Source organism: Balaenoptera ricei, chromosome 16, assembly GCF_028023285.1.
Source record: "Balaenoptera ricei isolate mBalRic1 chromosome 16, mBalRic1.hap2, whole genome shotgun sequence".
NCBI lineage: Eukaryota > Metazoa > Chordata > Mammalia > Artiodactyla > Balaenopteridae > Balaenoptera > Balaenoptera ricei.
Window position 1 is genome coordinate 68,055,828 of NC_082654.1, and position 72,089 is coordinate 68,127,916.

A 72,089-nucleotide genomic window follows, 5' to 3' on the forward strand; every position below is an offset into this window, starting at 1 on the left:
CAGACATTCTAGAAGACATTTTGGCAATGTCTTATAATGATAAGCAGTCTTACCATATGATTAAACATTTTCCCTCCTAGGAATTTGTTCATCTGAATACAAAACTGATGTTCCCAGGAAAACCTGCATGCCAATACTTATAGCAACTTTATCCAGGCTTGCCAAAACGTGGAAGCAATGACAATGTCCTTTAATAGTTGAATGGGTAAATACTGTGGAACCTCCATACAACGGAATATTATTCAATTATAAAAGGGGATCAGCTTTCGATCCACAAAACATCATGTGTGAATCTTAAATGTGTATTTCTAAGTGAAAGAAGCCAACTTGAAAAGACTCTATACTATATGATTTCATTTATATCACATACTGAAAATGGAAAACTGGTAGAGATGGGAAATAGGTCTATGGTTGCCAGGGATTGGAAGTTTGGGGAAGGTTGAATTGGAGAAGCACAGGGGATATTTAGGGTTGTAAAATTATTCTGTATGTTATCAAGGTGGATACATGACACTATGAGTTTGTCAAAACACATAGAATCTTACAGCATAAAGAGTGAGCTTTAATGTGTACTAATTGGGAAAAAATAAGTTAGGAGATTGAGGAACCCCAAGACGGAATGTAGATTGTAATAAAAAGATCTAACTGTATCACAAATGTTTGACATCACCTCACGAAGGGAGTTAGGGAAAAAGATGCTGATCTCATCAGTAATTTTGAAAATAATTGGAAACTGTAAGATTAAAGACAAAAAGAACTGTACTCTAGTTGATAAACTCTCCTCACCCTGCCCCAAGAATGGGACACAGGTAAACAGCTCTGAAATCACTCTGCATGGATTCTGGGGTTGGATGGTGGTTAAAGGGAAGTAGGTTTCTCACTGTTGGAGTAGGGGTTACCAATAAGCAAAGGGTGAAGCTTAGAAAGAAATATATGGTAATGGATTGGAGTTAGAAATATCAGTATGAATACTTGGATAGATTTATATCCAAAAGTATAAACATGTGTGTGTGTGTGTGTGTGTGTGTGTGTGAGAGAGAGAGAGAGAGAGAGAGAGAGAGAGAGAGAGAGAGAGAGAGAGAGAGAGAGAGAGAGGCAGTAATCAGTATCAAGGCTGCAAAGAAGAAAGCTTTATTTGGGTCTAGCAGGAATTATAATTCACTCTGGCACAGGAAAGGTAATATTTGTCCTTAAGGGATAGGCTGTCATGAGTTATTTTAGGGCAAGGGCCCAATAAGTATCTTGAGTTTCTGGAACATTTGGTAGATGTTCTGAATGCCTATGTTAAGACAAAAAGTGGTCAAAAGGTCAGATTCCATTCAGGCTAAGACATGTGTAAGTCACACTTCCTCACACTTTCTGGTTTCATTTTAGAGAGCTCTCTTAGCAACACTGACTCCATTTTGATATTCCTTTCACAATATATACAGATGGATACATACAGAAATATTCATAGATACATGTGTATACACAAGTTGGTACACACATATTTAACTAGTTTAACTAGTTTTGCTCACTGAGAGTTTTGAAGCAATGATACACTGGTGGCAACAAACACACCCTTCACCCGTATCTTGGTTTCTAGTATTCTCCAATAAAAGAAATCAAAGATCCTTGGAGAAATGGCTGATTCTAGGGTTGAGGCAGAGAATATACAAATGAACCTGGAGTATCTTGTAGTGCCAGAAAATAAGGAAGCGCTTAAAAACACAAAATGATGGAGATCTGTCAAAGAGCACAGGAACCAACTGAAATAGCCCCCAATGGCCAAAGAATTTGAGCAACAAAATAAATAGCATAGTATTAGATTATAGCCCAAAGTACAAAATAAATATCTATGAGCCCATATGGATATACATAAATGTATAAATAACTAAATAGGAAAGACAAATCTCTCATACAGAAAAATACCAAATAATTTATATAGATTCTTTTCCCTAAAAGATATGGCAAATTACTCCCCATTCCGGAGTGTGGATTGTTCATAGTGACTTCTTTCTAAAGAGTACAGTATGAAGAGGCCGCAATAGTGAGAGGCCCGCGCACCGCGATGAAGAGTGGCCCCCGCTCGCCGCAACTAGAGAAAGCCCTCGCACAGAAACGAAGACCCAACACAGGCAAAAATAAATAAATAAATTTAAAGAGTACAGTATGGAAAGAAGGAAAATGAGTAACTTTATGGTAGAGAACTCTGACAAATACTACCTCAGCCAGGTGAACCAAGTTAACACTATGAGTAACGGTTCACATTGATAGTATGCACTTTTGATATAATGCGAATTATACTTTACCTTTGTGCTCTTCCTCTGAAAACCACATAACCCTGGTTAACCATGAAGAAAACTTGAGACAAACCAAACTGAGGAACATTCAGTAAAATATCTGACCAGTATTCCTCAAAACTGTCAAGGTCATAAAAAAACAATGCACTTCTGAAAAGCTCTCACAGTCTAGAGAAGGCTAAGGAGACTTGACAACTACATGTAATGTAGTATCTTGGGTGGGATTCTAGAACATGGGAAGGATATTAGAAAAAAAATCTAAAGATATCTCAATAATAATAATTACTGCATTTGGGAGACACAGATGTGGGTAAAATTCAAAGACTGTTAATGGGGAAGGGAGCCAAAGCCTTATAAAGACCCTTCAGATCATAATCATGTATGAATATTGGTTTATTAGTGTGACAAATGCACCATAGTAATATTAACAATAGGGAAAAGTGGTTTTTGGGAACTCTCTGTAATATTCTTGTAACTTTTCTGTAAGTGCAAAAGTATTCTCAAATAAAAATAGATCAATGACTTTTAAAAATAGTTAACGTGATGGGAGGAACATCAGTTAACAAGTCATGTTCAACACTACCACAGCCTTTATATTGATGCTAACTCTTGAGTGAATTAAAAAGCCTTTCATTATAAAACACAGACTCCAGGCAAAGAAACCTGGCCTGATGCGATGGGGAAATACTGAATTCTGAAATGTGATTCTCCCACAGTGCTTCGTCCTTGCCCTTAGCAGCCTCTGCATTTCATGCAAATGACTGTAAACTCTCTCTCTATATCACCAATGTTTGCAGATCATCAAGAATAGAAAGGCGTGGTTCCATGCCACGGTTGCTTGCCCTCTTTTCAGGCCACTGCTGTATTTTGTGAAGCCAGAGGGCTCCCTATCCTCCAAGAGGCTGTCAGCACTAAATGCCATATAGCTCTCACCTGTGTTCCTTTCGTCATCACTCTAGCATAATCTCTCAAAATTACTGCCTAGAAAAACCGAAACATATTTAATGATTTTCAATTTTTGTCAATGCTCCTTTAGGAGGAAATGTTCTCTGTGGCAGAAATGTCGAGGCTGATACCACATTTTGTAAATTCACATACTTGATTAAAATGACACTTGTTTAGAGTGTGAAAGAACTGTCACATGTAAAGAGTATATTTGGCTGCAAAATTCTCCAAAGAGTTTTGTTAAAAATAGTCTAAAGGGAAATTCTTTTGATCTTGTCTGTCATAAAAATTTTCAAAGTTGCTGTTAGTTAGAAACATGAAGTTTGCTATGAAAAACTGCAGAAAGACGTGTTTGTTTTTACTTTGGAATTTCAGCACGTTGTGGTTTTATGTGAAACGTTTCTCAATGGATTTTTTAAGAATTATTCATAGACAAATACTTTGCTCCCCTTTAGGTGAACAAAAAGATAGCAAACACTTGTGGCCATGGCCCCGGCCGTGGGTCAGAGAAGCCTGCTACCATCTGCCATTCTCTTGGTATGTTTCACAGAAAAATCTTTCACATACATTACTGATAGGGCCCCAGGACACTTGGGAATGGTGACACATTAACTCCGTGATTCAGACTTTGTTCAAATTTGCCTCTTTTTATTTCTAATGATGAAGATTCACAGCAAATAGGACATATCAAAAAGTCATCCATATAATGTTTTAAAAATGCCTTACATTTGAATAATACACAATACATTGCAAATCATTTTCATACACATAGCTTGATTCATTTTTTACAAAATCATCCGGTGAAGTAATTTACACTGTAATTTATAACTTCACAATTAAAAGAAGTTAAACAGGGCCCCTTACCCCTATCTAGAAAAAAAGTTTTTCTAGCCCTCCCACCCTTCTTATCCCACCCCTCTAGGTTGTCACAGAGCACTGAGCTGATCTCCCTGAAGCACAATCATTCTTATCCAGCTTCTACGGTGTGATAAAATTTTATGCCCTTAAGGAACCCTGAAGCAACTGACACAAGTGGGTTAGTTATCAACTTACCAGAGAGCAAACAGTGTTTAAGATGATGTCAATGTATTTCATTTTCCCTTAAGTGTTTAAAAATGGGCCCTTGATACATGATGAAAATCCAATATTTGAATAAGCAGAAAATTCTAACTCCCTTGTCCCTGCCTCCACTTCTCCAAATAAGAGTTAAGAGTGTTTATTGCATTACTGAAAATATCTTTCGACAAAAGATCTAAGAATTCCATTAGTGAACAATCCTTGGATGAAGAATCCATGAACATTATACTATTGAGATTATTCAGTATATTTCTCAGCTTGGTAAATTTGTTTTGGGGGTGTAAAATTTCATGACCAAACAAATAGCTTTAATATCTTATTGGCAAAAGCCTAGTGAATAAATTACAAGTGCACATGCTCAGTTCAATTTTGTTTTTAGTATTGAAACTTCAAGAAATATAATCATTGAATTGCTTCCTTGGACCTCAGTACTTGAACAGGATATAAACATAGGGTAGCATAAAAGCCCTATCAATGAAGCTAGGAAAACTTGTTTTGAATGTTCCTGCATCATTTCATACAAAAATAAGTACAGCAGAATCCTTTATTCTTTTACAGATCATTAACTCTATGCCCCTAAAACTAATGGCCAAATTTTAAAAATACCACAAACATCATTCTCATATTTATTACCTAACAACTGAATAATAATCACACCTCACAATTTCATTATAATTTTTAGATCTAAAATAAGGCTCTAACCTTATTTTAAGAGTTAAGAGTTTTAACTCTTGTTTTAAGCTTGAAAATTTGAAACAAAATCATTTATATCCTGCAGATTTTCTTCTGATCCTTAATTTAACATAAATTGTGTGACATTGGCTTATCCACTTAGAAACTCAATTTATATATGAAGACATACTGTCACTATGTAGTTTTATTTCATGAAAAGTAATGCTACCAGACTTCCCCGGTGGCACAGTGGTTGAGAATCTGCCTGCCAATGCAGGGGACAAGGGTTCAATCCCTGGTGCAAGAAGATCCCACATGCCACGGAGCAACTAAGCTCGTGCACCACAACTGCTGAGCCCGCGTGCTGCAACTACCAAAGCCCACGTGCCTAGAGCCCGTGCGCCGCAACAAGAGAAGCCACCGCAATGAAAGCCCGTGCACTGCAATGAAGAGTAGCCCCCGCTCACCGCAACTAGAGAAAGCCCATGCGCAGCAATGAAGACCCAACGCAGCCAAAAAAAAAAAAAAAAAGTAAAGCTACCTCAGCAGCAAAGTTATGAGCAATACCCCTGCATAGCACCCCTTCCTTATTCTGATTCCTTATCACACTCCCATATCTACTCTTTGAAACCTTTTTCTCTAGGCTTCATGTCCATAATCTCATTCACCACATGCTAGCTTAGTACATGATATGTCTTGTCTTCTTGTCTTCCTTGCCACCCACTTCAAAAAAGAGATTAATGTCACCTATAAATGTTATGCATAATCTCATTTCTAATTAGCCCATTTCCCCTATATCTCTAAGTTCTAAAATGAGATTTACTGAACTCAAGTTCTGTGGTGTATAACTTGGGGAAAATGCTGGATTAACAGTACGGAATTGGCTTTTTTCCTTAACTGTGGGATTTCTCAGGCTTTTTGATATTCTACACTACATTTTGAATTAGAAAGAGAATATAGAGGAGACAATTTCCCCAAGTCATTTTAATATCTGAACTATTTCAAGTAGCATATTAATGTTCCATAGAACATGTTTAGGAAATGTGCTTTATGTTTGTGCTTCTCAATCTTGGCTACCGATTGGAATCACTTTGGTAATTTTAAAATCACTGATTCCTGTTCCCACTCCCACAAGTTCTGATGTAGTTGGGCAGAAGTGTGACTTGAGTATCAGAATTTTAAAACTCTCTGCTGATGATTCTTGTGTGCACCAAAGGTTGAGAACTACAGCTCTAAATCTATCTTCTCATCCTTCCCTTAAGTTTAAGAAGGTCTTCCCTCATCCCCTCTAAAGCTTACTGCACCCAGACACCATCCCTTCTTGGCATTTTAATTTCTACAATTAACTATTTTAACTTTCAGTAGTTGGGGAACCAGGTAGATTTTTGATAAGGTTAAGTATACAGGACCAAATCAAGAAGCCGCTTCTCACTGAGTACCCCTTTCATCCTTTCTGCAGGTCCTAGGTAGTTTTACTAATTCTTTACTTGATCCTTCTGTCTTTGTAAGCATGTGTAATTCTGTCCAATCATGTAAACATCTTCACTATGGCCCTCATTCCCTTGCTCTACCAAACTTTTAAATGAGGGATGTGCTTTCTTTGTCTCCATTTAGTCCCTCACTTGCCATCTGGTTTCTGCTTCCAGTTTTGTTTCCAATTATGTTCCCTGTGCAAACATAATCCTGTAGCCTTGCCTCCATCTTCTTTCTTCCCATTCTCTCTCTTTTAATTACATTAATGTATTTTGATCATACTTTTTCCTTGACATCTTTTAAAAAATATTACTGAAATCATTTTTTTACTTCTCTAACCTATTCAGTTTTTGACAATTTTACTCATTGTGGATGTTCATGAAAAAGATGACCCTTAGACCATCAATCCCTCCATCTAAACACTGGAATGCACTAGGACCCATCTATGTCATGTTCACATTTTGTGACTTTTCTTTCTCCCCCACAAGGGTGTATTATCAGAATAAATGCTTTTAGCCTCTCTTTCCATCTAATTAACTCATTCTTCTTACAGGGAGATAAGAGATTTACTCTTATTACTGAGCATCTAACATTTATACTAGGAGTTAAGGATTGCTGCATTAAGACAGTGTGTGACCCTTTCTCCCTCCTTTCTGCTCAGTGTCTTGCCAACAATTATGTGATGAAGTAAGTCTAAAATCTTCAATGTCAACAGCTATAATATCTCTGCAGACCCAGTTCTTTCCATCAATGATAACTGAGTTCTAAATGTGGGGAGATAGTAAGGAGCCCTCCAGTTTGATTATTGATTCAAGCTGCATTTTACAATCTAACTTTATTAGATGGCCTTATTCTTTCAGAGTACTGAGCTACTGGGAACCTTCCTGACCAGTTATTAAAACTAACATGTTGATCCCCAATTTAAATCCATTCTAGGCCTAGTTCATTGGGTCTATTCTTCATTGGTTATACTCCAAAGCAAGGAGGAATGAGTATTAGGCTTACTCTTATATCTCCCCATGCCACTGCAAATATTGAGAGATTAACAAGAAATCCTTATGAATAAATATGGACACTGGTTTGGGTTTTATCAAAGTACTGTATAGTGAATCAGGCTTCAGGTACCAGTGCTGTAACTGGCTTTAGCAGATCTAGGGCAAGCAAGAAATAAACTCCACATTCAGTAGCTTCTTATACTGTGACCATGGATATTCCTAAAGGCCTAGATGGTCTAGATACTAGATTATCAGGAATTTTTTTTTGTTAATTTCCAGATAAGGCTCACCTCAAAGAAAGAATAATATCACTATATAGGCTATTTAAGTATAGTTGGGTTGGCTAGGGAAGTGTGTTTTGTTTTGCATTCTCTTCTTTTATTATGCCATCACCAGAATGCAGACAATTATTTTCAATCACATGTAGACAGTATAAATTTTGCTCTATTTTATAAGCGCTGATTATTGTTGTTTAATTCAGAGACATAGCTTGTAGGTTAATTATGCTCAAATAGTACATCTCATTAAATAACAGAGAAAAATGAGGACCCTTATTATATGGAAATATGTCATTTTCTTAGATTGAAGTAGAGGAATAATTTAATGTAATTTTACAAAAATAAAATCTTGGAAGGAAATTAAAAAGACTTACTTAGGGACTGCCCTGGTGGCACAGTTGTTAAGAATCCACCTGCCAATGCAGGGGACACGGTTCGAGCCCTGGTCCAGGAAGATCCCACATGCCACAGAGCAACTAAGCCCGTGCACCACAACTACTGAGCCTGTGCTCTAGAGCCCGCGAGCCACAACTACTGAGCCCTCATGCCACAGCTACTGAAGCCTGCTTGCCTAGAGCCTGTGCTCCACAACAAGAGAAGCCACTGCAATGAGAAACCCACGCACCGCAATGAAGAGTAACCCCCGCTCGCCACAACTAGAGAAAGCCCATGCACAGCAACAAAGACCCAACGCAGCCAAAAATAAATAAATAAATAAACTTAAAAAAAAAAAAAAAGACTTACTTAAGCCCAGATCTTCTAGTTGCCATGTTTGTTCAGCAGAAGAATGAATGGTATAAATTGAAATCCAAAATGATCTTACAGTTCAAATAGAAACATGGAAAAAAGACACATGGTTTGCCTGATGGAAAGAAGTGATTTTATTTTGAGAAAGATTGAGATCTTAGAGACCAAGCTATTAGTCTATCTACCTGTCTATCTACCTATCTATCGATCAATTGATTGATCACTCTATCATCTATCTATCAAATGGGAAGAGAAGGCCTACCTTATAGATAGAACTAAGAAGAATAGGAGAAAATTGAGCTGTTATTGGTTAGGAGGGTCACTAGAGCTGAAAATAAAACAAACAAAAACAAAAACAAAAATAGAAAAACCAAGAAAACAACAAAACAAGAGGAAAACAACAAAACAAAGAGGAGATCTCAGATGCCTAATTGATTCCTCCAGAGGAACCAAGACCCCCGAAATCTATAATAAGGACTCCTTTTTAAGCTGTTAATCAAAAATCAATTATGAAAGCAATTGAGAAACAGCTCCATAATGATTAAATTACCTATGAGATGATTCAACATTTGGATGAATTTGAATGAAGTAGTCCTGAGAAAATTAATGTACAATACTTTTGAAAGTATGAAATGCATTTTAAAGTAATAGAGTTAATATGAAGGATGGATTGGGAAATTTAAATAAATTCTAAATAAAAGCACAGAGAGATGAAAAATCAAAATCAAGTATTCATGAGAGAGAAGGTGACGTGAATTTACTTAAATGGTGTATGCTTTTGAAAAATTCAAAACTCACTGTTTTTATATGTCTCACTACAGGAGATTCTGCAAGACAGAATCTGGAGTACAAGATAGAAGGTAAAGGTTGGACCTGAAAGCAAGAAGAAGGAGAGTCTCTAAGTCCAGTGAAAAGTATGAGTGAGGTGGGGAAGGAAAGAACTAAAATAAGTAGTCTGAAATGATAAACATATAGCTGGACTTATTTACAATAACTGGGAAGGCGGAAGTAAGACATTAGAATTATAGATAATTATTTGAAGAGAAGATGTATAAAGAAAGTATGTTTTGGAGGAGAGGAGAGAAGATGGCAGAAGAGTAAGACGCGGAGATCACCTTCCTTCCCACAGATACAGTAGAAATACATCTACACGTGGAACTGCTCCTACAGAACACCCACTGAACGCTGGCAGAAAACGTCAGACCTCCCAAAAGGCAAGAAACTCCCCCTGTACTTGGGTAGGGCAAAAGAAAAAAGAAATAACAGAGACAAAAGAATAGGGACGGCACCTGCACCAGTGGGAGGGAGCTGTGAAGGAGGAAAGATTTCCACGCACTAGGAAGCCCCTTCGCGGGCAGAGACTGCGGGTGGCAGAGGGGGGAAGCTTCGGAGCCACGGAGGAGAGCGCAGCCTCAGGGGTGCGGAGGGCAAAGCGGAGAGATTCCCACACAGAGGATCGGCGCCGAGCAGCACTCACCAGCCCGAGAGGCTTGTCTGCTCCCCCGCCGTGGCGGGCGGGGCTGGGAGCAGAGGCTCTGGCTTCGGTCGGATCGCAGGGAGAGGACTGGGGTTGGCGGCGTGAACACAGCCTGAAGGGGTTAGCGCACCACAGCTGGCTGGGAGGGAGACCGGGAAAAAGTCTGCAGCTGCCGAAGAGGCAAGAGACTTTTTCTTGCCTCTTTGTTTCGCGGCGCGCAAGGAGAGGGGATTCAGAGCGCCGCCTAAACGAACTCCAGAGACTGGCGCGAGCCGCGGCTATCAGCGCGGACCCCAGAGACGGGCGTGAGACGCTGGGGCTGCTGCTGCCGCCACCAAGAAGCCTGTGTGCGAGCACAGGTCACTCTCCACACCGCCCCTCCCGGGAGCCCGTGCAGCCCGCCACGGCCAGGCTCCCGTGATCCAAGGACAACTTCCCCGGGAGAACGCACTGTGCGCCTCAGGCTGGTGCAAGGTCACGCCGGCCTCTGACGCCGCAGGCTCGCCCCGCCTCCTCTGTACCCCTCCCTCCCTGCGGCCTGGGTGAGCCAGAGCCCCCGAAGCAGCTGCTCCTTTAACCCTGTCCTGTCTGGGCGGGGAACAGACGCCCTCAGGCGACCTACACGCAGAGGCGGGTCCAAATCCAAAGCTGATCCCCAGGAGCTGTGCGAACAGAGATGAGGAGGGGAAATCTCTCCCAGCAGCCTCAGAAGCAGCGGATTAAAACTCCACAAACAACTTGATGTGCCTGCATCTGTTGAATACCTGAATAGACAACGAATCATCCCAAATTCAGGAGGTGGACTTTGGGAACAGGATATATTAATTTTTCCCCTTTTCCTTTTTTTTTGTGAGTGTATATATATATGCTTCTGGGGGAGATTTTGTCTGTATAGCTTTGCTTTATAATAGCTTTATTTTACTTCACTATGTTATAGCCTCTTTCTTTCTTTCTTTCTTTCTTTCTATTTTTTCTCCCTTTTACTCTGAGCCGTGTGGACGAAAGGCTCTTGGTGCTTCAGCCAGGCATCAGGGCTGTACCTCGGAGGTGGGAGAGCCAACTTCAGGACACTGGTCCACAAGAGACCTCCCAGCTCCACGTAATACCAAACGGCAAAAATCTCTCAGAGATCTCCATCTCAACATCAAGACCCAGCATCACTCAATGACCAGCAAGCTACAGTGCTGGACACCCTATGCCAAACAACTAGCAAGACAGGAACACAGCCCCAGCCATTAGCAGAGAGGCTGCCTAAAATCATAATAAGGCCACAGACACCCCAAAATACACCACCAGACGTGGACGTGCCCACCAGAAAGACAAGATCCAGCCTCATCCACCAGAGCTCAGGCACTAGTTCCCTCCACCAGGAAGCCTACACAACCCACTGAACCAACCTTAGCCACTGGGGACAGATACCAAAAACAACGGGAACTACAAACCTACAGCCTGTGAAAAGGAGACCCCAAACACAGTAAGATAAGCAAAATGAGACGACAGAAAATCACACAGCAGATGAAGGAGCAGGGTCAAAACACACCAGACTTAACAAATGAAGAGGAAATAGGTAGTCTACCTGAAAAAGAATTCAGAACAATGATAGTAAGGATGATCCAAAATCTTGGAAATAGAATAGACAAAATGCAAGAAGCATTTAACAAGGACGTAGAAGAACTAAAGAGGAATCAAGCAATGATGAAAAACACAATAAATGAAATTAAAAATACTCTAGATGGGATCAATAGCAGAATAACTGAGGCAGAAAAAAGGATAAGTGACCTGGAAGATAAAATGGTGGAAATAACTACTACAGAGCAGGATAAAGAAAAAAGAATGAAAAGAACTGAGGACAGTCTCAGAGACCTCTGGGACAACATTAAACGCACCAACATTCGAATTATAGGGGTCCCAGAAGAAGAAGAGAAAAAGAAAGGGACTGAGAAAATATTTGAAGAGATTATAGTTGAAAACTTCCCTAATATGGGAAAGGAAATAGTTAATCAAGTCCTGGAAGCACAGAGAGTCCCATACAGGATAAACCCAAGGAGAAACACGCCAAGACACATATTAATCAAACTGTCAAAAATTAAACATAAGGAAAACATATTAAAGGCAGCAAGGGAAAAACAACAAATAACACACAAGGGAATCCCCATAAGGTTAACATCTGATCTTTCAGCAGAAACTCTGCAAGCCAGAAGGGAGTGGCAGGATATACTTAAAGTGATGAAGGAGAAGAACCTACAACCAAGATTACTCTACCCAGCAAGGATCTCATTCATATGTGATGGAGAAATTAAAACCTTTACAGACAAGCAAAAGCTGAGAGAGTTCAGCACCACCAAACCAGCTTTACAACAAATGCTAAAGGAACTTCTCTAGGCAAGAAACACAAGAGAAGGAAAACACCTACAATAACAAACCCAAAACATTTAAGAAAATGGGAATAGGAACATACATATCGATAATTACCTTGAATGTAAATGGATTAAATGCTCCCACCAAAAGACACAGGCTGGCTGAATGGATACAAAAACAAGACCCATATATATGCTGTCTACAAGAGACCCACTTCAGACCTAGAGACACATACAGACTGAAAGTGAGGGGATGGAAAAAGATATTCCATGCAAATGGAAATCAGAAGAAAGCTGGAGTAGCAATTCTCATATCAGACAAAATAGACTTTAAAATAAAGACTATTACAAGAGACAAAGAAGGACACTATATAATGATCAAGGGATCGATCCAAGAGGAAGGTATAACAATTGTAAATATTTATGCACCCAACATAGGAGCACCTCAATACATAAGGCAAATACTAACAGCCGTAAAAGGGGAAATCGACAGCAACACAATCATAGTAGGGGACTTTAACACCCCACTTTCACCAATGGACAGATCATCCAAAATGAAAATAAATAAGGAAACACAAGCTTTAAATGATACATTAAACAAGATGGATTTAATTGATATTTATAGGACAATCCACCCAAAAACAACAGAATACACATTTTTCTCAAGTGCTCATGGAACATTCTCCAGGATAGACCATATCTTGGGTCACAAATCAAGCCTTGGTAAATTTAAGAAAATTGAAATCGTATCAAGTATCTTTTCCGACCACAACGCTATGAGACTAGATATCAATTACAGGAAAAGATCTGTAAAAAATACAAACACATGGAGGCTACTTAATAACGAAGTGATCACTGAAGAAATCAAAGGGGAAATCAAAAAATACCTAGAAACAAATGACAATGGAGATACGACGACCCAAAACCTATGGGACGCAGCAAAAGCAGTGCTAAGAGGGAAGTTTATAGCAATACAAGCCTACCTCAAGAAACAGGAAACATCTCGAATAAACAACCTAACCTTGCACCTAAAGCAATTAGAGAAAGAAGAACAAAAAAACCCCAAAGCCAGCAGAAGGAAAGAAATCATAAAGATCAGGTCAGAAATAAATGAAAAAGAAATGAAGGAAACAATAGCAAAAATCAATGACACTAAAAGCTGGTTCTTTGAGAAGATAAACAAAATTGATAAACCATTAGCCAGACTCATCAAGAGAAAAAGGGAGAAGACTCAAATCAATAGAATTAGAAATGAAAAAGGAGAAGTAACCACTGACACTGCAGAAATACAAAAGATCATGAGAGATTACTACAAGCAACTCTATGCCAATAAAATGGACAACCTGGAAGAAATGGACAGATTCTTAGAAATGCACAAACTGCTGAGACTGAACCAGGAAGAAATAGAAAATATGAACAGACCAATCACAAGCACTGAAATTGAAACTGTGATTAAAAACCTTCCAACAAACAAAAGCCCAGGAGCAGATGGCTTCACAGGTGAATTCTATCAAACATTTAGAGAAGAGCTAACACCTATCCTTCTCAAACTCTTCCAAAATATTGCAGAGGGAGGAACACTCCCAAACTCATTCTACGAGGCCACCATCACCCTGATACCAAAACCAGACAAAGATGTCACAAAGAAAGAAAACTACAGGCCAATATCACTGATGAACATAGATGCAAAAATCCTCAACAAAATACTAGCAAACAGAATCCAACAGCACATTAAAAGGATCATACACCATGATCAAGTGGGGTTTATCCCAGGAATGCAAGGATTCTTCAATATACGCAAATCAATCAATGTGATACACCATATTAACAAATTGAAGGAGAAAAACCATATGATCATCTCAATAGATGCAGAGAAAGCTTTCGACAAAATTCAACACCCATTTATGATAAAAGCCCTGCAGAAAGTAGGCATAGAGGGAACTTTCCTCAACATAATAAAGGCCATATATGACAAACCCACAGCCAACACTGTCCTCAATGGTGAAAAACTGAAACCATTTCCACTAAGATCAGGAACAAGACAAGGTTGCCCACTCTCACCACTAGTATTCAACATAGTTTTGGAAGTGTTAGCCACAGCAATCAGAGAATACAAAGAAATAAAAGGAATCCAAATCGGAAAAGAAGAAGTAAAGCTGTCACTGTTTGCAGATGACATGATACTATACATAGAGAATCCTAAAGATGCTACCAGAAAACTCCTAGAGCTAATCAATGAATTTGGTAAAGTAGCAGGATACAAAATTAATGCGCAGAAATCGCTTGCATTTCTATACACTAATGACGAAAAATCTGAAAGTGAAATTAAGAAAACACTCCCATTTACCATTGCAACAAAAAGAATAAAATATCTAGGAATAAACCTACCTAAGGAGACAAAAGACCTGTATGCAGAAAATTATAAGACACTGATGAAAGAAATTAAAGATGATACAAATAGATGGAGAGATATACCATGTTCCTGGATTGGAAGAATCAACATTGTGAAAATGACTCTACTACCCAAAGCAATCTACAGATTCAATGCAATCCCTATCAAACTACCACTGGCATTTTTCACAGAACTAGAACAAAAAATTTCACAATTTGTATGGAAACACAAAAGACCCCGAATAGCCAAAGCAATCTTGAGAACGAAAAATGGAGCTGGGGGAATCAGGCTCCCTGACTTCAGACTATATTACAAAGCTTCAGTAATCAAGACAGTTTGGTACTGGCACAAAAACAGAAATATAGATCAATGGAACAGGATAGAAAGCCCAGAGATAAACCCACACACATATGGTCACTTTATCTTTGATAAAGGAGGCAAGCATATACAGTGGAGAAAAGACAGCCTCTTCAATAAGTGGTGCTGGGAAAATTGGACAGGTACATGTAAAAGTATGAAATTAGAACACTCCCTGACACCATGCACAAAAATAAACTCCAAATGGATTAAAGACCTAAGTGTAAGGGCAGACACTATCAAACTTTTAGAGGAAAATATAGGCAGAACACTCTATGACATACATCACAGCAAGATTCTTTTTGACCCAGCTCCCAGAGAAATGGAAATAAGAACACAAATAAACAAATGGGACCTAATGAAACTTAAAAGCTTTTGCACAGCAAAGGAAACCATAAACAAGACCAAAAGACAACCATCAGAATGGGAGAAAATATTTGCAAATGAAGCAACTGACAAAGGATTAATCTCCAAGATTTACAAGCAGCTCATGCAGCTCAATAACAAAAAAACGAACAACCCAATCCAAAAATGGGCAGAAGACCTAAATAGACATTTCTCCAAAGAAGATATACAGATGGCCTACAGACACATGAAAGAATGCTCAACATCATTAATCATTAGAGAAATGCAAATCAAAACTACAATGAGATATCATCTCACACCGGTCAGAATGGCCATCATCAAAAAATCTAGAAACAATAAATGCTGGAGAGGGTGTGGAGGAAAGGGAACACTCTTGCACTGTTGGTGGGAATGTAAATTGATACAGCCACTATGGAGAACAGTATGGAGGTTCCTTAAAAAACTACAAATAGAACTACCATACGACCCAGCAATCCCACTACTGGGCATATACCCTGAGAAAACCATAGGTCAAAAAGTGTCATGTACCACAATGATCATTGCAGCTCTATTTACAATAGCCAGGACATGGAAGCAACCTAAATGTCCATCGACAGACGAATGGATAAAGAAGATGTGGCACATATATACAATGGAATATTACTCAGCCATAAAAAGAAATGAAATGGAGGTATTTGTAATGAGGTGGATGGAGTTAGGGTCTGTCATACAGAGTGAAGTAAGTCAGAAAGAGAAAAACAAATACAGTATGCTAACACATATATACGGAATCTAAGGAAAAAAAAAAAAAAGGCCATGAAGAACCTAGTTGCAAGACGGGAATAAAGACACAGACCTACTAGAGAATGGACTTGAGGATATGGGGAGGGGGTGGGGTGAGATGTGACAGGGTAAGAGAGTGTCATGGACATATATACACTACCAAATGTAAAATAGATAGCTAGTGGGAAGCAGCCGCATAGCACAGGAAGATCAGCTCGGTGCTTTGTGACCACCTAGAGGGGTGGGATGGGGAGGGTGGGAGGGAGGGAGATGCAAGAGGGAAGAGAAATGGGAACATATTGTATATGTATAACTGATTCACTTTGTTATAAAGCAGAAACTAACACACCATTGTAAGGCAATTATACTTCAATAAAGATGTTTAAAAAAAAAAAAAAAGAAAGTATGTTTTGGGTAAAAATTCAATAGCTGAGGGACAGCGAATGTGAGTGATGTTGACCTGTCACGGATGATTTATTTTCTAGCATCACCAGTTGTTTCAATTCAACAATTTATTATGGAGATCCTCCAACTGAGGCAAAAATAACCTATGCATTTGAAAAATTACAGAAAAGGAAGAAGAATCTTCAGGTATGGAGCAACTAAAAATGTATTAAGATCACTCTGGGCACAAAGAAGAACAGCATATTGTATCTGTGCAAAATGCATGACAATAAACTGTGCTTATGGTGTTTCCTGTTATAAATATCAGACATTCTACTTGGAATGAGGAAAGGGGACGAAGCCTGTATATAGAGAAGGTCAGATATCTAAGACTCAAAGGCAAAATGTTAAGTGGTTTTAAATATGTGGGATGAGTATTAAAGGGAAAGGGGAGTCTCAGAAGATGGGAAGCTGGAGGAGGTGGGTGTCACCACTGTATATACGTTTAAAATTTTCAAGAAAATGCAAAAGATTTCAAATGCTGCCCTCTGACAATAGAGGGTGTATGCTTATTTAGAACTACCTCCTCCAACATCACGTGGCAAGCTTAGTATTTCAATTAACTTCTTGATATGAAGAGGCTGAAAAAAGATAATGAAATCTCTTTAGTGATTTTTTTTTTTCTCTCTAGCTTCTTTTCAAGTCTCTACCATAACCCCTGATTTGCAGACACTGGAGATTTGTCTTGTACTCTATACTGCGTCCAAGAAAAATTATTTCTTGGAATGATTATTATATGACTTGAAAAATTATATGTGTTTTCAAAATTTTATAGATGTGTGTAGGTATTATGATAGTCATATAGACATACCCATGACCCTTGAAGTATTAAGGAAATTTGGAATAAGCAAAAAGATTACTGGGTATCTCCAATGGAAGAATGTACATTGTTGGGGCATAGCCTTATGGGTTATCCATTCTAGCGATTAAATTCCTTTGAGCTATTTTACAATTTTGTAAATCACAGATAAGTGGCAGCAATGTAAAATTAATTTTGTTTGTAGGTATTCAAAAGAATCCTGTCTGGTAGTGGGAAAACTCTTTTCCCACCTTGAAAAAGTCACTTTTATATCCACCTACAAGTTTATTTCAGTATTTCTAATCTATAAATGTGTTTGTTTTTTTGGATTCTCCTTTGAGCTAGTTGTAATAAGTACCTGGTTCTCTCATTAGTGTGAGTAATATAAAGATTTTAATGTGTTCATTTTATGTGAGAATCCTGATTTTATCCTCTTTTAATATTAAATCCATTAACAGTATCTATGGAAAAGGAAGACAAGCCAGGATCAGGTTGGAATTGGATTTATTCAAATTTGGAGCATTCAGAGAAGCCAAATTTATTCTACTGGGAAAAAAATGAAGGAAAATGAAACAAGGAACTGGGCTTTCATCTGCTAAGATACGTTGGAGGAAACTGAACAAACAAATGAATAGGAAAAGTGTTTGGCTTTTAATGTCTTTGAACTTCAGCTTAAGGTTATTTTATTTTATTACTTTAGTTTTTCTGTGGAAATTGAATAATATGAGTTTGATAGTGTTCAAATTCGAGTTTTTGTTCAGTACATACTAGAGTTCATTGTATAATCTCTGGTGAGTTACACTGAAAAACATGGTTGGTATAATTTGAAACACATAACAGAAAAGGCAGTAAATAACTGACCTGTGGCACAATATGACTTGACAGAATTTGGATATTTCTTGGGGCATAAACTAAATTCTCTACCAATTATCACAGAGAAATCCCAAGGAATATTGTTAGAAATCACAGGAATGGCCTTAATGAGACCCAAGTTTCTAATTAATACCATGCTTGGTTGTTAAGATAAAGAGAACAAACATGTGGAATGTTGGAGGGTGAAGAAGGGTATTCTCACTTTACCTTCATGTTTCTACCAAGCAGTAGTTCTCAGTGTGTGGTCCTCTAAGAACAATATCACATCACCCAGGGACTTGTTAGAAATGCACATTTTGGGCCCCCACTCCAAACCCACAGAATCAAAGCCAGAGGGTTGGGACCCAGAAATCTGTATTTTAACAAGCCTTCAGGGTGGTTCTAATACACTCAATTTTGAGAAGCTCTGCTGTAGATGACTCTTCAGTTTCTTTCATCAGAGTCTGTACATGTGTAATATTCATTATCATTGTTTCTACCTTATAGAATTACTGTGATAAGAAGGATAGTGTGTATATTAAATGCTTTGTACAATGAAGCACATAATAAGTGCTCAGTAAAGTCACCTAGAAAAGGAGAATGTTGGAATTAGTATACATGTTCTTTTCGCCCCTCTTCTGAGGAATAGGAGTAAATAAACTAATTTGTGAGAGCTTGATATCCAGCAGCTCTTGTTTCGCTGGCTGGTGGGATTAATTAAAAGATCACACACAGTTCATGCCTTGGCTTTAACAGTCCCTTGAGTCCACCTGCACCTAATCATAATGAACACCTGCACTTCCTCTCTCCCTATGGTAAGCAGACTGAGCTAATTCTGCATATTTACCATCCTTTTCCTTTCCACATTTTCTAGTGATAATAAAATAAGGTAGGTGTTTAAGGGTGTATAGATGTGACTGTTTTTCATTCCAAGGGGATGTACAATGCTTACACCTTGGCTTCAGGTCCAAACTAGCCTCACTAATTTAACTCTACTGAAGAGCTGTGGATATTGTTAGATCCTTGCTTGATCCCATTTATCAAATACACCCAAATCTGTCCCAGAAAGTTTCACTGTATCAGAACATGAAAGCACCTGTCAGTGAAGCACTTGCCTATGTGTCGGATACCGTTCTGAGCATTTTACAAGTTCTAAATCTTTTAATCAAAGCTTTGGAAAAAATGGTTTTAAATGTAAAAGAACCAGGGGAATTCTGCACCCCTGAGTCTTTCTTAAAGAAACTACTAGAGGATGAGCTTCATCCAACCTTCAGCAAAACGACTGATGGTAAACACTTTAACATATATGTGTAGACCCAAGACTAAAACAAAGGTGGAAATGAGAGTAGATGAATACACAAATAACAAAATTAATGGATACTCTAACATAATATATTTCATTAATAAATCAACGTCTACCTTCACATATCCTGTAAGGTACTTACAACCTGTAATTTAAAATTCTCCACCAATCATTTGTGATATCTGGTCATACCTTTACATTTTGCATATACGGTAAGAACACAGCACATAGCTACTATTTTTGCTTTAGACAGTTATCTTTTAGAACTACTGAATATAAGGACAACGTAAGTGTTTTATTTACCTTCATCTATGCCATTTATAACACCTTCATTTCCTTAGATATACGTTTGATTTAAATACATTACTTTCACCTGAAGAATCCTTCAACAATTCTTTAGTTGAAGTCTGCTGGCAATTAATTATCTGTTTTTGTTTATACGAAAAAATATCCATTTCTCCTTTATTTGGTAAAGTTATTTTCACTTAGTTTGGAATTCTGATTGACAGGATTTTTTTTTTTTTTCAATTTCAGTACTTTAAAGATTTACTCCATTTTCTTCTGGCTTGCATGGTTTTTGATTAGCAACCTATTGTTACTATTATATTTTTTATTTGTATGTCATTTTTTTCTGGTTGCTAAGATTTTTTGTCTGTGTTTGGTTTTTATCAGCTTGAATATGATATGTTTAGTTTTGTGTGTGTGTGCGCTTTTGTTGGCATTTATCCTGCTTTGGTGACTTATGAGTGTCTTTGATCTGTGATTTGGTATTCGTCATTAATTTTGGACAATTCTCAAACAGTATCTTCTAAAATATTTCTTCTGTTCTGATTTCCCTCTCTTCTCTTTCTAGATTCCATGATCTACAAATGAACCTAACTGCATTACAGATTCATGACATAATCACAGTGAAGAATGTTGAATAGAAAATAACTCATCGAAGTAACTTTGAAAAAGGAATTTTGACTGTATAATGGAAAGTTAAAAACAAAAAGAAGTATACAAAATACTCCATTTAGCCAATACGTTTTTCAGAGTGTTAAATAGGTTAACAATTTTGAAGGTATTTAACAAAAAATATAAAGTACTCCAGGATTGAGTAAATAAGGAAATACCTGAGGAAATGAGAGTCAGGTTTCTCATTTTCCATACAGGAGTTATAAATAAATAAAGGTTAGAATAAACCCTATGGAGTTAGACTGCACTCAGAGCTATCAGTATGAACTCATGTCTTGTATATATAGATAGATAGATATATAGATTTAGTTATATGTATGTATATCTGCTTAGAGGGCCTGGAGGCAAAATATACATGAGTGGTAATGAGAATATCTAGTGTTCATATCTTATTTTCTAAATATAACTGACTAATATAAAGACTGCTGGAACAGGGAAAACACAAGGTGATCCTGGAATATCTTGTAGTCATGGAAAGTAAGAAATGCTCAAAAACTGGTGTTATGTCAATAGCCAACAACTTGAAGGGGCTGCCAATGGAGAAATCTGAGATAATGTAAACAAAATACCCATGATTTCATTCTAATATAAATAGAATAAAATAATACTAGTATAAATAATTGAATTGAGAGGAGAAAACTCTTCTTAATAGTAAAAATTCAATTTCATAAATATGGAAAGAATGTCAGAAATTGAAAAAGTGTCTTTTGGCAAACAGTACAGTAATAATTGTTTCCACCAAGAATCATGACTGTATTCTAAAATTGGTGAGCAAAAATATGATAAGCAGGATGTTTGCATAGTCTCAAAATATCTTCCCATAATATACTTAATAATACAGGGCAAAATAGTAACTTGACAGTGGAGAAAACTGGACACACATCACCTTAACCAAATTACTAAGGTTAGCATCACCAATACTGATGCATATTGATGTTATGTGCCTTCTGATGCGATGTACTGAGAAGGTGACAGCTCAGAACATCACTTGGTGGCATTTCTGCTAAAAACACATTACCTGAATTTAGTCATGAAGAAAAAAAATCAGTCAAACCCAAACTGTGGGACATTCTACAAAATAATTGGGCAATATTCTTCAAAAGTGTCCATGTCATGAATGAAAAAAGACTGAGGAAATGCCACAGACTGGGGAGGACTAAAGGGACGTGACAATGAAATATCAGAAAGGGAATGTAAACAAACAATCCCTTTTAAAATCGAATCAAGGGAAAAAAAAAAAAAAAACTTAGGAATAAACCTCACCAAGGAGGTGAAAGACATGCTGAGAACAACAAAACATTAATAAAGGAAACTGAAATTGATTCAAGGAAATGGAAAGATATCCCATGCTCTTGGAGTGGAAGAATTAATATTGTTAAAGTGGCCATACTGCCCATAGCAATCTACAGATTTAATGTGATTCCTATTAAATTACCCATGACATTTTTCACAGAACTAGAACAAAGAATCCTAAAGTTTATATGGAATCATAAAAGACCCAGAATTGCCAAAACAATCCTGAGGAAAAAGAACAAAGCAGGAGGTATAACCCTCCCACAATTCAGATAGTACTACAAAGCTACAGTAATCAAAACAACATTTGTTACTGGCACAAAAAACAGACATATGGATCAATGAAACAGAATAAAGAGTCCAGAAATAAACCCATACACCTGTATCAATTAATCTCTGACCAAGGAGCCAAGAATATACAACGGGGCAAGAATATGCAATGGGGAAAAGTCTCTTCAGCAAGTGGTGCTGGGAAAGTTGGGCAGCCTCATGCAAGTCAATGAAGTTAGAACACATCCTCACACCATACACAAAAATAAGCTCAAAATGGTTTAAAGACTTAAACATAAGACACAATACGACAAAACTCCTAGAAGGGAACATAGGAAAAACATTCTCTGACATAAATCGTACCAACGTTTTCTTAGGTCAATCTCCCAAGGCAATAGAATAAAAGTGAAACTAAACAAATGGGACCTAATTAACTTAAAAGCTTTTGCACAGCAAAGGAAACCATCAACAAAATGAAAAGACAACCTACAGACCGGGAGAAAATATTTGCAAAATGATGCGACCGACAAGGGCTTAATTTCCAAAATACGCAAACAGCTCATTCAACTCAACAACAAAAAATATAGGAGTAAAAAGCAATTGAAGGGTGTTCGTCAGAGAAATCATAACATTAGATTTAAGTACTCCTTTGGGAGTGCTGATAGAATTAGAAAAAATAAAAGCAGCGTTTAAAAGCTATGACTCATTGGAACTCACCTGGAAGCCACCACGAGTCTCAGGACTTTAGAGGGAGACGCTGAAGGCTGAAGACAGTCTCAACCTCATGCTAGAATGAAGATGGTAAATCTTAGCTTCACCAGTCCAGAGACAACCAGGTTTGTTCTGCCCAACGCGCAGCAAGCCAGGATACTGCAACCTTTGGCGTCTCAAAGGTAAGGGGCCTGGGCTACCTACGGCATAAAGAAGAAAGAAAAAAGACGTTCTGATACGTAGGCAGCGCAGGGAACGTGGGATACGTGGGGAGCGTGGGGAAAGATGATTGGGAAAATGTGTGTAATCACCGTTCTGCGCAGGCGTAACTAAGTGACAAGGCCTCCACATTCAATTTCAATCTTAACCAGCTCAGCTCAAAGTAGGCACAGCTGACTCCAAATTCCTGAAACACACAACTCAGGCAAACATCTTATTGTTTAGGCTACGAGCCGCTTGGAGGACATGCAAGTCTTTTGTAGCAATAATTAAAACGATCTTGATTAGCGAAAGCAGGTGAAATGGATTTGACTAATGATTACCCACAGTTTCAACAACGTGAAGCTCTAGGCATGCAAGAGTGGCCACCACTGCCACAGATTTTATTTGCCCACATCCTTAAGGGAGATGATGCTCAAGAGCTCAAACTCTGCCTATGGGTGAGTCTTTCTAAATTGTCATCAGAATTTACCCACTTGAGTGCTTCTTAATTGAAGCCTCTAAACAAGGAAAAATGCATAGAAGGAGATTCTACAAAATTTAGTTCCAGGATTCTCATAAATACAGGTGAGCATTTACAACAGATAATCAAGTAAAAGTCCGTTAATATTTCTATGTATGATTCATTTTCTTATCATGATATATTTAATCTAATTATTATGTATTTAATGTTGTTTACACTGATATCGTGACCCAGAGTTTGATAAACACTGGATTAGTGAGTGAAATTATCTGATTATGCAAAAACAGAAATTTCAATATGGCTTTATTCTCCATAAATTTTATATTTAACCTTATAAAACTCTTATGAAACGAGAAAGGTCAAAATGTGGCCATAGAGGACAGCTGCTTGTACTGAAGATAGAAATGAAGGGGAAGGGGAAGGGGAAAAAAAGAGGAAGAGGAAGAAGGAGAAGACAACTGATGATTAAGTGATAAGCTTTACCCATCCTCACCCAGAGATATTTCATTTGTCTGTTTTTAAATAATTTAAGAATTGGAAAGTCAGTTCCTTGTGGCCATGTCTGTGACGTCAATAAAGATACCACTCAGTTCTTTGGCAATTAAAGAAATGTGATTCATAAAAAGATAGAAGAGCTCCAGAAAATGCAGACTTTTCCCATCCCATTAAAGATAGAATTTTAGCTAGGTTGAAAACTGAGGTAACCTGTTTTATAGGACTCAGCAAAGTTTCTCATATGACTCACAATAAAAATTTTAAATAAAAGAAAACCAAAGGCCTCTACAGAAATGTTTGTGACACATTAAGTAATAAATTCACTAATGCAACTATAGAATAAGGATGTTTGCTCTATTGGTCACTATGAGAATTTTATGAAGCATTTTTCTCTCTCTAAAATGAAGTTAACAGGTAAGATGGCTTCAGCTTAACAAGTTTCCTGCAATGTATTTCCTCACAATCTAAAGATGGTTTTGACTTGGACAAGTGTGAAAATATACTGAAGCAAAAAAAATGGCCAAATTTAGACAGACTAAGGTGTTTGTGAAAGCTTTATTGTTGTGTCAGGTTTGTTCTATAAACCTGTGAAAAAAAACACTTTTAACGCAAGAATAAAACCATGTTGGCCATATTTGAACAGTTCAATAAAAAGGCGATGCTGAGTTAATTTTATAGGTGGATTTTACCAGGGAAAAAGAAACATATTTTCCTTGACTGATTATCACTTACTCTTTCTCACTCTGTTCCTTGATTCTCTAGATGTTATTGACCTACAACCAGATTCACGTTTTCATATTCTCATAGGTTTTTTCTCTCCAAGAAATATCTACGCTCCTTTCCCTGGGGCATCTCACATAAAGGATGGTTGAGAGTATATTTATTAATGTTTTATTCCTCTTTAAACTTATCACCTGAGGAAACTGCACCTAGTGCTCAATAAAATATCAAGCCACCTCACCTGGTTTAAATAATCAGATTAAAGTAAAAGAAGTTAAGAAATAGTTGAACATCGTTTTCATTTAACATAATTTTCTATAGGGGAAACAATGTTGTTATCATAAAAAAATCAAACTATTATATTGTGTCCATGTGTTTCTAAGAACAATGGGATTGCTCTTAATGCCTTTGATTAATAATAAACAATTTTTACTGAGCAATCACTATGTTCTTGGAACTGTCATTAGTATATTACTTAAATTATTTCATGTAATCACAAAAAACATACTGATTTCTATTTACAAATAATGTAACAGACACGGTGACATAAATAACTTGTTAAGGTTGATGACTGTCATCTTCCATAAAAAGACCACCAGAAAAACTATTGATCAATCAAATTTAGTGCTTACTTTCTTAACTTACTTATTTTAAAGGGGAAAAAAATCATAATTGGGCGACATTTGTAATATAACAGTTTAGGGTTGGTAGACACAGCAAACTGAGAACTGAAATGAATCCATGTAAGTAAACTATTCTGTGAAAAGTAAGTTGTTTTGTCAGATGAGTAAACTCTTTGTTCAGATAAATTGTTTTGCAGTGAAGTTACGTATTGGTTTAACTGCCTTCTTCTTGATCACAAAATCCCTAGAAAATGTTGGTCTCTACTCTCAATCCTGATAATTAAGCTATGTGCGCAGAGCTTAACATCACAAAGGAAGCTTCTTGGAAATAAAAATGTTAATGAAAAACAATAATACTAAGATATACCTTCATTATTTCTGCCTTAGATATTTGAGAAGTGTTAGGACTTCGTATAACGTCAACCTAAAAACACAAAGAATATAATTGCTAAATTATGTTTATAAAAAATAGCTCAAAAGCAAAAAGCAGCTGTGTGGTATGAAAGATAAGTCATGAACTATGTGTTGAATTAGACTAGAAACTTTGGTAGACCATCAGCCTAACACTAGACTACAACCAATGTGTTCTTGGTCTAACAAGAGAATGTGAATTTGACAATGAACATGTTTCTGCTCCATTTTCACAGGATAATTTTTATAATCTATATGATACAAATAAACATATTTTCAGCCATTTATCTTGGGAGCATTTTTCTTGGAGGAATTTAATTATGGAATCCATTGAAATTGATATTGTAAAATGTTTCAAACAAATAAAGCAAATCTAAAAAAGGTAAATTGTACCTTGTAAAATATAAAACTGGTACAACCACACTTTGCTGCAAGATAGGTTATTTCAGCCCAGTCAGGTAAATGTGTGTCACTTGTCATGGACCAGTCACACTTTAAGGACATTTAACCAGTCAAAACCCAGCAATTCTTTGGTCTTTTGCCAATAATCAAACTCCATATTTAAACAAGTAATGTGAGGTATCCTTCTTTACAATGTAATCTACCTATGAGCTAAGACAAAATAGCCTTTATCAGCTATTGGTAAAATCAAGTTATCTTTAACCTTTCACCTATACCTCAGCCCCATGTCATAACTTGTGATAGCCTGACACAATCCCTCAATTATGCATTTTCCCATCAAAGCTTACTTCTCTCCCTCTGAGCAGTTCCTTCCATGTGGATTTTTGTACCATGTCTAAAAGACATAAAATGCTCAGCTTTTTCAACTTCATTAGCCTCTGGAAAGAATTCAGTCGCATAATGGTTGCATGGGATTCATAACATATATTGAACATAAAAGAAAAAAATAAAACAGTTTATTAGAAATTTCTATTCTGTGAAATATTCTTTATTCACATGTACCCAGTGGCTGGTCTCTTCATCTTTCCACAGCAGCCAAGAGCACATGCTTTCATAGCCCCGCTGTCATCTCTTGTTTTCTGTCATCTTTTCTAATCTCAACACTATCCCTCCTCCTAGGAGAAAACAATACCGAGTCAGCAAGCTAAAATGCATCTCTTTATTTATTTATAAACCATTTTCTCTGATGCTTTACTGGCAACCGTCCCTCAGGCATTCAGGGTATAATTTTCTATCTTAATCACTCATTGATGAATTTCTGAAAGCAAAGACAATTCCCTCCCTAGGAGGAATTCTGGAATTGAATTTCTAATATTGTTTACATTGCAGAGCTCAAAACACAAATTAATGGGAAAAGGTGAATTATCCAATTATTTGACCAATATCATAAAAGTTTTAACCCACTCAGAGTGCAAGCTTTAGATGCAAATAAGAATGTTGAAACAAAAAGTCTAAAAGTCCATTCTTTAGAAAAAGATATCTTGTCCTTAAAGGGGGGGAGGGGCACACCCGCTCTAGAACTCGGCCATAAGCTATACCTAGCATATTCCTTTTTCAGTCATATCTCTAGAGGCCCAGGTGTTTTGTGCTGGTTTTGTTACCTGAAAACTGGGTTCATCTCTTGCTGGGTATCTAGTCAGAGGGCACAACCAAGTTAAGGAGCAAGAGAAGAGAGGATTTTATTCCTTGCAACAAGTAAGGGGAACACCAGGGATGTTTCCCAAAGTAGTGTCTCACCAAATAGCAAGATCAGGGAACTTTTAAGCGAAGGGTGCATGCATATACTATATGAAGGAAAGGTATAGTTGTTCCAGGTAGAGAGACAGAGTCCTAGGGGTGCTTGCCTGGTGGAGACGAGATTTCATCATAGAATTGGGGCAAAGGTCATTCTAGGTTGAGAGAGTCCAGGCTCTGATTGAAGTCATGAGGGCCAGTAAGGGTTGGCCTCATTGATTCTCAGGCTCCAGTTAGTCTGGTGGTTGAGTGCTCAAGGGGTTTGAAATCCACAAAAGAGCTCAAGAATGTGCAATGTGCATCAGGCTGATCTGTACTTTGAAACAGAACTGGGAGTCTTTGGGACTGATTTATTGTCTCAGATATGGTCAAACTATTTTCCTAGTCTGGTAATAGATGCTTGTTCTTGCATTCTTTGTTCCTTTAAAATCATTAACTACTGAGGCCTCTTCTGCTACAGTTTCAACCAGGAAGTTTTGCAAGAAATGTGCTTGGGCAAGTATTGAGATCAGGCATAGATCACAGAATGACTTGGGGCCTAAAATGGCTTCTCTTATGTCAAGAAAGCTATGTCTTTTCCTTCCTTTTCTGGGAACTCCTAACCCTATCTGCCTACAGTCTCAGCATATGAATAACCTGTGCTGTGGCTTGACCAACCCTTGTTCTTATGATTACAAGATACCCTCAGCAATAACCATTTGAAAACATTTAAAGAGACAAGGTTTCTTATTTACAGGGTCTGGGGCCACACAGTGAGGTCACAGAGAGCGAGACAGAGAGAACACACAGGCCTGAAGTTCTGTTTTTATTGGGTTGAATGGTGGAGGCCTAGGGTGTCAAAGAAAAATGCACAACATAGGAGTTGTGAGTTTAGGTTTTACTCAGGATCTTACCTAGGACTATAGCCCAGGAGATAGCCTCTCAGTAGCTCTGAGGAAATTGCTCCAGAGAAGTAGGGGAGAAACCAGTATATAATTTTTGGCTAGGGAATATGTGCAGTCCAGCATACATCTTGGTAAAAGATTACGGCTAGTCACAAAGAATGGATATCCCAAGTTAATGATTTTAGTGCTTTTCTATGTATGGGAAGATGCAAGAATCTGGGTTCATTAGAATTCTTCCTGAGATATGCATCTAAATATCCATATGGCCTGTTTATCCAAAGCACAGAGTGCCTCATCCTGGTTTTCATTCTGAATTCCTCTCAGGGTGCACTGTTGGTTGGTGACTGCAATGACTAATGACTCAATCCTTGTAGAACTAGTTGGTAAGCAGTGCTCTTTTATTTCCCTTGTTTTATAAGGGTTTTGTGGGCTCACTTTTTATTGGTGAATTTAAAATATAAGAGTGGAAATTTAAAGCTTAGAAAGAGAAAAACAAGAGGCCCAAATGGTCAGTTGTTAAAATCAACCAAGATCTCTAAAACCAAGAGTCTGGGTATGTATGTGGGGGAGAGGGGAGTGCAGCGGGCACATCCTGGCTCTTTATCTAGCCATGTGGTTGACAGTGTGTTTATTCAGAGAGCCCTCTTTGAAGTGGATGCCACAGCAATCAAAGCTTAAGTCAGGTAACTGCATAAAAAAAAAAAAAAATCAATCGTTAAGACTTATACTACACCTAGGTCATGCCCCTAATATGGCCAATAAATTATACAAAAACAGAAAGTTTAAGATGTACAATGAGATGATTTGGTACATACATGCATAGATTGTCAAATGATACATGCAATCAAGTTAACTCATCCATCGCCTCACATAGTCACTTTTTCTGTTTGTTTTTGTTTTGGTGAGAACACTTAGGATCTACTCTCTTAGCAAATTTCACCTATACAATATTGTATTTTTAACTATAGTCACTATGCTGTACATTAGAATTAATGATATGCTTTTCGACTCAGGGACTTGTGCTCATCCTGCCAACCCACCTGCTTTGTCACTTACGCTTTCAATGACAACCCCATTTACTACGTAATCTTGGCCTTTTTCTTCATTTTGCTTTTGCAGTTTAAATTTCAAACCTGAATTAATCCAGTTTTTTTGATAAGCAATTTGTTTGTACTTGGATTGGCCTCTCAGTTTATTCCATGAAATTGATGGTTTGCTTTTGGACAATTTCCCAGTAATGTTCAGGGTCCCTGACTGATGCTACTCTAGATAGCTATTTCTTGGTCTCTCTATTACATACCTTTGGGTACAAGACCCCCGACCATTTCTTTTACGTCACAGGCCTCTCCTCTGTCTCCCCATTCTTGATGTACTCCTCTTCATTCTCTACACGTTCATTGAGCAACTTCAGTCCCTTTTATGCTTCTGAGTTCTAAATTTGTGTGCTAAAGACTCCCAGCTCTATATATACCTCTAACCCTTTCAACTTCAGCCTATATACTCAATTGTCCATTGCAAATATCCCGCTAGGTTATTATAGGCATTCATCCTTCATCAAGATTCAGATCAGGCCTCAGCTCTTAGACAAGCTTTTATTCAATCCTGAATCTTTGTTAACTACCCTCCTCTATATTCCTACTGTGTCCTACAAACACCTCTATCAAAAATTTTGTATCCTGTGTCATGATTATCTGTTTTACCTGTTAATCTCCTACTGGACTGCAAGTTCTCTGGGAGCAGGAATTTTGCCTAAATCAACCTTGCATTTCCAGCATCAAATAGAGTTTCTGCAACATTAGAGGTGATAGATAGTGTAAGTAGTTTAATTTTTTTTGTTTTGTTTTTGTGTTTGTTTTTAATGTTCAGGCCCTTCAACAAAGGCCTAGTTTTCCTTGGAAAGTAATAATGTATGTTGCAATACCTTTTAAGCAGCTACTTTCCTGGGAAAATGTAGACCTGGTATATGCCTCAGGTTGGCAGTTGGACTATATAGCCTCTAAGATCTACAAGCCTGAAATTATATAAATCTAGTCTCCTGTAATGCTTCAAAAATAAATTACATAAGAAGGAAAAGATAACTTTTTTGGCACATTGTCCAAAGTTTCTAATTAATCATTTTGCCAGTACTAAATGTATTGCTTAATTGCTCAGAAATCAAATAACATTAAGACTACCAAAAGCTATTGAAAATTGGCACAAATACCATTAACAGATGAAGTATCATTTAAATTAAATGCTTCATTTATTTCATTATTTTAAAGTCATCACATGAGTTTAGAGTAAATGAGCACACAACTTACGGCAATTTACTTTTGGCAAGTATTTGGGTCTTCTAGGGACAGAATCTGTATGTTCTCACTCAGAAACAATGAAGAGTGACCTCCAATTTGGCTTTATTCTTAATGAGTTTTTCTATGTTGACAAAGAAGTATATTTGAGCTTATTGCAAAATGAGAGAAGTGAGATGCACATATTTTCATGCTGAGGCAGAATGCAAGCTCACCTTCAATAACTAGAGTATTTTTTTTAAAAAAAATCATGACTGGATTCTTTTGCAATGGTGCCAATCAGTCATCTTCAGAAAAAAAACACATTGCAAGAGAGAAAGGTGTGGAAAAATCTGGAGGTGTTTTTGAATCAGTTGTACAAATGTATAGTTTACATCTATTTTAAAGAAGAAAAAAAATAGACTCAGAAATTAAGTGACTTGCTTAAGGTTCCAACAAGAACAGAATAAGAGTTCACGTTATTCTTTCTTGTGTTTATCAGTTTATGACTACTTCTCTTCTGCTGAATGTTTATTTCTAAAAGGTCTTGTAGAGCCCATAGAGCCACAATGGAGACTACACCCTTGTGGCTTTCTGCACTTCTGTTTTGTGGGGGTGGAGGCAGGAAGTGATTATGATGAGGTGGAGATAGCAAGTTGAGATGGCAGAGATAATAAATTGGGGGATTAGATAAGATGCTCAGAGTTTGACTCTTTTAGAGAAGACTAGTGTTTGTTCTCATGTTAATAGGTTAGCTTCTTGTTTTCCTCTATCCATTCTCAGCAACATAAAATATTGGCTACCAATCACAACACTAAAAGTGTAACAGAGAAAAAATTCCCACGCTCAAGGTAGAGAGTGAAGGACTAGGCCCTGAGAAACATTTCTAGACCCTCAAATTTTCTCCGAGCTTAATTGCCTTGGACATATAGCTACCTTCATAGGCCATTTTTAAAGTTTCTATGTACTTCAAGAGCAATCTGGTAACTGTGACTTAATATTTAATTTTCTGAAGCTTCAGAGGTTTGAACTTTGTCCAATGGCAATGCTTCTGGAACCAACAGACAATCCTGAGCTCAGTAAAATTCCACTTAATGAGGGTAAAAGTAGCCAAAATATTCTTCAGAAAGTATTTTAATTGTCACTGGATTATTCGATAGTTTATCCTTTTCCATCCACAAATACACATATACCAGCAATTTAGGCATTCTAAACAATGTGTTTTCTCTATTTAACTGCAAGAAAGGCATATTTTCCCAATTTAATTAATCAAGCTGAGCTCCATTTCAAGGGGCTGAATTGTATGATCATGAGGCTTTAATAAATTATAAACTTTTCAATGGGTAAAGGCAACACTTCTCAGACTTAACATAATGGAATTGGGCTAATTCATTCAGAGCTTTATTCACCAGGACTGAGATATGCTTGCCTCCAGGCAAGTGGCATGAATTTCTCAAGACATTTCTTACAAAGAAAGTACATGGTGGAATTAGAAATCTCTTTCCAAGATCCAACACAATGTTTAGTCACTTCCTAGCATCCCCACATGATGTGGCTTTAGATCTTTCATTATTGCTTATCAGGAACTGAAGAAGTATCTTGAATTTTCAGTTTACTAAGTTTAAATTTTTCTTATTGTACTTAATGGGAGAAATTATATTTGATAATTTGAGAATTGCTGAACAATATTCATATCAAACTCAAGGGTTTAGTATATAATGTTTTTTTATCAATATCAAGATATTCAGTATCAAAATATTATGGACAGAACATTAAGTAGGTAAAAGAGGACCATGATTCATCTCAGCTCCAGCACTCTTAAAATGTGTTCCTTGGAACAAATTCTAGTTCTTCAAGAGGGTAGGAACCTGAATGCCATTTCTTGACCTGTCTTTCTTATCTCCCACATCGTTGTTAAGTCCTGAAAATTTTTTCTTTTCCAGTTTTATTGAGATGTAACTGACATGTAATGTTGTGTGACATATTCCAACAAGGTGTAAAATGTGTTGATTTGAAGAAATGTCTGTTTAGGTCTTCCACCCATTTTTTGATTGGGTTATTTGTTTTTTGATATTGAATTGCCTGAGTTGTTTGTATATTTTGGAGATTAATCCTTTGTCAGTTGCTTCGCTTGCAAGTATTTTCTCCCATTCTGAGGGTTGTCTTTTGGTCTTGTTTATGTTTTCCTTTGCTGTTCAAAAGTTTTTAAGTTTAATTAGGTCCTGTTTATTTTTGTTTTTATTTCATTAGACATACAGATGGCCAAGAGGCACATTAAAAGATGTTCAACATCACTAAGTATTAGAGAAATGCAAATCAAAACTACAATAAGGTATCACCTCACACCAGTCAGAATGGCCATCATCAAAAAATCTACAAACAATAAATGCTGGAGAGGGTGTGGAGAAAAGGGAACCCTCTTTCACTGCTGGTGGGAATGCAGATTGATACAGCCACTATGGAGACAGTATGAAGGTTCCTTAAAAAACTAAAACTAGAACTACCATATGACCCAGCAATCCCACTACTAGGCATATACCCTGAGAAAACCATAATTCAAAAAACACATATACCCCAATGTTCATTGCAGCACTATTTACAATAGCCAGGACATGGGAGCAACTTAAATGTCCATCGACAGATGAATGGATAAAGAAAATGTGGTACATACATACAATGGAATATTACTCAGCCATAAGAAGGAATGAAATTGGGTCATTTGTAGAAATGTGGTTGGACCTAGAGTCTGTCATACAGAGTGAAGTAAGTCAGAAAGAGAAAAACAAATATCGTATATTAAAGCATATATGTGGAACCGAGAAAAATGGTACAGATGAACATATTTGCAGGGCAGGAATAGAGACGTAGACGTAGAGAAAGGACAGGTGGACACGGGGGGGAAGGGGAGGGTGGGAAGAATTGGGAGATTAGGATTAACATATATATAATAGTGAAGTAAGTCAGAAAGAGAAAAACAAATATCGTATGTTACCGCATATATGTGGAATCTAGAAAAATGGTATAGATGATCTTATTGGTAAAGCAGAAATAGAGACACAGATGTAGAGAACAAATGTATGGACACCAAGGGGGTATGGGGGGTGGGATGAATTGGGAGATGGGGATCAACATATATACACTATTAATACTATGTATCAAATAGATAACTAATGCAAACCTACTGTATAGCACAGAGAACCTAATGCTCTGTGGTGACCTAAATAGGAAGGAAATCCAAAAAAGAGGGGATATATGTATACATATAGTGATTCACTTTGCTGTACAGTAGAAACTAACACAACATTGTAAAGCAGCTATACTCCAATAAAAATTTTTTAAAAATACCATGTATAAAATAGATAGCTAGTGGGAACCTGCTGTATAGCACAGGGAGCTCAGCTCCGTGCATGGTGATGACCTAAATGAGTTGGAATCGGTTGGGGGGGTGCGGTGGGAGGAAGGTCCAAGAGGGAGGGGATATATGTATATATATAGCTGATTCACTTTATTGTAGAGCAGAAACTAACACAACATTGTAAAGCAATGTTTTTATACACCAATAAAAAAAGTGTTGATTTGATACACCTATATATTGCAAAATGATTACAACCATAGCTAGCTTTAGCTAACATCTCCATCATGTCACCTAATTACCATTTTTTTTATAGTGAGGACACCGAAGATTCACTCTTACCAACATTCAAGTATTTAATTCAGAATTATTAACTGTAATCCTCATGCTGTACATTAGATCCCCAGAATGTATTTATCTAATACTGGAAGTTTGTACTCTTGAATCCATAACTTTCGATTCCCCTTACCCTCCCAGCCTCTATAACCAACATTCTAGTCTCTATGATTTCAGCTATATTAGATTCCACATATAAGTGATACCATAAAGAATTTCTGTCTTATTTCACTCAGCATAATGCCCTTAAGTTTCATCCATGTTTTTGCAGATTACAGGATTTCCTTCTTTCTCATGGTTAAATAATATTTGTAATACTTAAATATATGTGAGATATATACCTGTATCTATATTAGATAGATAGATAGATTCTTTATACATTCATCTATTGACATTTACATTGTTTCCATAATCTGGCTATTGTGAAAAATGCTGCAATAAACATGAGTGCAGATGTCTCATCAAGATACTGTTCATTTTCCTTTGGGAACATAACCAGAGGTGAGATCACTGAATCCTATGGTAGTTCTATTTTTAATTTTTGAGGAACCTCCATACTGGTTAATCCCTTACATGATTTGCAAATATTTACTCCATTCCATAGGTTGGCTTTTCATTTTGTCGATGGTTTCCTTTTGTTGTGTAGAAAGTTCTTAGTTTCATGAAGTCACACTTGTTTGTTTTTGGTTTTGTTGCTTTGCTTTTGGTGTCAAATCCAAAAAAATTTGTCAAGACTGACGTAAAGAAGTTTACCACTACTAGGATCTCTTCTAGGATTTTTATAGTTTTAGGACTTATGTTCAAGTCTTCAATACTTTTTGAGTTAATTTTTGTGTATGGTGTAAGATGAGGGTCCAGTTTCATTTTTCTGCATGTGGTTATCCATAGATAATCCATTATGCCTCACCAATTAATCCTCCCTTCACATATAATCCCTGTTTATTGTCCTTACAGGTTTGCCTTTTCCACAATGGAAAAGTGTAGTATGTAGACCTTTCAGGCTATCTTCTTTTACTTAAGAGTATTTACCAATATTTATCCATGTCTTCTTGTGGCTTGATACATCATTTCTTTTTATTATTAATAATATTTCATTGTATGAATGTGCCACATTTGGTTCATCCATTCAACTACTGAAGGATATATAAGTTGCTTCCAATTTTCAGTGATTACGAATAAAGCTGCCATAAACATTTATAGACAGGTATTACAGCTTTTAATTTTCCTTTCTTGTAGTATCTTTATCTGGTTCTGGTGTAGGGTAATTCTGGCCTCATTGAATGAATTAGGAAATGCTACCTCTGCTTTTATTTTTCTGGAAGAAATTTAGAGAATTTGTGTCATGTCTTCCTTTATCGTTTGATAGAATTCACCAGTAATGAAAGTCATATGGACCTGATTTTTTCCTATTTGGAGGTTATAAAAATCATTTAGGTGTGTCTTTCAAGAAATTGTTTTATTTGATGTATACTATCAAATTTGTGGGCCTTAAATTGTTCATGATGTTACTTATTATCGTTTTAATGTCCACTGGAACAGGTTCATCAACTTCCCTGCTTTTTTCAAAGAACTAGATTTTGGTGTCATGATTTTTATATTATTTTCCTTTTTTTTGAATTTCAATAATTTCTGGGCTAGTGTTATTTTTTCTCCTTCTTGATTTAAATTTAATTTGCTCTTTTATCTCCAGTTTTCTAATGGAGAAAATTTGGTTATTTCATTTTTATTTCATTTCTGACATGTGTATTTAAAGCTATAAACTTCTTTTTAAGCACTCCCTTTACTCCATCCCACGAATTTTGATGAATCATACTGCAATTTTATTTAGTTCAAAATAATTTTTAAAAATCCTCTTGAGATTTCTTTTATCCATATGTTTAGGTTAGATGAGTGTTATTTATTTTCAAAGACTGGAAGATTTCCCAGCTATATTTCTGTTATTGATTTTTAGTTTAAGTGAACTGCAGTATGAGAGCATACTTTGTATTATTTATATCCTTTTAAATAAGTGAATGTGTGTTTTATGACCCAGAATATGTTCTACCTTGATGAATGTTTCATGCAAGCTACAGAAGAATGTATATCCTGTTTTAATTGGATGGAGTATCCCATACATGACAATTACATCAATTTGACTGTTATTGCTGGTCAGGTCATGTTTATGCTTACTGAATTTCTGCCTGCTTGATCTATCAATTAATAATAGTGGATTTGTCTGTTCTTCCTCAGAGATCTATCAGTTTTTGCCTCATGCATTTTTACACTCTGTCATTAGATACACTTGTTATGGATTTTTATGTCTCTTTGAGAATTGAGTCCTTTAAGTAGCATCCCTCTTTATTCTTTATAATTTTACTTATTCTGAATTATGCTTTGTCTGAAATTAATATAGCTATTCCATTAGCTTTTGATTAGAGTTAACATGATATGTCTTTCTCCATCCCTTTATTTTTATGTATCAGAAACTTTAAATTAGGTTTCTTGTAGACAATGTATACTTGGGCCTTTTTAAATGTATTTTAACAAAATTTGTCTTTAACTTGATGTATTTAGGCCATTCACATTTAAATTTATTATTTGCTGTATTTGAATTGATATCAACCATGTCTGCAACTGTTTTATATTGTTGCCACAGGCTTCTTTTTCTGCTTTTTCTGGTTTAATTGAGTATTTTATATGATTCCATTGTATCTCCTCTCTTAGCATATCAATTATATTCCTTTAAAAAAAAGAGTGGTTTCCCTAGAGTTTACTATATACATTTAAAAATAATCTAATTCCATCTTCAAAAAATACTGTGACACTTCACGTACAGCACAGGTACCTTATAACAGGGTATTCCCAATTCCTCCACTTGTTCCTTGTGATATTGCTGTCATTTTTTTTTACTTATTACTTTACTATAATCACTTAACACATTGTGCCCAAACTTCCCCTTGTTTTCTAGGCATACTGCTTGATCAGTTTTCAAACATCCTAAGGTTCTTTGTGATTCAGATTTTTCCACTTGAGCTATTTCCACTCGTACACTCTTCCGTCTCCTGTTAGCCTGGTAGAATATTTATCTTTTAGTTTAAATACCACTCCTTTCAATATCAGGAGGCTTTCCTGATCTTCCAGACCATCCTAGATCACGCTTTTATATACATTCATAGCACTTTCTTACTTTTACCTTTGTGATTCTTATTGAAATTGTAATCAATTAAGTATTTATTTAAGGTCTATATCCAACACTACGCTTTAATACCCATAAGAAGAGTTATCATTTCTCTCTTGTTACTTGCTCACCCCAGAATTGGTCTGGCACTTATTAAGTACTGAACAAATATGGAATAGATAAATGTTCAAGGATGATTTATGGTTTGGTTTAAGATGTTTAGGAAATAGTATCTTCTTGGAATTTATTTTGGAGTATCTAGTATGCTAGACCTTTATTAAAGAATAAAATTGGTGAAATCTTCAAATAATTTAACCAGACAAAATTTCTTTTGAGTAACATAAGATAGCAACTGATAGGTCACTACTGTTGTGAAGCATATCTTTTGAGAAATGCTCCCTTAGCCAATAAAAGCTCCTTAAGCAGGTCTAAGGTAGGAATTGGCTAACTATGGCCTGTAGGCCAAATTCGGTTTATCACCTTTTTTTGTACAGTCTGTAAGCTAAGAGTCATTTTTACATTTCTAAATGATAAAACAATTCCAAAAAAGAATATTTGAAAATTATATGACATTTAAATTTCAGTGTCCACAAATAAAGACTTTGGAACACAACAATGCCCATTCATTAGGCATTGTCTATTGCTGATTTTTGTGATAAAACAGCTGATTTGAGTAGTTGTGACAGAGACTATATGGTCCATAACTCTAAAATATTTATTGTTTGGTCTTTCACAGAATAAGTTTATCAACCCTGGCCTAAGCCATAAATAAAGATGAGGTGTTTGAGGGATATTATGCAGTTATGATGTCACTACCATCCAATAACACCATTCCAACTAAACATAAAAAATACACTTGGGTACAATGAGTGTATTTGTTGGAAACTTAAAGTAAGTAAAATGGTGTGTAGAAAGAGTACACTTCTGTAGAAAGAGTGTAAAATACTCCCTGTTAGAGTCTTAGTTTTCCCCCTAACTTAGTAATTCTGGGGGAGATGCAGAGCCTTTATTTCTTTATTTTTCACTGTCTTTAATTCATGTAAATATTCTTTAAACAGAAAGGAAGTAATGTCTTCAGAAGGAAAAATGCTTATTATAAGTCACTGTAACAGTCCTAAGTTGTTGTGTCTGTTTTTTACAAAAACACAAAGAAAGGAAATAGCCTTACTCAAGTTTCCATATAAGAGAAAGATTCCCAAGCTGTCAATCTGGAAGCATAATGAAGTCTGTCATAGCTTGTCCCCACTATTGATTATGAGACTGGACAACAGCAGTAGTGTTCAGCCATGTTCACGTTCAAATACCTCACCCGTGAAATGCCAGTAAGGCCCTGTAGTGAACGTGGCTATTGGATTCTTCCTCACTTTGGGCTAGATCTTATCCAAAGGAATGCCAGCAAAGTCTGCAGTAGACAGGCGTGGCAGTGTCTTCTCTTTTTTGTTTCTGTTTGTTTGTTTGTTTTTGTCTTTTCATACTTCATTTGATCATGAGGTTTCAGAAGTTCCTTTCTTAGGAAGGCAACAGGGGTAGTGCATGTATGTGCATGGGATGGGGATGTTTATTCATAAAATAGGAAATGTTTTCAGTGAAGCCAAATTGTAGAGTAGATAAAAGGCATTAAAGGAAGCATCTCCTAGTTCAAATCTGTCTATGCCACTTCCAATGTGACTTAGATTATGTCCCTTCCAGTTTTCTGAATTTTTCTCAACTGCAAAATATGGATCCAGGGCTGTATATATAAAGGCCCTTCTTATTCTGATTTTAAGCCATGAAACAAAAGAACAGTGGTAGGATGATAGAATAATGTGTTGTGATTTTTTGAGACAATGGAGCCAAAATTCCATATAATACAAATTAACCTGTAAATGAGAGATTTTTAAAAAGAAAGCCTTATCTTGGAACAAAATTCTAATTAGCATCTATTTGTTTCTCAATGGAAGGAAAAATGTCTGAGCTTCTCGGGGGAGGAATAGAAAAATCTGCTGCTGCTGTGAAGCATGCCCTCTCATGGAGAGAGAGTTCATGTAAGCAATATGCTTTGGCATCCCTGAACAAGCAAACAAACACACAAACACAAGAGTTGCATAGGGAAATTTAGTAGCATTGTTTGAAATGATATATCTAAATATCAAAATTTAAGTGAAATATAAAGGGAATTGAGGATGTTTTCCCAGACATGGCAACATAGAGCTAGGGGTTTTACATATGGGATTTCAGTGAATTCTCACAACATCTTGATTTAACAGGTACAATTATCTCCATTTTACAGATTCAAACAGTAAGTTTAAGGATAATTAACTTCTCTGTGGCATAACTGGGATTAAAATCCAAGTCTGTCCAATGTATAAAACTCTTCTTTGGAACTATAGTCATGGGAAACCCTCAGGTTTGTAGCTGAATAAATAAAAATCTCACTTGAAATATCATTGAGACCAATTTTGACTTTCAGATCAAACAGAACTTCTGTTAAATTAAACGGCATGTGCTAAGGACACATATACTATTAATAGATATATTTTGGTTTCCAGGTGGTAAGGTGTGGTATGGGGAGGTGGAAAGTGAGGGCAGGAAATATAATTGAGGAATTAAGAAAACAATTTCAACACCTTTAGAATGTAAGTGCAAACCCTGTGCTAGGAAGGAGAGCATCACACTGACATACTAACACATGAAATGTCAAGAAAACTGATGGATAAACTATTTCTCAGAAAATGTGAATCTCTGAAAATTAACCAAACAATTAGGTATGTTTCAGAATAAGATCCGGACTTCCCTCATGGCACAGTGGTTAAGAATCCACCTGCCAATGCAGGGGACACGGGTTTGAGCCCTGGTCCAGGAAGATCCCACGTATCGTGGAGCAACTGAGCCCATGCACCACAACTACTGAGCCTGCGCTCTAGAGCCCATGAGCCACAACTACTGAAACCGGCGCACCCAGAGCCCATGCTCTGCAAGAAGCCACCGCAATGAGAAGCCTGTGCCTGCAACGAAGAGTAGCCCCTGCTCACCACAGCCAGAGAAAGCCTGCGCACAGCAGTGAAGACCCGATGAAGCCAAAAATAAATTTTAAAAAAATAAATAAAAATTTTAAAAAAGAATAAGATCCATATGCAATTCATATCTCAGACCTCTGTTGAGTTGAACTAAAGTGACAAAACTATTTAATCACTAGATGAGGGTACTCCAGGGACAACTTCCTTAAGCTGATCTGGAATTTAATTGCTATGTAAGTACACTTATACTATTTTAATCAAGCACAACTTTTGTTTCATGTGTGCTTTTACAAATGGCTTGCATTTTACATAAGTAATGTAAATTATATAATCATCCTTAACAATATTACTGCCAAATAATTTTACAAATATTTTTAAATAATTGTATTTTAATTAAGCTTAAATTAAAAGCCATATGCCTTTGATTAAACTACACTTAAGCCATATTGCTAAATGATTGTACTTATAAAAATGTGCTCGATACTTACTTAAGAGTTATGAAAAGGCACCTAGTTTTGTTTGCTCACATTTCAATCTCTGTGTACATATACACACATTTAAGGACTGTAAAAGAGAAACCACAAATTAGTGATATGCAAGTAAGACATAAATTATTTTCATTGTAAGCTATAAATGCAACAACAAAAATTTTATGTTACATTTTTGTCAGTAATATGAATGTTAAAGAGTTGAAAATTTATGTGTTAGGAAGCACCTTCAAATAGACTGTGAAACAACAGATCTTTGAAGAAGCTACTAGAGTGGATTGTGTCAAAAGTATGCATTCTAAAAAGTTCCTAAACATGTATTTATATAATTGAAGCTATTATAGTTTATTATATCATTTATCCATGTACTAAAGAAGAAAGAATCAACAGCTTAAAACACTCTTATTAGAGAGCCTGACAGTTAGATGCAAGCAACCCAATCTTGAGCTTTCCAGGAGGTTAAGGAAAACAATTTAGATATTCTTGTGAGGTTCTCTGTTATATCCCTAAACACAACTTCTGTTTGATAATAAAAGTACAGTATATACTTGTGATGACTATCAAATAAGAATTATAGTACTGTCATAGAAATCAAATCATATCCCACAAATTGTGTCACGCTGTTTTGGAATAGAAAGACATGAAAGTAGGAGATGTAATCAGAGCTTTTATAAATACTAACAATGAATAGCTCTCTGATTTCATTGAATTGATATCTATATATGAAGACACAAAGGAGACATTATTTTCATGCTGTAGGGAGATCTGAAGACTAATGGGTAGCCTTTGCCCTCCAGTGGTGTTGTTACTGTTGATGTTTTTCTTGCTCTTGTTGTTTAGTGTATTTATTCTAGACTGGGAGAGAAAGGACTTCTATAGAGGAAATGCTAATTACCTATACGGAACAAAAGCACAATAAATGTAATACTGCCTTAATTGCTAAATGAGTGGTAAATCATAAATGCTACCACTTCAGATAATGTGTAAATACATTTGCAAGAGTTAGACTGATGTTGTCAGTTTTCATTCAATGTCAATTTCCAGAGGATTTCAATGGAAAAAGAGTTTTCATTTGCAGAGACACAGGGTAAAGTTAATGCTAGTTCAGGAGACAATTTATGAACTAGCGGGCTGAATTATTACAACAAATCCCACATGACTAAAGATGATAATGATTTGATAAATACTGTCTCTTTCCCTAACCTTCTCTAGAAAGAGACCTTAGTAGAAATGACTTAGCAGTTGTTTCAACAAACACATAGGAAATCTATTATTTTCTTTCCAGTCAGGGATGGCTGATACGAATAAGAGGATGTGAGGTCTGCACCTAACTTTGCTAGTGTAGAGATAACTAATATAACCTAGACAATTACAGTTAGCCCATAAACTATTCTTAGCCATTTTCATCCCCTGGTCCATTTTCAGACACTGAAGTTCTCCCTAATGCAATATAAAAAGGTTATGATACATGGTTCCGAATTAAGAATTGATTTTTTAAAAAACATGTTCTATGTCATGACTACTTTTTCAACCACTGTATTTTTGGCTTTTATCAATATCCTTATGTAGCCCACTGATTCAATATATATTCTTAGCAAATTAGCATGAAAATTAAAATTACGTAGGAATGTTGGACATTCAATACGGAGAAAGGAAGAATTCAATAGGAGAAACCTGTCACCTACCATTATTCAACTAATTGAGTAAATAAAAAATGTTAATAATGTACATAATGCTAGTATAATTTTAGCTGAAGATTTGCCCTGACAAATATTAAAATCCTTGTCAAATTTACTTTGGTAAAAGTTTTTATATTTTTTAATTTAACAAAATAATAACAATGCTAAATATATACAAGTAAATGTTTATTGAGTGCTGTGCTCACTACTTTATATGAAATTACCCTTTACTCTCAAAGTAATAGGAGAAAAAAACCTAGAGGAGCTCATAGAAGTTAAGCAACAAACCTTCAATACACAGCTGGGAAATGATGAAACAAACAATTCTATTTGATAACGAAAAACATTATTAATCTAAATTTGATTACTCTGCTTATATATGTTGGTTCACTCTGCCCAGAATCTCCCTCAATCCCATTCCACTTTTGTATCTGCTTATAGAGGTCTTATCTATAATTCCAGAGAAAGCTAATCTATAGTTCCCTTGAGAAGTCTTCTAGAGCCCTTAACTCAGAAGCATCTCCATCACTCCAAACTCCTATTGTATGAAAATACATTTTTATTGAGCATTTATAACACTCTACCCGCTTATTAAATTATCCTTACAAGTATTTGTTCACCCTAATTGGATTATGAATACTGAGAAGTCAGGAATTATGATCTGGTCATATTAAATTCTGCACAGACCCTACTAAATTGAGCATTTGTTACATTTATGCTATCTTCCTACCTCTTAGAAATATACCTTAGAGTTCAGTAAAATTTAAATTGCACCTTCATGATAACATGTAAAACAATAAAAACCTATGCACTATAGAAAAATATAATGGTTCTACTCTAATAGAACAGTTAAATGGGAAAAATGTTAATATAGATACCATGATGAACAATAATGTCAGTTAAGCACCATGATAATATAAAACAGATTTATAAAAATGAAAAAAATATTTACTTGGCTTGTTTCTCCAGTATTGCATCATTCAGAAAAACATAGTTGACAACCTTGTATGATATTTACTGCAATAGTAGAAGAATTCAGATAATGGCTGTGATTTTATTTTTTTGTGTGCCTGTTCCATTAATTGAAAAATCATTCAAAGAGAAAAGCATAAGCGTTAGCAGGAAAGATTTTGAAAATGCCCAGAATGTAAACCATCCATGTCAAAGAAATGACATAAAGGTTATATATAGGAAGAGGTCTCATTGGGGATGGAGGATTGGTGTCTTAAAAAAACAGTGATTAAAATATTTAATATATTTCTTTCTTTTGTTTATTTAGATAGTGACTACTTTTAAAAGCAATGATTAGTAGATTCCACTTTATTTCTGATAAATACTAGAAAGAGAGCAGAAATCATAGAAATGATTTCAAATACCTAAATGCCATCTCTTCAAAAAAAGCAAATGGAATTTACTTGTTACTTGTTAAACTGTTTCTGACATTTGTAACAAGTCTTGTTGTTCAGATTGTTTTTATTAAAGTATTTGCACTTTCTTTGTGAAACAAAATTTAATACAACAGAAAGCTGTTTCTACCATTATCTCTTGAGAACTTAAGGAGAGAGAATGTCCATCGCATAGCTCTCCTTCAACTCTTCTTTTGTATAACTATTGCAAAAAATGAGCATATATTTGGAACGTAAAACCAAAGAGAAGAAGAAAAAGCCATATTGTTGTTGTTGTTGCTGTCAATAATGATGATTCTAAAGATGGCAAATTAATTGCACTGAGATATTTGTATCTTTTAAAAATATTCCAGCCAGAGCATTCTGTTATAATCTTTCCATATTTAAGGTATAAAGTTGAATACAATGTCAACTCAAAAATATATGTGTGACTCAAAACAGACACTAAATGCAGAAGCAAATGTCTTAAGTGTTGAAAGGTATCTCAGTAACTGGCACATGGGTAGCTTGTCTTTAAGGTTGGTAATCTGAGACAGGCAAAGCAGATCACCAGGGTGTAGTTAAACTATAACACCCACATAACTTGTGTGTAATTAAATTATTGCTGGTAGGTACTTCTCTATTTATAACACTACTAAATGAATTTAAAAGCTTATTATATTTATCTACCAAGGTTCTTTCAGCCTCTGAAAAGTGTTTGCTGCACAGTTTAAGAAAGCAACAAAGAATTCAAGGCATAATATAGTGCCATGAGTGTGAAAGGTGGAGACCGACTTCTTTGAATATCATATTGCCCATTTTCTTCAAATTTTCCATAAAATTGTCTATAAAAATGAATGTTTAGTAGAGAAAAATCAGATGTAGTACTGACTAATAAATATATGGTATGATTTAATTCTTCCTATGGAATTAGTGTTTAGTACTTACACGATATCTAATGTTTATCTGTCATATGGAGGGAGTTTTTATATGTTAGTCCAATAATAGGTCAACATTTTAAATGAATTAAGAGCTAACATAAGATCTACTGGTTGAAACAAAATGGTATAACTGAGAGATGGCTGTGAGAGAGACTCAGATAATTCCACTGAGAACTTCATTTAAAAAAATTTTTATCGGAGTATAGTTGATTTACAATGTTGTGTTAGTTTCAGGTATACAGCAGAGTGATTCACTTATACATATATCCACTCTTTTTTAGATGACTTTCCCATATATGCCATTATAGAGTATTGAGTAGAGTTCCCTGTGCTATACTGTAGGTCCTTATTAGTTATCTATTTTATATATAGTTCCACTGAGAACTTCTAATTTCAGAATGGCCAAGAGATCTGTTTATATGAGGAGAGCTGCCTCTTAGGAAGTGGGTGGATGGTGCTAGATGAAGTGAATCTTCGGATGCAGAATACTGATACAAACGTAGGAAAATAATAAAAATTCAGAAGAGCTCAGATTTGTTAAGTATCTATTATGTGCACGTTTGATATTTCCCTTAAAGGGCTGTACGTCTGATATGAAAGGAAACTAATAAATATCACTATAATATGGTGAGTATAATGACAGAGATAAGGCTTTAAATGCAACGGGAGTGCCAGAGCCTTAGATTGAGAACTGCTATGGCTTAGCTCAAGTTAGAAATCTTAAAAGCAAAACCTAAAGGATCAAATTGTTTCCAAGTGACTTGGCAGCATTCCAGAACAAAGCTCAAGAGTATGTAAAAGGACATGCACCCCTATGTTCATAGCAGCATTATTCACAATAGCCAGGACATGGAAACAACCTAAATGTCCATTGACAGATGAATGGATAAAGAAGATGTGGTACATATATATACAATGGAATACTACTTGGTCATAAAAAAGAATGAAATAATGCCATTTACAGTAACATGGATGCAACTAGAGATTATCATACTAAGTGAAGTAAGTCAGAAAGAGAAAGATAAATACCATATGATATCACTTATATGTGGAATCTAAAATATGGCACAAATGAACCTATCTACAAAACAGAAACAAACACATAGACATAGAGAACAGACTTGTGGTTGCCAAGTGGGGGGGAGCAGAGGGATGGACTGGGAATCTGGGGTAAGTAGATGCAAACTATTACATTGAGAATGGATAAACAACAAGGTCCCACTCTATAGCACAGAGAACTATACCCAATCTCCTGGGATAAACCATAATATAAAAGAATATAAAAAAAGAATGTATATATGTGTTAAAAAATGTGTATGTATAGAGATATAAAATTATTCAGTACCCAATGAGATAAAAATCAGTGTCAGAATTAAATCAAAAATTACCAGGGATACTAAGAAGAAGGCAAATGAAGGCTAAAATGAAACAATAAATCAATTGAAACTAATCTAGAACTGACACAGATTTTAGAATTAGTAGATAAGGATATTAAACTAATTATGATAACTGTCAAGAACCATGAAGGGTCTGAAATTTTACACTAGTTGCAAGCTAACAAGTTAGACTACCATGGTTTTATGGATACTCTCAGAAGACATGGGACACTTGGGTCAGGGACCAAGGAGTTTGTTACTCATAGCAAAAAACCATGAACTTATGTTGACATCTATACCTCTTGCCTCCAAATTCCAGAGTCACACAAAAGGGCCTAGGTGAATGTTGTACCTACAGTGGGTTTTATCACAGCTGAGGAACCTTAAAGACAATCAGAATCGTTTATAATGAAGTGCAAATAAACCTGCCCTTTGCCCCAGAGGAAAACATTACATTTGCTATATTAAAATAAACAATTGTGCTCTTTACTCCACAGGGAGACACTATCTCTATTTTCCAAGCCTGTTTGCTCTACAACCATCCTTGAAGACATGAAGACAGTCAGTCCCTCTGCTGGCAAGATATGTAGAAACAGTTCATAAAGAATTGTCTCTCACCAATGACTATACTCATCAGATCAAAAATTTAAGTTGCATATTTTAAAACTGTAATGTGTGAGACGAGAAATACACTAGATGAGATCAACTTCTGATTAGACATTGCAGAAAAAGAGATTTGTAAATTTGAAAAATTTAGCAATAGAAATTATCCAAAATAAAAGAGAGAAAAGAGAATGATATGATGATGATGTTAAAAAAAAAAAAAAGAGTATCAGTGAGCTGTGAGAGAGGTTAAAGTGACCTAATGTACATGTGATTGGAATCCAAGAAGAGGAGAGAGGAGGAGACAGAAAATATTAGAAGAAATGTTTGAAAAAATTCCAATTTGATGAAAACAAAACTCCTCGTTGCCAAGAATCCTAACAGACCTCTGTTAAGTAAGAAACTGAAGGGTCTGACATCTTACTTTACTTACAGGCTAATGAATACTGACAGAATACAAAAGATCCCTGGATCAGAAGAATAGACCGTTTATTGCTCACAGCCAGAAGAGTACACTGAGAGCTTTTCATGTTCCCCATGAACATTTCATGAGTTCCTCATGGCCAAAGCCACACAGGGTGATGTGATGTGGGCCAGATGTGATCTGAATTTGCAGTGTGATACACTGAAGAGGAACTTTAAGGTTTATCAGCTGTCTAGGAGGCTCCACAGGAGGTCCCTTAAGAGCCACTATAAACCTGCTGTCTGACTGAAGAATGATTTACCTAGTGGCTCCAACAATGATAAACAATATTTTTTTCTAATAAAAGCACCATCTATCCCTGGAATTATACTTGTCAGGAGACCAGGCATTGGCCTGCCTTCCTCCTGAAAACATGGTGTCTTGCCCCTTGGAGGTACTTATAAGAAACCGTCATGTATTCAGGGAAACAGTACACAGACTATGTAGGGCCCAGAGAACTCTGGAGAAAATCAACGAGGATATAAAAAAATACTGACATATTAACATTTCTACACTCTCTCCTGACCCCCAAAACAACAGAATACAAATTTTTCTTACACATGTACACAACATATTCTGGGCTGTAAAACAAATCTCAATCAATTTTAAAGGATTCATGACATATAAAAAATATGTTCTCTGAAAACAATGACATTAAATTGGAAATCAATAGAAAGCTCTCTGGAGGGATAAATTGGGAGACTGGGAATGACACATACACACTACTATATATAAGATAGCTAACTAATAAGGACCTACTGTAGAGCACAGGGAACTCTTCTCAATACTCTGTAATGATCCATATGGGAAAAGAATCTAAAAAAGGGTGGCTATACACACACACACACACACACACACACACACACACACACACATATACATATATATGGGATTCACTTTGCTGTACAGCAGAAACCAACACAACATTTTAAATCAACTACACTCAAATAAAAATTAAAAAAAAAAATAGAAAGATCTCTGGAAAATGTCCAAATATTTAGGGGAAAAAAAATTCCAAAATAGCATGGTCAAAAAAAAAAAAAAAAAATACAGAGGGAAATTAGAAAGAGTTTTGAACTGAATGAAAATGAAAACATATCACAAGAAAATTTGTGAGTTGCCACTAGAGCAATACTTAGGGAATATTTATAGCATTATACTTATTGTATTAGAAAAGAAGAAAGATCTCAAAGCAATGAATCTAACTTCCACCTTAAGAAGCTAGACAAAAAAGAGCAAATGAAACCAAGTTATGTAGATAAAAACAAATAAAATGAATCAGATAAAAAATTAATGAAATATAAAGCAGAAACAATAGAGAAAAATAGTTTAAAGCATGAAAACTGGTTTATAAACATCTAGCCAGATAGATTAACAAAAAAGAAGAGAAAGTAAGAGAGAGAAAAGACACAGATCACCATTAGCAGGGATGAAAAAGGTGTGATATACACCAGATATCAAAAAGATAATGAAGAAATATTATTATCAACTTTATGTCAATAAATTTGAAGATTTAGGTGAAATAGACAAATTTTTTAAAAGACACAAGGTACCAAAGTTCACTCAAGAAAAATTCATAATGTGAAGAGTCCTATATCCCCTAAGGAAATTAACTTTAGAGTTAAAAATCTTCCTAAAGTGAAAATTCCTGGCCCAAATGCCTTCATTGGCAAATTCAACCAATACTTAAGAAAGAACTAATACCAACTATACACATACTGTTCTATAAAATTGAAGAAGGAATACTTTCCAACTCATTCTATCAGATTGAAAAAGGATAAAGAGGGGAAAAAGAAATGTTCAAATCGATGTCTTCATGAATGTAGATAAAAAGATTAAAAATAGCATTTGAACAAAGAAATTCAACAATATGTAAAAAAGAACATTGTATCATGAGCAAGTGGGAGATTCTCCAAGGAATATAAATTTGGTTTAACATTCAAAAATCAGTCAAGATAATTCACCACATTAGCAAGCTAAAAAAAAATTCATATGATTAACTCAGTAAATGCAGGAAGAACATTAGACAAATCCATCATTCCTTTGTCATAAAACAACCAACAAACCAAACCTACCCTTAGCAACTTAGGCATAGAAGGCAACTTCCTCAACCTGAAAATCGATATATTTGAAAATCCTTTAACTAACATAATACTGATAGAAAAACTCAATGATTTTCCTCTAAGAGCAAGAGCAAGACAAGAATATCCACTCTTGCCACTTCTATTCAACACTGTACTGGAGTTTCTAGCCTGTGTAATCAGGTAGAAAAATATTGGGTTGGCCAAAAAGTTCCTTCCTTTTTTTTCCATAAAATGGCTCTAGTAGTACTTATTTGTCTTTTACTTCATTCAAAACAATTTTGTTAGATTATGACAGCTGTCATAGCGTGTATTTTAAAAAAGATTTATCAAAATTGTTGAATTTTTGTGTAGACATTTTAATATTGAAGATGGAAGAAAAAAAAGCAACAGTTTCAGCATATTATGCTTTATTTTTTCAAGAAAGGTAAAAACACAACTGAAACACAAAAAAAGATTTGCGCAGTGTATGGAGAAGGTGCTGTGACTGATCGAACATGTCAAAAGTGGTTTGCGAAGTTTCATGCTGGAGATTTCTCACTGGACAATGCTCCACGGTAGGGTAGACAAGTTGAAGTTGATAGCAATCAAATCGAGACATTAATTGAGAACAATCAATGTTATACCACGTGGGAGATAGCCAACATACTCAAAATATCCAAATCAAGCACTGAAAATCATTTGCACCAGCTTGGTTATGTTAATCACTTTGATGTTTGGGTTCCACATAAGTTAAGCAAAAAAACCCACTTCTTTACCCTATATCCACATCCAATTCTCTACTTAAATGTAATAAGAACATTCCGTTTTTAAAACAAATTTTGACAGGTAATGAAAAGTGGATACTGTACAATAATGTGGAATGGAAGAGATTGCAAGGCAAGAGAAATGAACCAACCACACCAAAGGTCAGTCTTCATACAAAGAAGGTGATGTTGTGTATATGGTGGGATTAGGAGTCCTCTATTATGAGCTCCTTCTTGAAAACCAAACGATTAACTCCAACAAGTACTGCTCCCAACTAGACCAACTGAAAGCAGCCTTGACAAAAAGCGTCCAGAATTAGTTAACAGAAAATGCATAATCTTCCATCAGGATAATGCAAGACTACAAGTTTCTTTGATGACCAGGTAAAAACTGTTACAGCTTGGCTGGGAAGTTCTGATTCATCAACCGTATTCACCAGACATTGCACCTTTGGATTTCCATTTATTTCGGTCTTTACAAAATTCTCTTAATGGAAAAAATTTCAATTCCCTGGAAGACTGTAAAAGGCATCTGGACCAGTTCTTTGCTCAAAAAGATAAAAAAAAAAAGTTTTGGGAAGATGGAATTATGAAGTTGCCTGAAAAATGGCAGAAGGTAGTGGCATAAAAGGGTGAATACGTTGTTCCATAAAGTTCTTGGTGAAAATGAAAAATGTGTCTTTCATTTTTGCTTAAAAACCGAAGGCACTTTTTGGCCAACCCAATATATGAAACGCATTCTGATTGGAAAGCAAGAAATAAAATGGTCTTTATCTACAGATGGCACTAAAGTTTATGAAGAAAATTAGATAAAATCTATAAAATAGTTATTAGAAATAATAAGCGTGTTTACCAATATTGCAGGATACAAGATCAAAATAAAAAGTATTTCTATTTGCTATATTGAACAATAAGAAGTTGAAATAAAATATTACAATACCACCAAAATATGAAACATTTAGAAATAATTCTAACAAAAGATATGACAGATTTGTACACTGAAAACTACAAAACGTTGCTTAGAGAAACTAAGGATGCAAATGAATGGAGAGCAGTATCTTGTTTCTGGATTGGCTCAATACTGTTATGTCAATTCTTTCCAAATTGATCCATAGTTTGATCAAATCACACTTAAAATCTTAGCTAGGGAATTCCCTGGCAGTCCAGTTGTTCAGATTCTGCACTTTCACTGTTGAGGGTCTGGGTTCAATCCCTGGCTGGGGAACTAAGATCCCACAAGCTGCGTGGCGTGACCAAAATAAATAAATAAATAAATAGAATAAAAATACTTTAAAAATTAAAAAAAAATAAAATCTCAGCTAGATTTTTGTAGAAACTGACAGGCTGATCCTAAAATTCAAAGAACCTAGAGTCAATCAATATAATTCATCATCAAAAAAGAAAAAAATATATTATCATCTAAATACATGTATAAAATACATTTAATAAAATGTTTCTCCCTTTTAAAATAAAAACTCTGAGCAAAGTAAAAATAATTTTGGCATATTCATACAGTGGAATATGGCACAGAAATAAAAAAGAAATACAGCTATACAAAAGAACATGACACCAGTATGTTGAGTGAAACCACATACAAAAATTACATCTATTTGACAACGCTTATAAGCAGCCAAAGAACAAGCAAAATTTATCTGTGATAATAAGAATTAGAATGGCAGTTGCCTCTGTGGAAGAATGGATTGACTTGAAGCAGGTCCAGGGCAACTTCTGGGGTAACAGAAATATTATTTATATATTTATTATATAAATTACATTTACTTACATTATATCTCACCACTACTTTAGTATGCATGAACAAAGACATTAGCAGTTTTCTCTCATAGCAGTATCATTATCATATCCCAAAATCACAGTAGTGCCTAAATATCATCTGATGTTCAATTCATATTCACTTTTCTTCAATTGTCCCTGAAGTATCTTTCTACAATGAATTGTTGAGAGTTGAATATTATGTCGTTTTAACCTAGAAACGCCACTGCTCTTCCCTTGTATTTTACTCCATGAACTTGTTGGGAGAAAATCAGTTTTCTTTTTGGATTTATCTAATTCATCCTGGTAGTGCCTTTTACATATCCCTTTATCCCCTACATTTCTTATAAAGAGACTTAACTGAATTCAGATTTAGAAATTAGTCAAGAATATTTTAGAGATGAAGCTGTATATTACGTATTGGATCACATCAGTGTACACATGTGTTTTATTTATTTCTATTAGCTTGGATAAAATTAACTTGGGGTTCAGGTGATTATACTCTAATTCCTCCATTACAAATCTTTATATTACTCCAGATGACACTTTGGACACTATAAATATTCAATTCCTAAACACTTTTTTTTAATATAATGGTTTTAGCTTGAGGAAATTATTTAGTAAGAAAAGTGGTGAATTTAAAAATTTTCTTTCACTGTCTATTAGATGGGGTTATTTTGTAAAGAAGAGTTTTTTCCTTATCACTTACAGTTATTTGGTTACCTTGAAATATAGGTCCTACTAGAAAGGACAGAAAAAAATACTTAAATAACCAACTCTCAGATTAAAGACTTGGTACAAGAGCTACTTCCAAAACAAATGCAGGACCCTCTGGCCTACTTATTTATTTATTTCAAATAACCTAAAATATACAATGAATAATAATGATCGAGTCATTTTTAATCATCAGGATCTGAATTTTGTACAAAAAAGAAGGGTAAGCAGAGGTTTGCATCCTTACCCAGACTTCCTACAAAGATGGTAATATTTTCCATTTCCCCAGAAACTTAGAGGAATTTCTCTGTAAAAATAAAATAATTCAAAATAAAAAAGACAAGAACAATGAGAAATTGTCATCCTGATAGGAAATAGCATGTCCTAGGGGAAAGTAGAGAGGAGCCATTTTTAGGACCCTCCAGGGTCCTAAAATCAGCCTGGGGAAGCTCTCATTAGAATTGAACTAAAAAAGAAAATAATGTGATTAGGATAATACTGATTGTATTTATTGCAACACATATATTGTATGAAACTACATAAGGTACTAAATAATTTAGGAGTAAAATATGATGCTTGGGATTTTCTTCTTAGAAATAATTCAGTAGTGGGAGGGTATAATGTTTGAGGTGACACAAAATTGTACTTGTATTGCTATTGGTGAGGTGAAGTATTCAGTGCATGAGGTTTTGTTACACTGCTCTCTTTACTTTTGTGTATTTATCTTTTTCATTAAGAAATTTATGAATTCATAATGATTAATAAAAAATGGAAAACTGCATAAAGTGTATATGTCACTTTTGGAGGTAGCTATTTATTGTGGATCTGACTTTTGACAGATTCTATTACTTAAATATTTCAAAACAATGGTTTGTTTCTATAGGAAATCATTAAAATGTCTGTCAAAGCATTAAAATTTCTATCAGTATTTTTCTCTCCTCTTTGATAGATACAGATGAAATAATCTCTTTCAGTAATTTAATGGAGTGAATTATTCTATCTGAAAACAGACCTGGAAGTGGTAAATCTACTTAGGCAAATCAGTAACACTTGACAATATGAATTGATTATTTCTTTTAGTAATTTTGAAAGGAGTATCTCATGAGAATTTTGAAACATGAGATCAAGGGGTAGACAGAAATGTGACATCAAAGATTGTATATGAAGACCCACTGTTGGTGAGTTGAGATCCAGGTTGTAGTCCAAACTCTGTTATAAGAACACAGTTATTTAATGGCCTTGTTCTTTCAGATGTAAAACAGAATTTTGAATAGAGAAGATCTCCATTTCTACAGGTGAAGGTTGGGTTAAGAGGTGTGAGTCAGTGTGAAGCACACTTCACTAACAAAGGAATAATCAAAAAATCCTGCATTCACTATATCCTGTTAAATATAGTTTAGTAAACAGCTAAACTATATTTTTAAACATAAAATGGTAAATAACAAAGGTAAATTTTTAGAGAACTAATGTTAAAGCATAACACAAATGACCTATTAGCTTGACTTCATTTTTTATATTAACATGTTTTCTTTAATATTTAAAAATTAATTCAGTATTTCCAATAGTTTATTCCATGGAATCAGAGCTCCATTAGAGTCCTTGGAAAAACACAGGGATAGGATCCTTTGGTAAAATCAGTTTGGGAAACATATGCCTTCTTTTGAAAACTTACAAAGCATGTTTACATTTGTGAGAAGACTTCAGGAAAGACTTGGTTAAGCTTCATTTAATCCAGAATTTCCCAAGCACATCTGACTATAGAACTCTTTGTAGGTATGTAATGCCACTGTGGAAGTAGTGCTGTTTCTCTTTCTTTTTAACAAGACAAATGTATTATACAATTACTCTATGACATACACTGTGCTAGGCCCAGGAACCACAAAGGTGAAGTTTTGGGGGTAAATCAGTCTTATATCTCTTCTTTTATGGCTCTCTATCCTTATGTTATTGTTTTCCTACCTGTGGGAGAAAATATATAACAGGGATTTCTAAATTGTTTGGGGATATTTGTCAAAATGCACATGCCTACTCCACTCATCTCCAATATTCTTCTTCCCAATATGCGAATAATTTTCAAGGAGGAAAAGAAATGTGCATTAAAATAATACCTACTTTGATTCTAAAACTGATCATCCCATTTTATAACTACTGCCCTAGTTGCCAGAACCCCTGAAACTGAACCATGATACCAGTATTCTATATGCTAAATCAGCTTTTCCATATCTTTTTCTCCCACTTGCCTTGCTTTTACAAACATCAGCAAGCATAGCCCTTTGTTTTAATCCCTCTCTGATAGTGATAATGGGTGGTCATGAATTTTAATCAGATAGAAGAATCCTCCTAATAGTCAGCTATTAAATCACAATGCCAATAAACCTATTATAAAACACTTTACTAAGAAATATGGATGCCTTCTCTTTGTACAAAGCATAATAGAGAATGTAAAGAACCTTAAGTCTGGGAACCACCACCTGAAAGGCTTGAGATGTTTACTTATGGACAGTTAGATAAGAGGGAAGACGTTCATTCATTCAAGTACAAATAGAAACTGAGAATGCAGCAAGAGTCACTGAGCAGGAGTTCTCTCTGGACAATCACTGTCAACTTTCATGCAATGAGAAGGGCTTCCAAAATGAGAGTACAAGATAAATAAAGTCACATAGGATAGAAAGAAAGAGGCACATTTAGAATAAAGTAATATTTATAATATATTCGACTAGATCAGAACATTAAAGTGGGAAAATTTGGCAAGATATTTTAGGATTGGATTATAAAGGGGGAGGTCAATAGTGTCACAAGCAGAATGAAGATTAAGTCAGAAAAAGAGAGATTGCTTCAAGATGGCAGAGTAGAAGGACATGTTCTCACTCCTTCTTGTAAGAGCACTGGAATCACAGCTAACTGCTGAACAATCATCAACAGGAAGATACTGGAACTCACCAAAGAAGATACCCCATATCCAAAGACAAAGAAGAAGCTGTAATGAGACAGTAGGAGGGGTGCAAATACAATAAAATCAAATCCCAAAACTGCTGGGTGGGTGACTCACAAACTAGAGAACACTTACACCCAGAAGTCCACCCACTGGAGTGAAGGTTCTGAGCCCCACGTCGGGGGTGGGGTGGGGGGGGGGTCCGGCAATGGAAGGAGGAATGCCTAGAGAATCAGACTTTGAAGGCTAGTGGGATTTGATTGCAGGAGTTCCACAGGACTGGGGGAAACAGAGACTCCACTCTTGGAGGGCACAGACAAAGTAATGTGTGCATCGGGACCCAAGGGAAGGAGCAGTGACCCCATAGGAGAAGGAACCAGACCTACCTGCTAGTGTTGGAGGGTCTCCTGCAGAGTCAGGGGGTGGCTGTGGCTTACCACGTGGACAAGGACACTGGCAGCAGAAGTTCTGGGAAGTACTCCTTGGCGTGAGCCCTCACAGAGTCCACCATTAGCTCCACCAAAGAGCTGGGTAGGCTCCAGTGCTGGGATGCTTCAGGCCAAATAACCAACAGGGAAGGAACTCAGCCCCACCCATCAGCAGAGAAGCAGATTAAAGTTTTACTGAGCTCTGCCCACCAGAGCAACACCCAGCTCTACCCACCACCAGTCCCTCCCATCAGGAAGCTTGCACAAGCCTCTTAGACAGCCTCATCCACCAGACGGCAGACAGCAGAACCAAGAAGAACTACAATCCTGCAGCCTGTGGAACGAAAACCACATTCACAGAAAGATAGACAAAATGAAAAGGCAGAGGACTTTGTACCAGATGAAGGAACAAGATAAAACCCTAGAAAAACAATTAAATGAAGTGGAGATAGGCAACCTTCTCGAAAAAAAATTCGGAATAATGATAGTGAAGATGATCGAGGACCTCGGAAAAAGAATGGAGGCAAAGATCCAGAAGATGCAAGGAATGTTCAACAAAGACCTAGAAGAATTAAAGAACAAACACCTAGAAGAATTAAAGAAGAAACAAACAGAGATGAACAATACAGTGACTGAAATGAAAAATACACTAGAAGGAATCAATAGCAGAATAACTGAGGCAGAAGAACGGATAAGTGACCTGGAAGACAGAATGGTGGAATTCACTGCTGTGTAACAGAATAAAGAAAAACGAATGAAAAGAAATGAAGACAGCCTAAGACACCTCTGGGACAATATTAAATTCACCAACATTCACATGACAGGGGTCCCAGCAGGAGAAGAGAGAGAGAAAGGACCCGAGAAAATATTTGAAGAGATTATAGTCAAAAACTTCCCTAACGTGGGAAAGGAAATAGCCACCCAAGTCTAGTTAGCTCAGCGAGTCCCATATAGGATAAATCCAAGGAGAAACATGCCGAGACACAAATAATCAAACTGGCAAAAATTAAAGAGAAAGAAAAATTACTGAAAGCAACAAGGGAAAAACGACAAATAACATACAAGGGAATTCCCATAAGGTTAACAACTGATTTCTCACCTGAAATGCTACAAGCCAGAAAGGAGTGGCACGATATATTTAAAGTGATGAAACGGAAGAACCTACAAACAAGATTACTGTACCTGGCAAGGATCTCATTCAGATTCGATGGAGAAATCAAAAGCTTTACAGACAAGCAAAAGTTAAGAGAATTCAGCACCACCAAACCAGCACTACAAAAATGCTAAAGGAACTTCTCTAAGTGGAAAACACAAGAGAAGAAAAGGACATACAAAAACAAACCCAAAACAGTTAAGTAAATGGGCATAGGAACATACAGATCGATAATTACCTTAAACATGAATGGATTAAATGCTCCAACGAAAAGACACAGGTTCACTTAATGGACACAAAAACAAGAGCCATATGTATGCTGTCTACAAGAGACCCACTTCAGACCTAGGGATACATACAGACTGAACGTGAGGGGATGGAAAAAGATATTCTGTGCAAATGGAAATCAAAAGAAACCTGGAGGAACAATTCTCATATCCGATAAAGTAGACTTAAAATAAAGAATGTTAAAAGAGACAAGGAAGGACACTACATAATGATCAAGGGATCAATCCAAGAAGAAGATATAACAATTATAAATATATATGCACCCAACATAGGAGCACGTCAGTACATAAGGCAACTGCTAACAGCTATAAAAGAGGAAATCAACAGTGACACAATAATAGTGGGGGACTTTAACACCTCACTTACACCAATGGACAGATCATCCAGACAGAAAATTAATAAGGAAACACAGGCTTTAAATGACACAATAGACCAGATAGATTTAACTGATATTTATTGGACATACCATCCAAAACCAGCAGATTACACTTTCTTCTCAAGTGCACATGGAACATTCTCCAGAATAGATTACATCTTAGGTCACTAATCAAGCCTCAGTAAATTTAAGAAAATTGAAATCATATCAAGCATCTTTTCCAACCACAAGGCTATGAGATTAGAAATCAATTACAGGGAAAAATCGTAAAAAACACAAACACACGGAGACTAAACAATATGTTACTAAATAACCAAGAAATCAAAGAGGAAATCAAAAAATACCAGAGACAAATGGCAACGAAAACACGATGATCAAAACTTATGGGATGCAGCAAAAGCAGTTCTAAGAAGGAAGTTTATAGCAATACAATCCTACCTCAAGAAACAAGAAAAATCTCAAATAAACAATCTAAACTTACACCTAAAGGAACTAGAGAAAGAAGAAAAAACAAAACCCAAAGTTAGGAGAAGGAAAGAAATCATAAAGATCAGAGCAGAAATAAATGAAATAGAAAAAAAACAATAGCAAAGATCAATAAAACTAAAAGCTGGTTCTTTGAAAAGATAAACAAAATTGATAAACCTTTAGTCAGACTCATCAAGAGAAAGAGGGTGAAGACTCAAATCAATAAAATTAGAAATGAAAAAGGAGAAGATACAATGGACACCGCAGAAATACAAGGCATCATAAGAGACTACTACAAGCAACTCTATGCCAATAAAGTGGACAACCTGGAAGAAATGGACAAATTCTTAAGAAGGTATAAGCTTCCAAGGCTGAACCAGGAAGAAATAGAAAATATGAACAGACCAATCATAAGTAATGAAATTGGAACTGTGATTAAATATCTTCCAACAAACAAAAGTCCAGGACCAGATGGCTTCACAGGTGAATTCTATTAAACATTTAGAGAAGAGCTAACACACATCCTTCTCAAACTCTTCCAAAAAATTGCAGAGGAAGGAGCACTGCCAAACTCATTCTATGAGGCCACCATCAACCTGATACCAAAACTAGACAGAGATACTACAAAAGAAGAAAATTACAGACCAATATCACTGATGAATAAAGATGCAAAAATCCTCATCAAATACTAGCATCAGAATCCAACAACACATTAAAAGGATCATACACCATGATCAAGTGGGATTGTCCCAGGGATGCGAGGATTCTTCAATATATGCATATCAATCAATGTGATACACCATATTAATAAACAGAAGAATAAAAACTATATGATCATCTCAATAGATACAGAAAAGCTTTTGACAAAATTCAACACCCATTTATGATAAAAACTCTCCAGAAAATGGGCACAGAGGGAACTTACCTCAACAAAATAAAGTCCAAATATGTCAAACCCACAGCAAACAATCCTCTCAATGGTGAAAAACTGAAAGCATTTCCTCTAAGATCAGGAAAAAGACAAGGATGTCCACTCTCGCCACTATTATTCAACATAGTCTTGGAAGTCCTAGACATGGCAATCAGAGAAGAGAAAGAAATAAAAGGAATACAAACTGGAAAAGAAGAAGTAAAACTGTCACTCTTTGCAGATGACATGAGACTATACATAGATAATCCTAAAGATGCCACCAGGGCTTCCCTGGTGGCACAGTGGTTAAGAATCTGCCTGCCACTGCAGGGGACATGGGTTCAAGCCCTGGTCCGGGAGGATACCACAGGCTGTGGAGTAACTAAGCCCATTTGCCACAGTTGCTGAGCCTGCATGCCACAACTACTGAAACCTGTATGTCTGGAGCCCGTGCTCCACTACAAAAGAAGCCACCACAATGAGAAGCCTGCGCACCACAACAAAGAGTGGCCCCCGCTCACCACAACTAGAGAAAGCCCGTGGACAGCAATGAAGACCCAACACAGCCAAAAATATAAATAAATAAATAAATAAATAAAGATGCCACCAGAAAAATACTAGAGCTAATCAATGAATTTGGTAAAGTTGCACGATACAAAATTAATGCACAGAAATCCCTTGCATTCCTATACACTAACAATGAAAGATCAGAAAGAGAAATTAAGGAAACAATCCCATTAGCCATTGCAACAAAAAGAATAAAATACCTAGGAATAAATCTATCTAAGGAGGTAAAAGACCTGTACTTAGAAAACTATAAGACACTGATGAAAGAAATCAAAGATAACACAAACAGATGGAGAGATATACCATGTTCTTGGATTGGAAAGATCAATATTGTGAAAATGCCTATACTACCCAAAGCAATCTACAGGTTCAATGCAATCCCTATCAAATTCAGTGGCATTTTTTACAGAACTAGAACAAAAAATCTTTAAATTTCTATGCAGACACAAAAGACCCCGAATAGCCAAAGTAGTGTTGAGAAAGAAAAACGGAGCTGGAGGAATCAGACTCCCTGACTTCAGACTATACTACAAAGCTGCAGTAATCAAGACAATATCGTACTGGCACAAAAGCAGAAATATAGATCAATGGAACAGGATAGAAAGCCCAGAGATAAACCCACGCACATATGGTCACCTTATTTTTGATAAAGGAGGCAAGAATATACAATGGAGAAAAGACAGCCTCTTCAATAAGTGGTGCTGGGAAAAATGGACAGCTGCATGGAAAAGAATGAACACTCCCTAACACCATACACAAAAATAAACTCAAAATGGATTAAAGACCTAAATGTAAGACTGGATACTATAAAACTCTTAGAGGAAAATATAGGAAGAACACTCTTTGACATAAATCACAGCAAGATCTTTTTGACCCACCTCTTAGAGTAATGGAAATAAAAACAAAAATAAACAAATGGGGCCTAATGAAACTTAAAAGCTTTTGCACAGCAAAGGAACCATAAAAAAGACAAAAAGACAACCCTCAGAATGGAGAAAATATTTGCAAAAGATCAACGGACAAAAGATTAATCTCCAAAATATATAAACAGCTCATGCAGCTCAATATTAAAAAAAAACAAACAACTCAATCAAAAAATGGGCAGAAGACCTAAGTAGACATTTCTACAAAGAAGACATACAGATGGCCAAGAGGCACATGAAAAGCTGCTCAACATCACTAATTATTAGAGAAATGCAAATCAAAACTACAATGAGGTATCACCTCACACTGTTTAGAATGGGCATCATCAGAAAATCTACAAACAACAAATGCTGGAGAGGGTGTGGAGAAAAGGGAACCCTCTTGCACTGTTGGTGGGAATGTAAATTGATACAGCCACTATGGAAAACAGTATGGAGGTTCCTTAAAAACTAAAAATAGAACTACCATATGACACAGCAATCCCATTACTGGGCATGTACCCAGAGAAAACCATAATTCAAAAAGACACAGGCACCCCAATGTTCATTGCAGCACTATTTACAATAGCCAGGACATGGAAGCAACCTAAATGTCCATCGACAGATGAATAGATAAAGAAGATGTGGCACATATATACAGTGGAATATTACTCAGCCATAGAAAGGAAAGAAACCGGGTCATTTGTAGAGATGCAGATGGATGTGGAGACTGTCATACAGAGTGAAGTAAGTCAGAAAGAGAAAAACAAATATCGTATATTAACGCATATATGTGGAATCTAGAAAAATGGTACAGATAAACCAGTTTGCAAGGCAGAAATAGAGACATAGATAGATATAGAGAATAAACGTATGGACACCAAGGGGGGAAAGTGGCCAGAGGCGGGGTGGTGGTGTGATGAACTGGGAGATTGGGGTTAACATATATACACTAATATGTATAAAATAGATAACTAATAAGAATCTGCTGTATAAAAAATAAATAAAATAAAATTCAAAAAATCAAAAGAAAAAAAAGAAAAAGAGAAACACCATTAGTTTTCCTATTTTTCTCCTTTCACTACTCTTTCCATTTTTTTTTTTTTTTGTAGTTTAAATAAGATAGTTTATTTCTTACACAAATAATAGTCCAGAGATGGGCAGACAGTCCAGCTTGGCAAGACAGCTGAGCTTATAAACTCATATTTCCATTTATTATTGCCAGATCACTTTGCTTAAACCTGTAAAATTCCTATGATCTCTACCTGGGAAAACAAAGATTATACAAAGCTCTAGCACTCTCATAATAGTACTTCTTATTCTGAGAAGGAACATATATAGCCTATTTTTGATACTGTAGTTATAAAAAGATAATTTTTCTGTAGTCTTGTGGTGACTGTGTATTTATCAAACCTATTATTTTGCTTCAGAAATTTTCCTTTTCAGTAATTATGACATGAAACTCCAGACAGCTATCATCTGCTCATGAGTGAGCTGATTGCCTGGGGTGCCACCTTTGATAGGTTATTCATAAGTAGAAGCAGACAGCAGTCCTTCAGCTCAGCTTTCTACCATTATTCTGGGAACACCTCCAGTTCACCTCCCTGTTGTGACAGCAATGGCACCTTTTGGAATATATTTGCATATGACTTGGTGATGGGCTTTGAGAGGTACATATGCATGCCCTCAGCAAGATATGAGAGTTTACAAGAGAATTCCCTTTATCCTTAAATGTGGCATGTTCGAGAAAGGTTCAATGTCAGGAAAAACCTAGAAGCATCAGCTTTGTACCTATCTTGTGGCTGGAGAAGCTAAGATGATGAGACTGTCAGCTTGTCAGTTTTAGGAATACAAAAGAAATTTCAACCAAGAGTCAACCTAAAAATGTCATTGTTTGTACAAGCACCCCTTAGACTTCATTTTCAAAGTGGATGTATTTTTGCCCTCTTGCCAAAATGCAATTACATGCACACTTGCACAGGCAAATACATGGGAATATTTTCATAAGAGTAATTTACAGTAAACAACAAGTACAATTAGAAACTGAAAAGGTTTTTCCTCCACACAGTTATGTGACTAATAGAACAGAAAATGGTATTATAGAGAATTTAGAGAACAGAGGAAAGTGTTTTGCCAGCACAATCACTGCCAATCAGTGTCTTCGTGACATCAACATATTTGGTTCCACCTATTCATTAACCTCAGTGGGGTCCCCAATAGTTTTTAAATCAGTGCACAGAACACCTTCAAAACACAAAGGAAAATGGAAAAGCAGAGAAGATATATTTACAAAAATATGAAGTAGATTTATATTTATTAACAGGATTTTCAGCTTCCAAGTTCAGAGATGTTCCTCCAGACAGAGTCCATGTCTGTCAAGAATTCTAATGGCTCTCATGTAGACAATTCTCTGTCTCAGAGCAAAATTTACCCTAAGCAATCTGTGACAAATAGTTTGCTCGTTGACTAAACATTTTCTAGGAGAAGAATCCAGAAAAAAAAATGAGCACTTGAATTCATTTCCTCTCATTAATTTTTCTGGGAAAATGGAAACGAGTAGATTTTTCAACCAACAGTCCTTCCCAATGGGCTAAAAAATTCAAATTTCATTCAGGGATAGTTATTTTTGGTGTCATTCTCATCTATAATGTGGTGACAAATTGGTAACAAAAGAAAATGCTCTAACAAAACCAACTGAAAAGTCTGTAGGTTCCAACAGATTCATGATGGGACAATGAAAAAAAGTGACAAATATTAATTAATGTAAATGCAAGGAAATACACACTATACCTGTCTTTGCTTGAAGATTTACTATGCATACCTGGAGGAATTGCTAGGCTTATTACACTTATGTACATGTAAAAATTCACAAATGTTATTATAAAAGGTGAACTTTATCTCTCTGCATGACTGTGATTATTAAATACACTTTGGTATGTAGGCATTACAGATTCCCACTCTCAATCCTAGCTTTTCCAGCTTCAGTGTTAAAAATATTGTCTAAAGACCTAAGGTAAAAATGTGGGTGGGGAATGGATCTTGTTTGTAAGGGAGGGAGAAAATCAGCCTTGTATAATATGGGTAGTTAGTGCCATTTCTCCACAGCTAAAAAACCCAAAAAATAAGTCACATGAGCCTTCTGTAAGGACTATCGCCTCTAATTCAGAGTTCTGCTTTCTCTGCAGACTCTGTACTACTTCTGAATGTAACATGCAATTTATATATGCAACTGGAAGGAAATACATTAATCACAAGAAACAATATTTGGTTTAGTAATGGCAGTTAGAAATATGATTGCTGACCTAACAACATGAGTATCTTCAATATCATCCTGAAAAAAAACAAAACAAAAAAACTCTTCAAATTCTATGAGTCTTAAGTTGACTGGTAGCAAATGAAGGGTATTGAAAAATACAGGCAATTCAGAATTCATAAAAATTAATTACATTGAATCTGACAGGGAAATATATATATGTAGACATACAAAGATAAACAATGGTATAAGCTAAGCTAGACATTTAAAATATATGTTTTCAAACAGAACTTTCTATGAAGTTTTAAAGAAGAAAAAAGACATTAGGTGCTGGAGAAATGCTTTGTATTTTCATGGGATGTCAAAAAATATGACAAGAGAAAGACTTCCCAGAATTAACAGTAATGAGTGCAAATAAACCTCCAGATTCTTGATCATAAAACTTTTATATTAGTTCTAGAATAATGACAAATAATAACGTATTTATATATTGTGTGGAGCAGGAAAGAAGGGTGCATGGCAGAGAGGACAGCTAACAAGGAAACCTAAAAAGCCTTTAGTCATAAATAAAATATAAATATATTTGTTTGCTCTGCATTCTAAATTTTAGGACAGAAATTTGTCTGAGTCTTAATTTCAATTATTAAAATGCAATAAATAAATAAATAGAGTAATGCTCTTTCTTAGCTGGCCTTTGTTTCTTTATTGCTGTTACCTAGGACTGAATTTCCCAACACATGTGATAAAAAGTGTTGGTTTAGTGTGCATGCATCAGAATTACCTGGTAGACTTGGTAACCCACAGGTTGCTGAGCCCCACCCCCAAACTGTCTGATTCAAAAGGTCTGGGTGGGGCCTGAAAACTTTATTTCTAACAAGTTCCCATTTGGTGCTGATATTGCTGGTTTTTGAACCATGCTTTGAAGAAAACTACTGGTATAATGGAATCTGTATTAACAAATAAAAGTTTTCATTGTGCTATGAATTGGGAACATTCGGTTAGAAACCTCAGGTAGGCTGGTTTCTTTTCTGCAGTATTCCTGAAAACATTTAATATAAAATGTATTTTATAAATATTGCCAAAGAAATACTGCAACAGGTGGCGTTAAACAGGCAGGGAAAACTATTCAAGACTATTGAAATAGGGGAGAGAGATTGAACTCCTCTCTATTGAAACAAAAGTTAGGAGTTTTTAAGCCGTGAGGTGAGCTAGTGGAAAAGTACTAGATGACTTTAGATGGAAGGGTGGTGACTGTGCAGGCCATCTGTATTTGCTAGCGATACCTGCCCCAGAGACAGGGAGATGGGCACTTTATCTTTCCTGATGAGTACATTTCACAGGAATGGCTCCCAGATGCTTGAGAGAGACCTTCCTGGTTTGTAAAACTGGTAAGAGACTGAGGGAAGATTTACATCTCAAAGGGACAGAGAAAGAACTTACAATTGCAAGTTTTCTATAGTAATTGTTCTAAGAAAAAGGGAACTGAAGATTCCTAGAATTTGACCATTTTTTTTTTTTTTTGGATGATATTGAAGATAATCATGTTGTTAGGTCAGCAATCATATTTCTAACTGCCATTGTTCTAAGAAAAAGGGGACTAGATTCAGGAATAAACCTATCTAATGTGTAGTCAAACTGAGGAAAACATTAAGGCTATACTGGTCAAAATCCAAAATGAAAGTGTAATATGTTGTTTCCAAAATAATTTGTCTTAGAGCTACTCTTTTGAAGGAGCACCTTCTGGTATTATTTCTCTGAAGAATGTCTAAGAAACTTTGCTCTATGAGAAGGCTTCTGTCCAAGGCTAAAAAGTTCTCAACAAATGCCACTTAAGCTCTTTATGCTGTTAATTGCCAAACCAAACTGAATATTCCTCTGAGTAGCAATTGCTTAAAGGAGTAAATGGCACAATAAGGTCTTGAAGCCTGGACATGGGAAACACATAAGGTAAAATCTGGTATTTATTTTTAGAATGATAACACATTAATTAACTTTGATGTGAATATGTTGCATATATATGGCAGTAGAAATGCTTAGCATTTAGATGTATGTATGCATTTTTAGCTACGTATGTGCTGTCAAAAGTAAGTGCTATATCGTATTCATACGCACAAATGCAACCTGGTCTTTATTCTTTCACATTCTTTGTCTTTCTTCCCACTGTTTTATTTAAGATACAGACAAGTAGAGGTTTTATCTTTGAAACAATTTATTTTTTAATTTAGTCACAGTGTCAAACATTATTCTAAGTTTATGATAAAATACTAGACAATTTTTTTTTTTTTTTGGCTGCACCATATGACGTGTGGGATTTAGTTCCCTGACCAGGGATCGAACCCAGGCGCTGGCAGTGAAAGTGCCAAGTCCTAACCACTGGACCACCAGAGAATTCCTGAAAAACTAGACAGCTTTTAAAAATTATATTTATCATCTCTTTCCTTCTTGATTTAAAAATATGTTTTTATTGTTTAGATTCATTGTATAAGTCAGCAGTCCCCACCTTCCATCCTCCAATCTCCTTTGCTCACTCACAGAGAGAAACACATTTCTAACTATTTTGGGAGGTATTTGCACTGTATGTTTAAATTACACACTTATAATACAATGTATTTATTTTTCAGTTACACATGTTACCTACTGCTTTCCTAATCAGTAAAATGAGGGTTTAGCATTCTTATAAAGCTCCTTCCACCTTAAAGGTATTCTTCCAATGTATTCATATCAAAATTTGGGGGCAAATTGTATTATATATTTTCATTATTATGAAATACATAATAATTCATAGTATTATTCACAATTGAGATACATACCATAATGATTACATTTCCTTTCTTATGCATCTCCCCTCCTTCCACCCCAGTTTAGTTAATGCCTCATTAGGTACTTACCTATCCATCTTTTCCCCTAAAGATACTGAAAATAAAAAGGAATCTAAAACACCTTGCTATATGGTCAAACACTTCACGTGATTTTTCAGGGGCTGGGTTTTCTTGGAAATAGATTTTCTGAACCATATCATCCTCCTTCTTCAATCTCCCTGTCACCTATCTGGAGCCTATTAACTACATAAAATAATTTATGTAGTTATTTTAACCCATTGTGGAAAAAAATCCTTAAAATAGAGATTTTTTTCAAAATATCTATGAGCAGAAAACCTTGAGGGGAGAGGGTTCCATTTTTGAAGCTCCATCCCAGAGAAAAAAGTTCCAGACAATAAAAGTAAAATGCTCTCATATCACTTATTCTCTCATGGCTTCTGCTCAACCTAACCATCCCCTGCTGATATATACAGCTGTTTTCCTAAAACACACACACACACCAGCAACAGCAACAAAAAACAACAATCATTCTCTTTTTTTGAGATTTAAGGATTTCTTGGGAGCAAGCTGCTCTATCATCCTACTTTTTCTCCTTTAATGTTATTTTGTAGGTTATGTTTTTCCAGCTTTTGAATATAAAAGAGAAAATTATTTAATCAAAGTGAAAACTTTTGCTGCCAGTACTAATGAAACCAACACCAGAAACTGACTTCTTATTTTAATCCTCTACTATATGTCAACTGTTATGGTAGTTGTTCTTAGATACATTTTCTCCCTCTCAGACCCTCAGCAATCCTGCGAGTCACAATTGTCTTGAACTTGACAAAATATGAGTTATACAAACAAATACTCACATACATACAAAATATGTGTTTGAAACTTTGGAAAGCTCCTATGCATGAGTCCTCATCAAGTAATTTATGCAGTTTCCAATAATCTCTTCCTTTGTATTTTCTTACCACCTCCTTTTTTCCAGTAGTAGGAGATTTAATGTGGACTTAAGCTTCAAATAGGATGACAGATTAAAATTGCCTTTATTCTTACATTTATTCTTCAGAGTGTATTTTAGTTAGAATTGTTCTCTTCCCTGATCTGAATCTTATTTCATGGTTCTCACCTCAGACTTATTTCCATGTTCTGCTATTTCTTCAAGCTTGGGGTGCCCTTCTTTCTTATGACTTATTTCTCACTTATGTAGTGAATGCGGCACATTTTCAAGAACAAAAGAAATGAATAAGTAGTAAAAAAAAATCATATTTTATGTTATCTAGCTTTCATTATATCTGTTTCTATATCTTTCCACCTTCTAAGGGAAAAGCAATCTGTGCTCTTTAGAATACATTATTATTAGCATAAAAATTAGACTAAAGTGGACTCACACTTATCCTCTTATTTTCTGTTACTTATAGATAGCAGAATACACATTTTTGTATTAAACATGCTGTGCTTTCAAAACCCCTTGATACCTCTGTATATAGTACATAAGTTATGACTTATTGAGAAGGTCAATTGTCTGTTTTGGAAAAAAAGACACAGGGTTACACCTCAGACCTGACAGATTTGCTACTTGTGATCTTTGATTTTTGCTGACTGGATATCTCTTTGATTTGAAACACACACACAAAAGGCCTGCTATGCTCTTGGGCTCTCCAAAGTCTTTTATACAAAGAAATAGGAAGTGAAATGGAAGAACTGGAGAGGAGGAGAGTGAAAAAGAGATTGTACTTATATATGCTCAGTTCTTCACCCTAAATCTTCTTAAGAGAAAGGGAGAAAAGGATCAAAGAACTCATCCATCAGACAAATGCCTACGCTTGGAATTTAATACTCCACCTCTTGTGCTCTGAACTTTGAAGGTAGTGTTTTGGATTCATTCACGAGGTACTTCTAGTCAACCTCCATAAATTGCTATCAGGAGTACAGAAAATAAAATTAGTCCTTATGATTAGCAAAGTATACCTAACCAGTTTCTTGTCAGTATTTTATAATGAGATAAATGTATTAAGTCTCAGAGTTGGGGTCCACCTGAGGCACTTGGCAAATAATGCAACAGTTTATTTATTGAGTATTGTTATGGATTGAATTGTGTCCCCCCCAAAATTCATATGTTGAAGTCCTAACCCTTAGTACCTGAGAATGTGACCTTATTTGGAAATAGGGTCATTGGAATGTAATTAGTTAAGATAAAGTAATACTGTAGTAGGGTTGGCCCCTAATCCAACATGACAGATATCCTTATAAAAAGGAGAAACGTGGACACAGATATGCACAGGGGATGAACGCCATATGAAGATGAAGGCAGATACTGGGAGGGAGGTGTCTATAAGCCAAATATTGCCAACAAAGCACCAGAAGCTAGAGGAGGCATGGAACAGATTCCTTTCCATAGTCCTCAGAAGGAACCAATCTGGCAGCACATTGATCTCAGACTTCCAGACTCCAGAACTGTGAAATAATGTATTTCTGTTGTGGTGGTACTATTTTACAGCAGCCTTAGCAAAACAATTCATGTATCTGTTCACTTAGTGTTGTTGATGAAACTTCCCATTTGGGGAATCTTAATCCTAAACCCATCCTGCTATCTCATGCCATCCATAATTGCTAAAGATTTCCACTATTTGTAATGTTGAACCCATATACAACCATCTCTATCTAAATGGATATATTCTGTGGCCTCTTTCCCCCACTCTTTTCTAGGTGTTTAGATAAACTATAATTTGGCCAGTGTCATTCTATCTTTTCTTCAAATATCCCAACTTCTTTCCTACTCTAGGCTTTCGTACATTTCATTTTCTCTGTTAGAAATACACTTCCACTCCCTCTTCACCTGCTTAACTCATACAAAGTCTTCAGTTTTTAGCTTAACGATCATCATTATATAAACACTAGGTCTTCCTGCTAATTAATTGCTGAGCACCTATATAGTTCACTTGTATTAATCTTTATCACCAAATTAATTATTGGTATAACTGATATAATTGTTGGTATAATAATATCTGCCACCCTTCTAAACAGTAATTTCTAAGAAGGTAGAAGTGCAAGATAGTGAAGGTGTTAATCATGTAGACTGTTTGGAATCAAACTCTCTGACTGCAGATCCAGTTTTCTCATTTAACAGCTTTGGGTAACTTTGGGAACATTTTCTAAGGTAACTTAGATAAACCTCAAATTTCCTAAGCTTACTCATTTGAAACAGGATGTGCTTCACAGAGTCGTTGAGAGAATCAACAGTGATAATTCATACAAATCACTTGCACTAGTGTTCATGACACACATTGAGTCATGTTCATTTCATCAGGTCAGTGCCAGGTACATACTAAGCATTTAAATAAATATGTTGGATTAAATTTTTCTGGATTCATTATCTTGTTTTAGAGTGGTTAATAATATGATTTTAGACACCAAAATTAGTGGGGCATAAAGATCAGACAGTTTGTCCACTCAAGACATAGCACTTTGGTGGCCATACTTTCCACTTATATATGAACTTGTATAACATGTGAACTTGTATAACAAATCCAAGAGAAATACTGATTTTCGGTGAGGAAGGAAATCTGACATCACATTGAGCTATTACTGTGTATGTGTGTGAGTGTGTGTTAGCCTGGGTCCTGCTGGAAACAGATGGCACACTCAAACTGGAAAGTTCAGGGTCAATTTAATAAGGAGATGCTCTACAAAGGTGTGAGCAGCATTTGGGGAATAATGTGGCACCTGAAACGGCTACGACCCTACTTCTTAAGGGACAAAGAAAGGAAATAAATATTAGAATCTGGAGACAGGAGCCTTATAGAAGGAACATCCTGGCAGGAGCTGCGGCATGGCAAAGAGGCATCAAGAAGAATAACTACCTTGACCTGTCTTGTCTTCTGATCTCACACTAGTGTCTCTCAATGTTCAAACCTAGAAAGAAGCTTGAGGTAAAGGAAATCTATCGATGATATAATTCTATGCAGGCTATCCTCTCAGGGCAAAGAGTACAGTGAAGAATGGTGCAAATTGGATCTGATAGAGATTTTATATCATTGTTAAATTCTGCTATATCTAAAATTTCTCTCATGCTTCTTTCTTTTTTTTTCCCTCTCTCCCTGTTTTTGTGCATTTTCTTCTCATCTCACACTTATCATGAAAATGAAATGTTAGACTGAATGTGGAATTTCCTTGTTTCCTGATCCTTCACCTACCTCATCAATTCCTTTTCTCTCTTATCCAGTTTAGGGAAGATGATGTGTCATTTCAATCAATTAATTTCACCATCAGTACTTGAGCTTTTTCTTTCTACCCCATCAGTCCTACTCAACTCCAACCCACGTTTCTCCACTTATTACTCAGGTTGCTGAGATCTCCTGGAGAAAACCATACAGCCTTACGCACAAGTGCCATTACAAATGTGTGTTCTCCAAACTCAGTTGGGCACTTGATGCCTTCCTGAATACCTCCTTCATATCTTCATATCAGTTATAACACATCACACTTTTGTACCTCCACGTTTAATTTATCCTAATCTCATGGACCAGCAAGCCAGCCAAAAAATATCCTGCTTTAAAATAATACATCACAGATCCCTGTTTTCATTTCAGCCTTTCCTTTGATTCTGTGTGAAGTGGTTCAATATTATCTGAAGGCGGACTGACATGCATTTAAAGATGCATAATGTTAACCCATGAGTAACCGCCAAAAAAAAAAAAAAAAATAGGCAAGGCATAGCTAATAACAGGATATGCAGCCAATGTGGTGTTTTGAGGGAGACTTAAAGCTCCAAATGCATATATTAGGAAAGAAGAATGATCTTAAAGCATTGTTTTTATCAAGACAATAAAGGAGAAAAACCTGTGACTGAGGAGTCTGGCTCCATTCCCAAATCCTGTGTGGAATCCTTGAGCCCAACTATAGGCAATTGCCAAGCTTTGCCTGACAGGCCTCATGAGTGAAAGCTGCTTTCCCCTCACCAGATTTGGTGCGCAACGTTACACTGCAATTTTCTGAAGCAAGTTGCAGTCAAGGACTCAGATTTCCCCCACCCCACTCATCAGCATCCTCATAGGCACATGGGCATTCCTAGCCCTGACCACCTCTTTCGAGGCCTCCTTCTCAGTGCCCGTGGCTGAGGCACTCTACTTCAACTCAGTACCTTCCAACTCCTACCCCTTCCTTCTTTCCTCACCTTCAGCCCACGGTCCATGAAGAGACAAGAGCCTTTTGTTAAGTCTCTCCTCAGAGACAGCTACCCCTTTCTGTGCTGCATCCATCTGACCCTCTCCTGCCATTCTATGAAGAAAAACAAAATAGCAGGGAGCCAGAGCTTCCGTTAACCTCTTGC